General features: G+C 43.8%; 2 protein-coding genes and 1 long non-coding RNA gene across 3 annotated transcripts; all 3 read left to right on the top strand.

Moving 5' to 3' along the window:
- The first annotated feature begins 17173 nt into the window (after positions 1-17173).
- Positions 17174-27704, top strand: LOC125756396 (zinc finger protein 782-like). Its single transcript, XM_049411101.1, has 3 exons — positions 17174-17294; positions 20081-20500; positions 26199-27704. The coding sequence occupies exons 1-3, from the start codon at positions 17174-17176 to the stop codon at positions 26756-26758; spliced, it is 1101 nt and encodes a 366-aa protein (XP_049267058.1). The 3' UTR covers positions 26759-27704.
- Positions 27705-31725: 4021 nt separating this feature from the next.
- On the top strand, positions 31726-32131 carry LOC125756361 (uncharacterized). The gene is made up of 3 exons (XR_007414441.1): positions 31726-31822; positions 31901-31948; positions 32043-32131. It is a non-coding gene; the product is annotated as an uncharacterized LOC125756361 (long non-coding RNA).
- An 11946-nt stretch (positions 32132-44077) lies between these two features.
- Positions 44078-57274, top strand: LOC119374946 (zinc finger protein 596-like). Its single transcript, XM_049411100.1, has 2 exons — positions 44078-44315; positions 56664-57274. Exons 1-2 carry the CDS (start codon positions 44078-44080, stop codon positions 57140-57142), a joined length of 717 nt encoding a protein of 238 aa, XP_049267057.1. The 3' UTR covers positions 57143-57274.
- Positions 57275-72089: the final 14815 nt, after the last annotated feature.

Genomic DNA, 72089 nt, shown 5'->3' with positions numbered 1-72089 from the left:
ACCGACATAGTGAAGTTGATGGCTCTCTAAAGTTTATGTATTGCAAGCATTATTAATACAAGCGCACAGCAGGAAAAATTTACTGAAAAGTTGTTTTTGAGTCCAATAGTTATATTTAAAACAATATAATATTGTGATTTTCTTCACTTGGTCGTATTTAGTAATCTTTGAATTACGCATCACTTTGCTCTTTCAACTTTTAGCTGAAAAATAAGAAGTACCCTTTCTCTTGTTCTATATTGTTGTTCAGAGTCCCGTACATACTAGTATAATGTGCTTTTTATGGTATCCTGATATGTAGAAAGGGATGTTTGAAAAATATTAAGACATTGCAACAGTAGAGGGCAAGAAATTACCTTCAAATGCATTTCCGTGTGCTTCAGTAACTTCGACCTCTAGCAATTACATCTATGTAGATCAAGCAAATGTGAAAGCTTTACCTTCTGTGTCTTCTTTCTAAAATTGCCATCAACCTTTCTTGAGTGAAGAATTATTGTCAATCAACCGTAGTCTCACTTCCTTTATTTGACGTTTCATAACTACAGCTACAGTGGCTGCATTGCTGTAATGGTGAAATGCAAGACCACCTGTGTACTCGTGTTTTTGTGGACATCAGCAAAACATAGATTGTTCAAGATTAACCCAGATTTCCCCACTATGGCATGACTCGTAATTGTAGTGTGGTGTTGCCATGTAAAAACCTAGAATTTAAAGGAGTACTTACACCAATTTCGAAGGTGAGTTTACTCTGCCATACAAATCTCCTGTATACAGAGACGACTCTGAGCAAGTATGAAGCTTAATAAACACTGATAAGATGTTTTATTTTGACATTAAAGTCTATCTTCGCATGGCGCACCTACTGATATCAATACTATCATGACATCGGGCTACAGTGTCAATTCTGGTGACTTCACGCACCAGTATGGCTAGTTCTGATGATGTCAGGTACCAAAACATTCAAAATGGCCGCTCGTGCATAATCAAAAACATTAAAAATGGTGGATTGTGCATTACCAATGGAGCCACGGAGCAGAGCAGCCCTGGAAACGTTGCGACATCTTGCGCAAGCACTTGACGAGAAGCTCATACCGTGTTGTGACATCGGGGTACGGTAGGAACCAAAACTGGCTTTTAAAAACATACTGTAATTACTTTTTCAGGGTACACTCACACTTACTAGTACATTTTCTAGGCTTTTGAGGGCTTGGCCTTTCATTTGACACAAAAAAAAAACTAAACTTTCACATCAGTACTCCGTCAAATTTGTTTTCTATTCAAATGAAAAGCAATACTTAAGTAAGCTCTTGTTTTCTTTTGTGCAGCTTCAGGATCTTTCATCCATCCAGCAACTGCGGATGCTGAGAAGCCGCATCGGGGACTCCGTCACCACTGCGACTTCTGTGACTACGAGACCAATCAGTTATCTCACCTGACACGACACGTGAGGATTCACACAGGCGAGCGGCCGTTTAAATGCCATTTGTGCACGCTGGGCTTCAATCAAAAGGTCACGTTGGACACCCACCTGCGCTTGCACACGGGCGAAAGGCCATACAAGTGCCACATATGCCCCGACAGCTTCAAAAAAAGTTATGCACTGGCCGTTCACCTGCGCACCCACACGGGCGAGAAGCCAGTATAAATGCCACCTGTGCACCCATAGCTTCTCACTAAAATCCACGCTGAACGATCACCTGCTCATCCATTCGGGCGAGCGACCATATCAATGCCCTTCGTGCCCCCTGGCGTTCAGGCAGAAACAGCATGTCGTAAGACACATGCGTCATCAGCATGAACAAAAGTGACCGTTTAAGTGAAGATTGAGCTGTTTCAGTTACACTCAAACCTCATTATATAACAAAGTTACATCTTACACGAACATAACTTCGTTATATACGAAAATTTTTTATAGAGGTATATCCCTAACACTGTATGTATTGCAAGACTCTTCCTCACTTTGCTATATCTATGTTCGTCATATCGAGGTTTCAGTGTATTTGGTGAAGGCAGATTTGACTGATTATTGATCAGCAGTGTGGCATTGCCGAGTTATGTTCGAATAACATTAAACGGGACACTAAAGAGAGAAACGATTTTTCTCATATTAGGGAATTACAATTTCACAGTACCCAAAAGCACAACTCTTGCCGCGAGAAGACGCTTGGTGAATGAGAAAATTTGTAAGAAAACACGGGTGGCGACACCACGTGGAAGTTCACGCACCAGCTCGCCGTGACGTCATAGATTTTGGAGGTGTCTGCTAGAGCCTACGTACATGTTTATCAGTAAAAATTGTTTACATTGTATCTGAGGAACCCAATGTTTCGATATAGCAAGATTAAGAAAATTTCATTAAGCCAATGTGACCAAAATAAGTGAAAAGATTTTGAAATTCGTGAGGTCTCACTGACCTTCACATGCTGAAGGTTTGGTGCAAAATTCAAAAATGGCACTTTCATCTTAATTTCCTCTTGTAACAATTATCCTATGATGGCAAAGTTAAAGACAGTAGAGTTCTGAAAGAATAATTTATTTGTCTAAATTGATTTAATGTATCACTTTAGTGTCCCTCTAAAGCTGTGGGTTTAGTACCGACAACATAGCTTCGTTATTGTCACAAGGGCATTGTTATGAATTCAGTAATATGTAATGACATTATTCTGTTGTTGTTGTTTTTTTTTCATTCTTCTTTGCCGTGTTCTTCATTGACCTGTTGAATATTTCATATCTTATAAGCTCAATGAAAACTTGTACATTTGTATTTATGAGCGACCATACCTCTGTTGTCAACTCCAAATCCTCTGTTCAATTCATTCACATGAACACACGATAGCAGCGAGCCATTATACCACCAATTGGGGCACCGGCTGTCTGGCTGTACATTATGTAACAATTAGAGTCTAAATCTGTAATCTATGCATACGTGTGTTTCATGCTTTGCGGCATTCGAGAGAGTTAGAACAGTTGTATTTGAAATATCAACTATAATTTGACAATGCTTGATACTGAGCAAGATGGTGCATAGCTTTTCCTGTGTCTCTTGGCTTATGTAAGATTCCGTTCTGCTCTTCATTTTTCTTAAAGATAACTATAGGGACACTGCAAACGAAATCTTAGACTTTGGTGTGATGGCTCCTATCATGTACAATTGCAGTACGATCTGATCATAGCACTGCACTCAGTACACTGTGGTATCTTGATGAAAGACATGCAAGAGGGCATGTTTCCATTTGCATCTGAGCAGGGGAGGGGCTAGGTGGAGTGAGAGAGGGGGAACTTGTTGAAATGAATGAAGGCTATGAGTGCGGCTGTGCCGAAGTGGGAGGAGGCAAGTGTAGGCCCACGGCACAGGAGGCGAAAGTTGCGGAGGAAGCGCGCATTTTCTTACAACAGTTTATCCACGCAATAATGTTCGTAAAAAAGCAATTCGCACACCCTACTAAGTAAGTAATCTGTGTCGGTTTCAAAGGCTAACTAAGCAAGCCGAGATTGCTATGCGCGTAGTGTGTGCTCTCTCTGTCAACTCGCCCGGACCTCTGTCATAATTCTAAAGTGAATTAATAAATTAGTTTAGACTGATAAATTATACTCTGAAAACTCTAGTTTCATTCATTTCACCACCACACGTTTATTAATAGAGGAGAAACTCGTTGTCAAAATTTTTACTTTTAAATTTCCTGCTGAACTCTCCGATAGTTACGACACGGATTTCAAAGTGTTTTTTTTTTCTTCATATTTTGTCCACAATGGCTCAACAAAATTTCCTGAAACTTGGTATGTTAAGTCTCTGGCTCCCTCAGAATATAATGTACTTCATTTTGACCAGTTGGGAACTACGTAGGCCCTAGTAGATGCCGTCAAAATCTATGATGTCACGGCAACCGGTGCAGGAACTTCAAAGTGGTGTCAACACCCACATTTTCTTTTTGCGTGTTTTCTCACTTAACAAGCATCCTCTCACAGCAAGCATGGTGTTTTTGCTATCGTGAAAGAGGAAATCATTAATGCAAGAAAAATCATTACTCTCTTTCCTGTCCCTTTAAGCCATCTTGGAGGAATGCCTTGCGTTTTCTCACTTCTATTAACGTTGTTCATCATGCCAGCATTGCGAAAGCCAGTGTTCGCAGTCATCGAGCAATGTTTGTGTTTCCTTGTGCATGCATAGTGCCTATGAAACTATGAACCTTATTTTGTGCATAACTCTTTGATGCATTACTCTTATTATCAGTGCTTCCTCTTTTGGGCTGAACTGTGATGTTTCCTTAGTTCCAATTTGTTGAACTTTAATGGCTTCAGAAAGTGATACATCATCACGGAACGAGATGTTCCATTATAATGGGACATAGCATAGGCCACCAGTACTGAATGCCGCTGGGGCGTTCCTTTGAGTAAGATTTCAGCAAATCGTAGTGTCGATGATTATATGATATTACTTGGTGATGGCGCTTCATTTAACGTCACTGATTCATTAACTACACCTCCTAAGCACCTGTGCCTGCACTCTATTCATGTTAAATACATATTCTTAGATAACTCACTAGCACGCTTTGTTGATTGCTGTCTATTTTAACACTCTTTGAAATCATATGTTTACTTGTAAACTGAAAAAGTGCGATTCTTTGCAGTTTTTCTTAATTGTAAATGTAGTTATTTATAGGGATATTGTACAGTCTCGGTGAGTAACATCGTGGATGCCTTGTGATTTGTATGAAAGCTAAACAATCTTTGCAAGTTTTAAAGAACATTAACAGGATGCGTTGATGTTCTTTTGTTAATGTTCAAGTTGAGGTATATATTTCATCATGTTTTTAAACCTGTTTTGTTATTTTGGCATTAGCAAATGCTCTTTTGTGTTAAGCAACTCATTGGAACGCTGTCATATCTTTTCAGGTGCAGATATTGTTATTAAGACTCACACTTCAAAGCTGCGTTTCCTCTGGCTTCTGTAGTGTTTCTTGTAAATGATAACGGGGTTTTTCATTTTGGGCTCGGACATTTGTTGCTTCCATGTTCTGTACATGTAAGCTTTTTTGGGGCTCTATCTTTATTGCCTATTACTATTATGTCTTAGCTCTTTCATTGTAGTGTTGCATGCAAACACTTTGTTGCATGAATTAAGCATTTGATGACATGATTACTTTTGTAAGTTTGTTTTGTCATACTGAATAAATTGCTGGGATTTGTCAATATTATGCTTCCTTGGTATTTCACTGCTTCCACTAAATATATATGAAACGAGCATTTCAGTATGATTTATGTTGTGGTGGAAGTTGAGTGATAGCTCTAATTCGCTCATTTGTTATTAGTGGCCATTGAATGTGCTTGCCCTGACGAATTTTCCATCGGTAATAATCGTTGTAGTTATGCCTTAATCCATCTAGCTTGCTGAAACACCCATAATTAACTGTGCTTTACCTTAGTCAGTGTGCTTGTGCCAGGGCATAAGAGGCACTGTTTTGAAGCAGATAAATGCATGAATGTTTGAAGTTTTGTAAACCCTGAGGCCCAATTAGATGACATTTTAATGTATATTGCATAATTTGTCTTACCATACATTATTTCAAGGTAAACACATTACTGTGGTTTTCTGTCACTAGTATTATCTGTAACGCATTGAGGGCACTATTTGTGTAACGCTTTTAATATCTAACCTCTTTGAAAGTTTTTATTTCTTGCATTCAAGATGGCGGTTTAGTTAATAGTATCCCTAATAATGCAGTGCAGGGTGACTGGACAGGAATGTATAATAAATCATTCAAGCGCCGTCGTATTACTATGTTGAGAGGTCCGCAGAAACTTGAGTTGTACGTATATAAAGCCTCTGACATACAAATGAAGTCAGTATTAGCACACCTTAATGCTTACTAATACTGTTTGTGTATTCTTACTACGTCCTTGTGGTACAATTTGCGCATATCGATTTTCCTTGCCAGTCTGCTGGAATATGGGTGTGTTGTGACACCACAAACCTAAGCACATGGCTATCAAACTCCCCCCATGCCTTTTTTTTTTTTGCATTGCTGGAAATTGTCCAAGCTAGCATAAAAAAAATCCTAGCAACTCTGTTGATGCTTTGGATTTGGAGCTTTCAGACAGCTCTGCAACGACAGCTTCTCAATGATGGCAGAACACTCAGATTTTCCACAATGTGTCGCGACAAAATATAGGATATTTTCTGCTAGTGGTCATACCAAATCTTTAAGCCAAGGCTGGAAGGCAAAGAATGTTCATTTTAAACAGCTCCTAAACAAGAAAAATATGCTTCAAAGATGTAGCATAGGCAGTTTGACTGTGTTGCTTCCATGACTTCATTGCTCAAGGGACTAGGTAGCACTACAAAATTTATGAGCATATTTTGACATTGGGTTTAGAAAAACAGATACTTGGGTGAGTTCGTAAGGTTCCGCGATGATACTTTGAAGTGCAAGAACACACAGGATAACTAGACGAGAGGAGTGCTCACTTCAAACTAAATTTTATTTTCTGACACCCGCCATGTTTTATCATACAAGAAAAGGCAAAATCCACACCATAATGCATGCTTGTGCAACAACTAACAAATGAAAACAAATATTGTCTCGTGGAGAAAAACCACAACAAAATATTTGCCGCATGAGGGCCACACGTCTATTTAACCCCAAGTCATGCCCATACTTTTGTTTTCCGCCAGCTTCAGTTCAGCTCACATTAGCGTAACATTGACCGATGCACTTGCATAGCCGACATCATTTTAGTGACCTGATTTGTAGTGTCATGATTTTGTTATCACGAGTGATTGTGCATACCAGTTGTGCTTGAAGCTTTTATGTTGGCGGTTTCTTCCATAAATGCTGTACATACGCAGTGCTACAGCAGCATGCAACTGTTCAGCCTTGCTAAGTATGTTTTAGCTTTTAGGGACAGGTGTGCAGCACAACGCTAAATTGGGACTTCAGAACAAAGTTCTGTCGGAGGTTGATTATTAGGAATTCAAAAATGCATCTCGTATAGCAGCCCTATATGTAGGACTGATAATATTTTGTTCCCCTCCTCCTCTCCCTAGGTTCATGTCACCAAATACCAAAGGACTCTGAGGTCACTCAGATTTCAAACATTCTATCATCTACCCCTGCTTCCTACCTTTCATTGAATTTCGTGTTACTTTTTATTTATGTCTGTATATTTTATTTATCATGCACCTCCGCAACTAATCTTTTGAGTGCTTTGCTTTATGCATCATGTGATTTCATCTTTTTTCGGTGATGCTCATGTATCTGTTCTCTCTAGGTTCTAGTGTACTAAGTTCTTGGAGCGTTTTTGTGATTACCTTAATGTTTTAGTGCTTCAAAAGAACGGAATCAATAGCAATAAAAAAAAAGGTATCTGTGGGAAGCATTATTTATTATTAATACAACAGCATATGAGAAACTAAATCGCGTATGTGTGGTCCTTGATTCCATTAGGCATTTTTTTATTTCTCCTTTTTTTTCTTATTTCTTCTGTCTGTTGCCTTTTGTGCTCTTTAACATAGGCATTTCATTGCTTTTTCAACCTTAGCACTGAATAAGTACTACTTCTGTTGTTCTACTTTGATATTTTTCAGAGAAACATACATTCTGGTATCCTGTGTTTCTTAAGACGTGTTATATGTATAAAATGATCTCAAGAGATATTAGGGCATTGCAGCAAGACAGTAGAGTGCGAGAGATTATGTTGAATACATGTTTTTAGGAACAATAAGAGTGCGTTTCACTAACTTCACCTTTAGCAATCACATATATGTTTTGAGTAGGCTTGTGCGAATATTCGAGCACTTCGAATATTCGAACGAATATTACAGTATTTGAATTCGCTTTGATTCGAATTTAAATTATTGGAAATTTCAAAGTATTCGAAATGAACGATTAGGTGTATGTTAGTCCGCACGTAACTCTCCTGTAAAGGTGGCTTCACTGCAGTGGAGGGGTACTGTACCGTAAATACATCTTTCCAGGGAAAATCCACACTGCCGCGAAGCCCCACTGCAAGGTTAAATGAACATATTACCCTCACATCGATTGATCATTTTTTAAGTTTAAAAGTTATACCGGCCTGTATGCTCTAGTTATAGTAAATTTTAAAACGTAACATATTTTACAGGTTATCACTAGCATTCTACCGAAAGTCAAATCCTGCTACTATTCAAAGTTCCTTCCACTTCCTTTGAACCAAAAAGAATGACATTTGCACATGACTTGTTTCAATTAAAAAAATATTGTGCAGGTTAGTTGGGTCATGACAAATATGCTCGTTTTCCTTCATAATATGTTATATATACTATATTCAAATTCGATTCGAAATTATTCGGACAAATCTCTATTTGCTTTGAACCTAAAATGTACTATTTGCACAAACCTAGTTTTGAGTTGATGTAAAAGACTGACTGGCAATACTTTGTTTCTGAGATTACTCTCGAGGCTTTTTCATTGAATGATTGTAAATCAACATTATTTTTATTTCATTTCTTTGACTTCATAACTACAGCTCCAGTGGCTTCATTGCAGTTGGGGTAAAATACAAAGACACTTATGTGCTTGGATTTAGGAACACATTGAAGGGGTACTGAACAAAATTTTTGCAACCGAGATTTTCAGCCAAACTGAAAGATTGACTGCTGAAATCGGTAGACACAACTTTCATTTGACACAAAAACTAGCGGCAAATGACAAATTTAATGTGTTTTCCACAAACAGCCGCGTCTAGCGGCTGCACCGTGAGCTAGAAGAGGTGACGTTTTGTTACGTTTCATGTACTCGAAACGGGCATGCCCACCTTGCGAGTCATCGCCTGCATCTCTCAACCGGCTCAGCCCCCACTATAGTTCCTAGAAGCACTAAAAACGGAGCCGGCAGCGAACGATGCTCTCGGGTGGGATAAAGCCCCTAAAGAGGGGGGCACGTCTTAGCACCTTCGTGTCAGAGGGAGAGTGGGATGTAAAGGAGAGGCGGAGAAAGGGAAGTAGCAGGACAGGAACACATGCACCCTGCACCCGCTGCGGCGACAAGTAACATCACGGCTCGCACTGGCATGCAGCCGCCGCACACTGACAATCCTCCAAAAATACAGACAACTGTTAAAAAATGTGTGAAATAAACTGTTTATTGGATCATGTGTTCAGAGCTGAATTTCAGCATTTTCGTCATTTTCTTCCAATTTTTGTTCAGTATCCCTTTATCCTAGGGGCTTCTCCATTATCCACATTTTTCCTCTACACTATGACTCGCAGTTATAAAGTGGTGTTACCACGTAAGAACATAAAAATAAAATTTATTTTCTTTTCAAGGGAAAAGCGATGATTGAGCAACTTGTCTTCTTTCCTTTGTGCAGCGTCGTGGTCTTTCAGCCTCCTTGCAACTGCAGATGCTGAGAAGTCACGTCAGGGACGCCGGCACCACTGTGACTTCTGTGACTACGAGACTGACATATCGTACCACATGAAACAACACACGAAGGTTCATACAGGAGAGCGGCCATATAAGTGCCATTTGTGCCCTCAGAGCTTCCGCCAAATGTCTACACTGAAGAATCACCTGCGCATTCACACGGGCGAGAGGCCGCATAAATGTCACCTGTGCCCTCGGAGCTTCTCCAGAAAGTTCATACTGAACGACCACCTGCACAGCCACAGCGGCGAGCGACCGTATAAATGTCACATGTGCCCTCAGAGCTTCTCACGATATTCCACACTGAAGAATCATGAGCGCACCCACACAGGCGAGCGGCCATATCAATGCCCTTCGTGCCCCCTGACGTTTGGGCGCAGCGAAACACTAAGAAAACACCTCCATCAGCATGAATGCCAGTGACCATTTCAGTGCAAGTTTAGCTGTACGAGCTTTCTTTGTACGAGCTCTGCTGTACAAGCTCCCCCCTGTTTCATTCATTCATAGTGAGGGTCTCGTTCCGGCAGGCTTGATGCCTTAGGTAGTATGCAAGGGCTTATTGGTCAACTTGCAGCTTGTAGTAAGATCGTGTGCTACGTGACGCCAACTGGCAAAAAATTAGTGTTCCACACTTGCCGCCATGGTTGCGAGTGGTGCTGACTAACACTCCGAGGATTATGCAAACTTAAATGCCCAATAAAAAGGGTGGGAAAGCGATTGCCGTTGTAGCTCAATTGGTAGAGCATCGGATGCATAATACCAAGGTTGTAGGTTCGGTCCCTACCAGCGGCACATTAATTTTTCGTTCACTCTAATTCCTTTCCATTTATATCATAATTGCTATACTACAGCTAAAACCGACAAATAATGTCCCTTATACCTCCCTTCACTTCATTATCTGTGTGTTTCATTAGATTGTGTCTTTTCTTGTAAAGGCACATTTAACTTGTTATTCCAAAGCTCTGTCGCAATGTTGGGTAACGTGGAATATCATCAAAGCTTTGGTTCCAGTAGTGATAGCACGGCTTCATTACTCCACAAAACAATATGTTGGGCGAATTGGTTTCTAGCTTCCATAATTACAGCACGAGACGACACCACAGAGAGGAAGGCACCGTGTGTCCGTGTGTCTGGTGGGGTGTCTCGCGCTGAAGATATGGAAGCTTCACTACTGTTCCTAGCGCATCAGTATGTATGTAGTAAAAGGTAGTGAGAATATTTCATTAGCTGTTAATGCCTCATTACAGCGTTCTGCCTGACCATACGAATATTCGACATGTTGAAGCTGAATGGAAAAGTTTGTAATTGTACTCATGAGCAAGCACTCCACTGCGTTTTCAACTTCAAATCTTTCATGCGAAACACTCACTTTAACACTCATGAAGACGTAGCGCCATTATGCGACCAAATAGATCAATCAGCTTTGTAGGCCCACATCATCTAATTGTGATTAGACTCTCAGTTAGGAATCTGTTTATGTGTGCCTCATGCTTTGTAGCATTCCAGAGAATTGGGAAGAACAAGTGTAATTTCAATAGCAAGGACGCTGCAAATGAAATGTCATTGTTTGTCTAGCGGATCATTAATGATTTGACCATGGAGATGCGAGTACGTATCTCATCATATTATTGGAATCTTTTTAATCAGCCTTGACCATTTCATTTAACGTTGTAATTGGAATAGATGCTGCCAATCCTGGTCTATGATTTTGTCACTAATATATGGCCTTTAATTTGGCAACAAATACACTAACACTGTCATATCACTTCAGGTTCACTTAATATTTGTCTTTTGTCTCACTCTTGAAGTGCCACTTGACTGCCTGGTAAAAATTTACCCACTTATTTGTGGAAGGTAAAATTTGGGAGGGTCTGTGCCTTTACTTCTACATCTATGTGTACTGTGCTTGAACATAATGAACTGTCAGGAACTGTCACCAAGTGGCCCAGCTTTCAATTCTACATGTGTACTGCTCTTTGGTGAATGATAAGACGCTTTTTTAATTTCAGGTTCATATTTTGCTGCCTCTGTGTTCTGCTCTTGTAAGCCTTTTAAGAGCTCTTTATTTTATATTGACTATGATTAATTTTTTATCACGTTCATTGTTTTCTCTTTGCATGCAAGCACATTGCATCTAGCCATTTGCGACATAACCACTGCTGTATGTTTTCACACTAAATAAATTGCTATGTCTTGTGAATATTATACATCCTTGGTATTTAAATTTGCCATCATATGATAATTAATAGAAAAGGAAATGAGCGTAGAAGTTTCATTTTCGAATTTCGCGCCAATATTTCAGCACGTGGATGTTGGTGTGACACGAATTTTAATCTTTCTTCGTGTGATGTAGGCCCTAACAGAGGCCATCAAAATCCATAACGCCATAGTGAGCTGGTGCGCGGGAGCTTCATAGTGGTGTCACCACCTAAATTTTTGTTTTGTGTGTTTTCTCTCTCACCAAGCGTCTTCCCGCAGTAAGAGCGGTGCTTTCAGTTTTGTGAATTTGTGATTTAGTAATTTCATGTCCTTTTGAGCAGCACGCATTAGTGTGCTGTCTTCTAGGATGCGCCTGTACATGTAAAATGATGTCATGAGATACTGAAATATTGCAGCAAGACTGTAGGGTGCACGAGACTGTGTTGAATGCATATTCTCAGTAACAGTACCAGTATGTGTCACAAACTTTCTCCTTATGAAATCGTGTGCGTCTGTATCAGACAGATCTAAAGGGTTGACTAGGTTTGCTTTCTTTCTGAAGCTGCCCTCAAGCCTTTTTCATTCCAGAATTCGTGTCGCACAACAATAGACTCATTTAGTTGCTTTGTAATTTCATAGCTATGGCTACAGTGGCCACACTAACAGGGGTGAATAGCAAAACCACCTGTGTATTTGTGTTTATGTAAAACATTAGAAAAAACCTTAAGGGGCTCGAAATTAACCGAGATTTCATTACTACGCCATGACTCATATTGTTGTGTGAGACTGCCAAGTAAAGATACTAGAATTTAAATTCGCTTTCTGTTCCAATGAAAAGCAATACCTCGGTAAGTTCTCTTGTTTTCTTTCTGCAGCTTCGGGGTCTTCCATCCCTCTGGCAACTATAGATGCTGAGAAATCGCATCGGGGACTCCGTCACCACTGCGACTTCTGTGACTACAAGACTGATAGGCCTTGTCACATAATACGACACATGAGGGTTCATACGGGCGAGCGGCCGTATAAATGCCACCTGTGCCCCGCAGGCTTCTCACTAAAGGCCACATTGAAGGGTCACCTGTGCACCCACACGGGCAAGCGACCCTTTAAATGCCGCCTGTGCCCCCAACGCTTCTCGCTAAAGACCACATTGAACGGTCACATGCTTACTCACACGGGCGAGCGACCACATAATTGCCACCTGTGCCCCCAAAGCTTCTCACGGAAGTCGACACTGAACACGCATGTGCGCATACACACTGGCGAGAGGCCATATCAATGCCCTTCATGCCCCCGGATGTTTAGGCAGGGGGTACACCTCAGTAAACACCTGCTTCTGCATAAACGCCAGTGAACATTTCAATGCAATTTCTACTGCACAAGCTTTTTAACCAGCGGAACTGTGAAGCTTTTTGACTGTGTCTCACCTCTACACACCGTGTCGGCTTGCAAATATATCGGACAAGCAAGAGGCTGTGCATTTGCCGACTTCTGTTTGTGTTATTCGTCACGCCAGCATTGTGAAAGCCACTCTTCGCGTTTATTGAGTGATGTTCGTGTTTTCTTGTGCAAGCATCAACCATGCTCGTTAATTTCATCAGTATGGAAATCAGTGCCCCTCAATAGTTGTTGGAAGGTTCATGTTCCCAAGAGTAACACAATTCCCCATTCGTTGTCCTTTTTGGTAAGAAACACTAGAGACGGTATCAGACTCTCTTTGGATGAAACTGCTAGAGATTGGAACCAGCTTCCTGGTTCTATAACAAGCATCTGTGACTCCATACATTTTGAAATTGTGTTGTTAACTAATTAGCTGGAATTTAACCACTGTGTAATTTTACTGCTTTGTTGTCTTTCTGCGAGTTGTCTCATTATTTACTGTATATGTATATGATTGTACTTATGTGCTTATTTGCTTATGTATTGCTGTCGTGTTGTGTAACCCATGCTTGGTTCTCAATTAATTTTTCGCCTATTGTTAGACTGATATAATCACATACAATAAATAGCCTCTGTCCTCTGTAATGTACTGTGTACCCTGAGGGTAAAATAAAATAAGAAATAAAAATGATTATGGCAATATATAGGACTAGTAAGCCTACAAAGCTACTTTGTATTTGACTCCAATGAATTGCTATTGCTATCAGCGCATCGTCTTTCCATCAGAACTGTGAATCTCTATGCTCTTCTTTGTTGAACTTCAAGATGGCTCCACAGGATATTCCAGCTTAACCTAAAAAAAATTTCCGCTATATTAAGAAATAACTGAGGCCATCCATGCTGGATGCCGCAGGAATTTCCTTTTTTACTAAGACATCGACAAGTCATAATGTCTATTATCATTCAATATTACTTTGTGATAGCTCTACATTTAAGATCACTCATTCATTAACTACACCTTCTAAGGACTTGTGTCTGTACTCAGTCATGGTAAATACTTAATGTTCGATATCTCTTTAGCACCAGGGGCATAGCCAACCAGGTTGGGGGGTTCAAACCCCCCGAAAATTTTCAATTTTGCTTGTGTGTATATGCACGCACATATACAAACACGCACGAACATACATAAAGTATCGTTGAACCCCCCCCCCCCCCCCCCCGAAAAAAATTTCTGGCTACGCCCCTGTTTAGCACATTAACATTCTGTTGACTGCTGGCTATGTTAGTATCCTTGGAAGTCACATCTTACATCTACTCTAAAAAAAGCATGATTGTATGTGGTCTTTTTTCAAAGTCTCAGTGTAGTTATTTGTAGGGAAGTCATGAGGTCTGTATCGCAACCAACATGGTTGCCTTGTGTCGAAGCCAAGCACTATTTCCATGTTTTTAACAACATTATCAATTTGAATACACAAATGCAAGTACATGTGTCATCGTGTTATTCATAACCTTTTAATTGGCTTCAGCCATTTCTTTTTATTTTGTAATTGGAATAGATGTTACCAATCCGCCTTTATGACATTGTCATTAACATACCACCTTTTGTTAACGAACACTGAACATTGTTGTAGCACTTCGGCTTCACTTAATGTTTGTCTTATGTCTCGCCCTTCAAGTGCAATTCAGCTATCTGGTAAAAGTTTACTATTAGTGTAATGTTAAATTTCATTATGATCTATGCCTTTCTTCCTTCTGCATCTTTGTTCCTGGTACCCTCTCTATCGTTTCTTGGGGATTGATTAGATGTCGTCTTTCCATTTTAGGCTCATACTTCAGTTGCGTCCACATTCTGTACATCTAAGCATTTTTGGAATTTTTTTAATAGCCTATTATTATCATGTTTTAGCTTTTCATTCTCATCTTGCATACAAGCAATCGATGTATGAATTAAGTATTCAACGAAATGCTCATTTACTTAATTATGTTTTATCAGACTAAGTAAATTATGATGTGTTGTGAATATTGTCACGTGATCACGACGGTGAAGAAGGAAGAAGTCGGGCTGTTAAAGACGCAACTTTTTATTGGGCAAACTCGTACCCAGGAAATGAAGTGACAGTACAAGCAGTACACACTGTACACTGATAGTGGCAATTACAGTCGTTGGCCGTTGGTTAGCTGATCAGCTGTAAGGCACATCAGCATTTATACATGTGACATCGAAGATGCCTGTGTTGTCCCTGATGGCCACATTAGTTCCAGAATGAACTCGTGTTCACGTTGTGAGCGTAATATAATCTGAAGAGTATAAAATAATCAGGAAGGTTCCCAGACATTCCAGCTTGGCCTGCACAAGGCAGTGGTTACATGTTTAATGAGTTGGTTAGATAAAAGTGTAAAAAAAATCGCATGTGGCAATATTTTGCATTCTTCATATTTCAATGCATGCACTCAAAGTATATAAGTATATAAAGTCATAACATTTTTTAGTGGCACGAGCAACGAATGAAAGTCTTGTTCCTCTTCCAAGCACTTTCGATCGAGCACTTCGGCTTTTCCGAATATTCAGAAAATGTGTTTAAACAAAACAAAGAAACTGGTATGAAATCAATGGTTCTGTTTCAAGTTAATGGTTCTATTGCATACATATGATATTGGAGCTTAAGTTTACTTAAGATAAAGGTAAATTAACTGGTGGTATTACTAATGAAATTTAATTCAGTGAGTTCATTGCCAGAGCAGGCACTTTCCTTGTGAGCATCTCGGGGTGCCTCGATGGCAGCGTTTTTTCATGCCTACGAAGGAACGCTGGCATCGGGGTGCCCTAGAGCAGCTGGGACCGTTGCGGCACCTGGTGGAGCAGATCTCTACCACGTGCTTCTTTCTACATGGCCTCTGAGATTCGCTTCAGCTGCGCAATGAAACACAAAGTTAACCCAAGGAATACACCAGGGCACACGAATGCTGAGGTGTGAGCGCCGCGCCACTACCAGACAACTATGTCATGGATTACGTTCGCCTCCACTTTTTAAGAGTAGAGCTGTTAAAGCCATGGCGAAACTGCGGCATCGTCCACACAGAGCTGGGCAGGTGTGCACCACAGAAAGCGGGTACGTGCCAAGCAGCTCCTACCGTAGCATATATAGCCATGCATAGCAAGTAGTGGAAAAGGGAAGTGAGGGTAAGAAGGAAGGAAAGGAGAAGGAGGAGAGAGGGTAATGCATTGCATAGCCTCTTGTAGTATAGTTTAGCAAGAGGATGGAAAAGGGAAGTGCATGTGAGGGGGACTCATGATAGGCTGCAAAGGAGGGAAAGGAGGAAGTGAGAGGGTAAACAATAGCATAACCATGTACAGTATAATATAGCAAGTGGTGGGAAAGAGAAGTATTTGCCAAGCAGTGCCTAGCACAGCATAGCCATGCATATAGTATACCAAAGGAGTGGGAAAGGGAATGGAGGGTAAGGAGTAAAGGAAAGGATAAGGTGTAGCCTTGTATTGTATAGCAAGGGGGTGGGAAAGAGAAGAGGAGGAGGGAAATGGAAGTGAGGAGAAGGGGAGAGAGTAAAGCATAGCATAGACTTGTATGGTATAGCAAGTGGTTGGAAATGGAAGTGAGGGTGCAGAGGAAGGGAAAGGCCAAGAGCTCCACTGTTTCCTCAGTCTTTGTACCACTAGTGCGTAGCTGCCTCACTTTTTCTTTATGTTGCAATAAAAATTGAGTGATGGCTTTAATATTCTTGATCATTTATTATTGCCATAGAATGCGGTTTTGCTTACGTATTTTCGTCGGGGATAATAAGTATTACTGAAATGCGGTGGTCCATCTAGCTTTTTTTTATGCACCATGATTTAGTCATTATGCTTGCATTAGGGTATAACAGGTGCTGTTTTGAAGCAATAAGAGGCGCGAACAATTCTGCCGTAACCCCAGAGACCCAGTGAAACAACATTTTAATCTCTTCAGCACAATTTTTCTTGTGATAGACCGATATGAGGTAAAAGTATCACATTGATACAATTCGCCTCTTTCATTTTCCTGTGCTGCCCTCTGCCGTTTTGGTAGGGGCCGGGACAAGCAGTATTGCGAGAAGCAAAGTCTCCCAGATGAAGAGACATTTCGCGACTTTTTCGCTAGGGATGCACGCATGCGCAGAGGCATCTTGAAAAAGGCAGATCAGGCAGAAGTTCCATGAAAGATGGAAGCGATGAAAAATTCTTCAACACTCCTTCAAGACAAGATGTCGCTGGAGCCAACGTTCCAACCAGTGGTCATGTCTTGAAGGAAGCAACTGAAGGCTGCCTAGAAGGAGGCAAGACCACTTGTTGAAACATTGGCTCCAACAGCACCCCATGTTCAAGGATTTTTCATCGCATTGGTACAATGCAACTTTTATTGCCTATTACGTATTCAGCAGACTACCTGCATAGACTTTACGTGCCTTAAACTTTAGCCTTTTTGTTAATTATTTTGTTATTCTGGGCTGTTTGAAAGCATGACAGGCTTTAGTTGATTAGGTCATGGCAATGCACAACTTGACTGAATGGGAACAGAGAAAAAATAAAAGCAAAAGATTTACTGCATTCAGCTATCCTCAGGAACATTAGCTATTTTATCTGTAAATCCTCTGCCATAAAAAGTGAGTTAAGTATATACATTTGTACACCCTGTAGGGGGCACAGCAATGTGTAGGCATTTGGCATGTTGCGGCACCACAAACGGAAGCATGTGGTGATCTGATGACCCCATGCATGCATGCTCTAGCTTTGAATGGCTGGGCATTGTCCAAGCAAAAAGAAATCCAAGTAGTTGAGCCTGCGATTTGGGCCTCTAATGCACCCTAACAGACATAATTGACCATTTGAGCTTCGCATTAATGAAACTTTTTGACAAGCCGCAGTGAGTGGTGGTAAATGTTGTACCACAGCGTATTGCACCACAGATTTGCTGCACTGTGTTCCACAATTTGTATCGTGCGGTGGGTCGCTAGGAAAAATTGGGAGAGAATTTTATCTAGCATGCATACCATGTTTTCCAGACAGACATGAAATTCTTGTATGAGAGGGATCCCAAAGAAATTGATCGTGTTTGTTCCATGACCTTAGCGGTGATGGGATAGGGATACTAGCAAATATGTGAGTGCATCTTCAGATCTGGAATCATTTGGTCAAGGATTGTCAGCTAGAGAACTGTTGTGTGTGCGGAGAGGCTGACGATCTGTCAGCAGAACATCATTAATCACTGTCTGTAGGTCACAGCAGTTGCACTGTGGAGGTGATGCAGTACACATGCACAGATACAAATAGTTCAGCTGTTTATATGGACACATTTAGGATTTCCTCACGTGGCATCTAGACTAAGTTTGTACCCGCAAATCTGCAAGCGGAAAGATATTCTAGATGCAAAATACTTTTGGGTTTCCCCCCAGCAAGTGCGTTGTCGCTTCGTACGTGCCCGTAACCACTACCACCGCCAGCCTGATCCCGCGCTAACCGCACAACTACCATGCTTCTCCCGCACGGTCGAGTCACTGCGCTAGCAGCGCACCAGTGGTTTAAATTGGCTACTTTTTGGCTACTTTTTGGATTTTTTCATCGCAAGCTTCCATCTTCCCCTTCCTGCTGTTTTTTGGATTTCCATATGCTGTCATTTAAGGCATGTTTATTGTATTTTCTCGCTTATAATATAAACCCACACCAAAAAATGCGAAAATGTCCTTGAAAAGTGGGAGTGTGGGTTATGTGTAGGTCTTATATGTATTCTATTCTTTTTCTCTTTTCATATATACGGCGTGCCTTACAATCATATTGTTGTAATTTCACGCAAAACCTTATCTTTTTTTTGTTTTCACGTTATCTTGAGCTTTTGTGCGGCCTTGCTATAGATTTATGAAGCCAGTGAGCATCATTGGGTTGAAAAAAAAAAAAAAAGAAACAACTCACTTTAGTCCCATAAATTAACCACTCCTCTGTTGCATCATTGTCATGCAGCTAATGAATCGAAGAAAGCTCTGTGCTGAACTGTTTCTTTTTGACACTGTTACTGGAATAAAATCAAGCCCGTACGTGTGAAAGACCTTCATAGTGCTAAAGCGCTGTCGGCCACGTAGCTTTTCTGACTAAATTTCGTATCAACTGTCCTACATATCATGGAGAGCTGAATAAGAAAAAAAAAAATACGGGTGCGTATTCATGCACACAGTGCACAGAGTGATATTCGGTAGCCAGATAAGCAAGAAGTAAATATGTAATTAGTTCACTCGCGCAACAGCACTGCGTAGTAGGCGGGACACCAGCTAGACACGTTCAAATAAAACAGCAAAAAATGTCAAAAAGTGCAAAACCGCAGACTAAATGTACACAACGGCGCTTCCGTTCATCAGCGAGTTGCGCTTATCTCACAGGTAATAGTAACGTTCGGTGGGCTTCGTGCATCGATTCAGCACTTTTGAGCAGCTCGAACTGATTGTCGGCGAATAAAACGCGTTGACTGCAGCCCTCTGGTAATATGTACGTTCTCCATTGCCGAATCGATGCACGAAGCCCACCGAACGTTACTATTACCTGTGAGATAAGCGCAACTCGCTGATGAACGGAAGCGCCGTTGTGTACATTTGTATACATGCCGCCGGCCGCCTATCCACACTAGCGCGGCGACAGTGCTGCCGCCTGTAGCCCGATCTCGAGGTGAATATCACCCCTCTACTGCAGTGAAACCACCTTTACAGGAAGGTTACAAGCGGACTAATATACACCTTTTGTTCATTTCGAATACTTCAAAATTTCCAATAATTCAAAATCGAAGCGAATTCGAATACCATATTTTTCATTCGAATATTCAAAGTGCTCAAATATTCGCACAAGCTTAATATTAGGATAAAGCAGCAAAAGATTATGCAGAATACATGCACTTAGTAAAATATGAATGTGGTGTGTGTGTGTGTGTGTGTGTGTGTGTGTGTGTGTGTGTGTGTGTGTGTGTGTGTGTGTGTGTGTGTGTGTGTGTGTGTGTGTGTGTGTGTGTGTGTGTGTGTTGTCTTAACCGAGATCATTCTACTGCAACACCTTGTAAAACCCTAAAATTAAGATTTATTTTCAGTTGAAAAGCAATGCTTGATTGGCCTGCCTTGTTTTGTTTGTGCAGCTTCAGGGTCTTTCATCCCTCCTGAAACTACAGATGCCAACAAGTCTCATCGGGGATGCCGTCACCACTGTGATTTCTGTGACTACGAGACTGATAAGCGGTCTAACCTGACAGGACACAGGAGGGTTCATACGGGCGAGTGTCCATTTAACTGCCACCTGTGCCCCCAGAGTTTCTCACAGAAGTCTTCACTGAGCATGCATGTGCACACCCACACTGGTGAACGACCATATAAATGCCACCTGTGCCCCCAAAGCTTCTCGCATATGAGCACCCGGAAGAATCATGTGCTCACTCACACAGGTTACCGGCCATATCAGTGCACTTCAAGCCTCCAGGCGTTTTCGCGTCGTGGAAACCTCAAAGCACACCTGCGTCTGCATGAACGCCAGTGACAATTTCAGTGTAATTTCGGCCATGCAGGCTTTTTTTTTTCTTTTTTGTAAAGGCGCATTTCATTTGTTCCAGAGCGTTATAGAATGGTGGCCCAGTTACGTAGGACATTAATGCCCCAGTTTTAGTTTTAGCACCGCTTCGTTTTTGTCACTAGAGCATCTGTACGCATGCAGGAAAATGTAGTGAAAATGTCTCATAATTTTTTTGTGCTTTACAGTGTTCTTCACTTGTCATTCGAATAATTTGTATGTAATAAGGTCAATGAAGGCCCTTGTATTTATAGTCGTGAGCGATAAAGACACAGTACCATTATACCACCGAGCTGTGTACGCGTACATTTTGTAATAATTTTGGGAGCCTGATTTGGGAATTTATGTGTATGTGTTTTATGCCTAGTGGCATTCTGAAGAATGGGTACAAGCATTACTGCAATTGTAGGTATTGGGACACTCCTACTGCAATGTTGTCATTGGTGTAGCGAGTTCATCTAAAGTGCGAATGCGATGCAATCCTCCCATGATCCGCACTCGGTGTGGGATCTTGAAGAAAGGCTTTCAAGATTTCACTCAGCCATCACACTTCTGAGTAGGGGATAGAAGGGTGTGCTTTATATGAATGGAGGAAAGCTATGATCACGGCTGTGCAGGGGAGGGTGCAGGAAAACAAATGCGCAGCATATGACGATGGGGTTGAGAATAATTAAGCATCATTTTAAAACTGTTTCTTCCCACCATAACAACGTTCATACAAGGCAGTGCGTGCAGCGAACTTTGCAAACAATGTGCCCATTCCAAGGGCTGCACAAGCGAAGATTGCTAGTCGTTTCATGCACACTTCACGCACACAGTCTGATCTCTGTATGCAGCTTGTGATATCTCAGAAAAGCGAGATTCTCTGCTTTGCATTTGCTCATTTCTCTTCATCTTGTTCATCATGCAAGCATTGTGGAAGCCAGTCTTTGCAGTTATTGAGTGATGTCCATGTTTTTTTTTTTTTGTGGGAGCATCAGCCAAGCTCATTAATTTAATTAGTACGGAAATGATTTCTGCAATATATATTTCTAGTAAACCTCTAAACCTTATTTTGTATGTAACATTAATAGATTGCCGCTCCTATTAATGCTTTGTGTTTTCGTTAAAACAGTGATTCTTTTTATTAGAGCTGTGCGAATAGCAAAATTTTGGGTGCGAAGTGAATTCGAATATTGAAGTGTGAGTGCGAATCGAATCGAATATTTTTCGAATATTTCTCGAATATTTCTAGAATATATTTTGAATACTTCGAAGCGAAATTGCACAAAAAAAAGTTGGAGGGGATTCCTAAGCATACTCTTATGAGATAGCAACATGAAAGTGTTTCCTTTCGCTAGGTTGATGAAGCACTGGCGGGGTGGTGTTTCATAGTTGTCTTATCCAGAATGAGGTAATGTAGAGGCCGAATTGTATTTATGTACATGATTTGGTGCAACCAAAGTGTTGTCGACAACACTTTATACGTGATAGGCAAAAATGCCATTTCCTCAGCCTCTACTCCTCTTTCAACTTCTGTGGAAGCCCAACTGGTGTGGCGGACAAGGGTCTGCTCCCTTCAAGTCCGGAGTTCCAAATCTGCCTCGTAGACGTCGATATATAAGAACATCTGAAATTTTGGATGCTAAAAAGCTTCGGCGTCCGATTTTTCGGACTTCCTGCCCGAATTTCAGGTCCAAGAGAGCATTAATTGAGCCCCCAACTCTGCCACATCTTTCATCCCCATGTTGGAACCAGCGTTTTCTTAAGTTAATAGATTTGCAATCGTAGCGGAGCTTGAAAGGCAGCTTTGCCGCTATACGGGGGTGTGATGAGGCGAAGCATATTAAAAATCTAGGGACCACTTCCAATCGGACGTTGACTGTGTCTTGACAAAGTTCGACCGTAAGGGAGCTTGAAAGGCAGCTTTGCCGCAATACGATAGTGTAATGAGGTGAAGCATATTGAAAATCTGAAGGGGTCACTTTCAAATGGACGTTGACTGTATTTGTTTTTGGGAAGTTCGAATAGTTCGAATAGTAAAATTCCAATGCGAATCGAATCGAATAGCAAACACTATTCGAAAAATATTCGAAATTTCGAATATTCGCACACCCCTACTTCTTATGCTCTCACTTGTTGAACTTCAGGATAGCTTCACAGAATGTTACAGTGCAACCTGGCACTTTGTCTTATTATATTCAACTTAACTACCCCGAGAAGCACGGACTGCTGGGCGAGTTGGTAACTCATCTTAATGCTGTGGTGCGCGAAAGAACGAAAACACGAAGAAAGGCAAACGAAACACGGCACAAACTATCAACTGAAAATTTATTGATACACCAAACATATATATATATATATCCGGTTAGATGAACCCGTGTTAAAAACACGTGTACACACAGAGATTGTCTCAGTGACGCTCTTCCAGAAAATTCATCTCACTAAAGGGACAGCCGTGCTCTAACCTTTCCTTGCACTGCAGAGAATGCGTCTACGCACCGCAGTTCGCTGAGACGACAGTGGAATCTAGGTTCAAAGATAGGGTAGCGCGTGAAATAGAGGAAGCATATCTGAGTAACAAAGCTGGTGATGCATGTGTCGCGAAGCCCTCCATCACATTACTAGCTGTGGAGATAAGTTTTCTGGAAGCGCGTTATTGAGACAATCGCTCTTTGTACACGTGTTTTCAACACGGGTTCATATAACCGCATATATACATGTTTGGTGTTTGAATAAATTTTCAGTTGATAGTTTGCACCTTGTTTCATTTGCCTTCCTTCGTGTATATTTTAGCTTTTAGGCATAGTTGAGCAGCACAACGCTAAATTGTGACTTCAGAACAAAGTTCTGTCGGAGGTTGATTATTAGGAATTCAAAAATGCATCTCGTATAGCAGCCCTATATGTAGGACTGATAATATTTTGTTCCCCTCCTCCTCTCCCTAGGTTCATGTCACCAAATACCAAAGAACTCTGAGGTCACTCAGATATTGAACATTCTATCATCTACCCCTGCTTCCTACCTGTCATTGAATTTCGTGTTACTTTTTATTTATGTCTGTATATTTTATTTATCACGCACCTCTGCAACTGATCTTTTGAGTGCTTTGCTTTATACATCATGTGATTTCATCTTTTTTCGGTGATGCTCATGTATCTGTTCTCTCTAGGTTCTAGTGTACTAACTTCTTGGAGCGTTTTTGTGATTACCTTAATGTTTCAGTGCTTCAAAAGAACGGAATCAATAGCACTAAAAAAAAAGGTTATCTGTGGGAAGCATTATTTATTATTAATACAACAGCATATGAGAAACTAAATCGCGTATGTGTGGTCCTTGATTCCATTAGGCATTTTTTTATTTCTCCTTTTTTTTCTTATTTCTTCTGTCTGTTGCCTTTTGTGCTCTTTAACATAGGCATTTCATTGCTTTTTCAACCTTAGCACTGAATAAGTACTAATTCTGTTGTTCTGCTTTGATATTTTTCAGAGAAACATACATTCTGATATCCTGTGTTTCTTAAGATGTGTTATATGTATAAAATGATCTCAAGAGATATTAGGGCATTGCAGCAAGACAGTAGAGTGCGAGAGATTATGTTGAATACATGTTTTTAGGAACAATAAGTGTGTGTTTCACTAACTTCACCTTTAGCAATCACATATGTTTTGAGCAGATGTAAAAGACTGAATAGTCTGAGATTACTCTCGAGGCTTTTTCATTGAATTAGTGTAAATCAATGTTACCTTCATTTCATTTCTTCGACATTATAACTACAGTTCCAATGGCTTCATTGCAGTTGGAGTAAATTACAAAGACACCTATGTGTTTGGATTTAGAAAGACATTAAAGGGATACTGAACAAAATTTTTGCCGCCGAGATTTTCAGCCAAACTGTAAGATTGGGTGCTGAAATCGGTAGGCACAACTTTAATTTGACACAGAAACTAGCAGAAAATGACAAATTTAAGGCATTTTTCACAAACACCCACATCTAACGTGTACTCATGAGCAAGCACTCCACTGTGTTTTTAACTTTAAATCCCTCATGCGAAACACTCATTTTAACACTCATGAAGACGTAGCGCCATTATGCCACCGGACAGATCAATCAGCTGTGTAGGTCCACATTATGTAATTGTGATTAGACTCTCAATTAGGAATCTGTTTATGTGTACCTCATGCTTTGTAGCATTCCAGAGAATTGGGAAGAACAAGTGTAATTTCAATAGCAAGGACGCTGTAAATGAAATGTCATTGTCTGGCGGATCATTAACGATTTGACCATGCAGGTGCGAGTACATATGTCATCATATTATTGGAATCTTTTTAATCAGCCTTGATAATTTCATTTAATTTTGTAATTGGAATAGATGCTGCCAATCCTGGTCTACGATTTTGTCATTAACGTATGGCCTTTAATTTGGCAACAAATACACTAACACTGTCATATCACTTCAGGATCACTTAATATTTGTCTTGTGTCTCACTCTTTAAGTGCCATTTGACAGCCTGGTAAAAATTTACCAATTTATTTGTGGAATGTTACATTTTGGTAGGGTCTGTGCCTTTACTTCTGCATCTATGCGTACTGTTCTTGAACATAATGAACTGTCAAGAACTGTCACCAACTGGCGCAGCCTTCAATTCTACATGTGTACTGTTCTTTGGTGAATGATAAGATGATGTTTTTTTAATTTTAGGTTCGTACTTTTGCTGCCTCTATGTTCGGCACTTGTAAGACTTTTAAGAGCTCTTTATTTTATATTGACTATTATTAATTTTTTATCTTGTTAATTGTTTTCTTTTTGCATGCCAGTGCTTTTGCATCTAACCATTTGTGACATAATCACTGCTTTATGTTTTCACACTGAATAATTTACTGTGTCTTGTGAATATTATACATCCTTGGTATTTAAATTTGCCATCATAGGATAATTAATAGAAAAGGAAATGAACGTAAAAGTTTTATTTTTGAATTTCGCACCAATACTTCAGCACGTGGATGTCAGTGTGACGTCGAATTTTAATCTTTTTGCGTGTGAAGTAGGCCCTAACACAAGCCATCAAAATTCATAACGCCATAGTGTGCTGGTGCGTGAGAGCTTTATGGTGGTGTTGCCACCTCAATTTTTGTTTTGCGCGTTTTCTCTCTTACCAAGCGTCTTCTGCCTTTGGTATTGTGAATTTGTGATTGAGTAATTTCATGTCCTTTTGAGCAGTACACAGTAGTGTGCTGTCTACTGGGATGCGCTTATACATGTAAAATGATGTCATGAGATACTGAAATATTGCAGCAAGACTGTAGGGTGTAAGAGACTGTATTGAATGCATATTCTCAGTAACAGTACGAGTGTGTTTCATGAACTTTCTCCTTATGAACTCGTGTGCGTCTATATCAGACAGATCTGAAGGGTTGACTAGGTTTGCTTTCTTTCTGAAGCTGCCCTCAAGCCTTTTTCATTCCAGAATTTGTGTCGCACAACAATAGACTCATTTAGTTGCTTTGTAATTTCATAGCTATGGCTACAGTGGCCACACTGTAACAGGGGTGAAATGCAAAACCACCTGTATATTTGTGTTTATGTAAAACATCAGAAAAAACCTTAAGGGGCTCGAAATTAACCGAGATTTCATTACTACGCCGTGACTCATAACTGTTGAGTGAGACTGCCAAGTAAAGATCCTAGAATTTAAATTTGCTTTCTATTCCAATGAAAAGCAATACCTTTCTTGTTTTCTTTGTGCAGCTTTGGGGTCTTCCATCCCTCCGGCAACTATAGATGCTGAGAAATCGCATCGGGGACTCCGTCACCACTGCAACTTGTGTGACTACAAGACTGATAGGCCTTGTAACATAATACGGCACATGAGGGTTCATACGGGCGAGCGGCCGTTTAAATGCCACCTGTGCCCCGCAGGCTTCTCACTAAAGGCCACATTGGACGGTCACCTGTGCACCCACACGGGCAAGCGACCATTTAAATGCCACCTGTGCCCCCAACACTTCTCACTAAGGACCACATTAGACAGTCACATGCTTACCCACACAGGCGAGCGACCGCATAAGTGCCACCTGTGCCCCCAAAGCTTCTCACAGAAGTCGACACTGAACAAGCATGTGCGCATACACACTGGCGAGAGGCCATATCAATGCCCTTCATGCCCCCAGAGGTTTAGGCAGGGGGTACACCTCAGAAAACACCTGCTTCTGCATAAACGCCAGTGAACATTTCAATACAATTTCTACTGCACAAGATTTTTACAAGCATTTCATTCGGTCGTGTGGTGCAGCCAGAAAACTGCACTTAGCTATGATGTCACTGAGCGATGCCAAGATAAGCTTAGCCAAGCCTACCCCTGGCTATTATGTCACCTCGCGAAGCCAAGTTAAGCTTAGTCAGGACTGTTAGGCCTGGCTGAGCTGAATTATGCCTTGTTCATTTGAGTCAAGACTAATTAAGCTACCTTGTGCCTGGTTGAGCTAAGCCTAATTGAGCCATATCTAATTATGCCTAATTGTGCTAAGCCTAACATGGAGAAAGAAAGCATAGCATAGCCATGTGTAGTGTAGTATAGCAAGGGGGTGGGAAAGGGAAGTAATGGTGAGGAGAAATAAATGAGGAGGGGAGAGGGTAAAACATATAGCCATGTATACTACAGTACAGCAAGGGGTGGGAAAGGGAAATAAAGGTGAGGAGGAAAGGACAAGGCCGCCAGCTCCGCTCTTCCCACAGTCTTCACACCACTAGCGTATAGATGCCACAATTTTTCTTTTTTGATAAAGGCACATTTTATACAAGTTATCCTAGAGCACCATAACATTGCTGGTGTATGTAGCACACCATTGAAGCTTATTGTCACTAGAGTGTCTGTATGCATGTAGTAGAATGAGTGAGAATGTTTCATTATTTCTTTATGCTTTGTTACAATGTTCTTCACTAACCATTTGAATATTCTCTATGTTATAATAAGGTCAGCGAAAAACCCTTGTATTTTTATTGATGAGTGACTATGCACTGTTATTCCACCAAGCTGTGTATGTGTACATTTTGTACTAATTTTGGGAATCTGAATTGAGAAAGGCTCTACTGGGGAGGGAGAAGGAAAACGCAAGATGTTGCAATGGGGTTAATTAACAGGATGTTCCAGCTTAACCTAAAAAAAATTTCCGTTATATTGTCACGTGGTCGTGACGTCGACGAAGACAGCAGTCGGCGTTTGCAGAATGAAACTGTTTATTTGGGCCGAACTTGTGGCCGGGAAAATGAGAACTAGAACTACAGTAATACACGCTGTACAATGATAGCGGCGAACAGGGCGTCGTCCGTCGATCAACTGACAAGCGGTCACGCGCGTCGGCTTTTATACAGGCGCTATCGAACTTTCCAGCAATATCGCTGGTGGCGGCGTTATCTCTAGACAAAGCTGGAACATTCGCGTGCGGGGCGCAATCTTAACAAACCGATCTACTAAATCGCGACGCTTCTAGAACACTACTTCGCGGACAGCGTCGAGCGTTGATAACCGTCCCTGCCGGTCAAACCCGAATACATCAAAACAAGACAAGAAGTGGGCGTGGCATTGCCCCCCTCTGAAAAGCATCGTCCCGATGCTTGTGAAAGAACATAGAAGAGAAAAAAAAAAAAACAAGTGCATACACAAATAAATTACAATAACAAAGGAAAAAAAAATAGAGTCCCCAGGCTCGCTAACGCGCAAAAAAACGGCTTAAGGCGCACGACATGGACGACTTCAGGTCGCGCACGGCGCTGCTGAGAGTTCGTAATGCCGTCAGGGACAACCTCATAGTCGAGTGCGCCGAGGCGTCGAAGTACCCTGTACGGTCCGAAGTATCGTCGAAGAAGCTTCTCACTAAGTCCTCGTCGGCGTATTGGCGTCCATACCCATACACGGTCACCGGGTTGGTATTCCATGTGGCGTCGGCGAAGGTTGTAGCGGCGGCTGTCAGTCGTCTGCTGGTTCTTGATCCGTAAGCGGGCGAGCTGTCGTGCTTCTTCGGCGCGCTGTAGGTAGGTGGTCACGTCGATGTTTTCCTCGTCGGTCACGTTTGGTAGCATGGCGTCGAGCGTCGTTGCCGGGCTCCGTCCGTAGACCAACTTGTATGGCGTCATCTGCGTCGTTTCCTGTACGGCCGTGTTGTACGCGAAGGTCACGTACGGAAGGATGGCGTCCCACGTCTTGTGTTCGACGTCGACGTACATGGCCAGCATGTCGGCGATGGTCTTATTTAGACGCTCGGTGAGGCCGTTGGTCTGTGGGTGGTACGCGGTGGTGCGGCGGTGGCTTGTGTGGCTGTATTCCAAGATCGCCTGAGTCAGGTCAGCCGTGAACGCCGTACCTCTGTCGGTGATGAGAACCTCTGGGGCGCCGTGTCGAAGGACGATGTTCTCAACGAAGAACTTGGCTACCTCAGCGGCACTGCCTTTGGGCAGGGCTTTTGTTTCGGCGTAGCGGGTGAGGTAGTCGGTAGCCACGACGATCCATTTATTTCCGCAAGTCGACGTTGGGAACGGCCCCAGGAGGTCCATCCCGATCTGCTGGAATGGTCGCCGAGGAGGCTCGATCGGCTGAAGGAAGCCTGCTGGTCTTGTGGGCGGTGTCTTCCGTCGCTGACAGTCTCGGCACGTCCTTACGTAGCGAGTGACGTCGGCGGCAAGGCGCGGCCAGTAGTACTTTTCTTGTACTCGTGCGAGCGTTCGGGAAAGTCCGAGGTGTCCAGCCGTTGGGTCGTCGTGCAGGGCATGCAAAATTTCTGGTCGCAGTCCCGAAGGTACAACGATAAGGTAGCTGGCTCGGGCCGGAGTGAAGTTCTTCTTTACGAGGACGTTGTTTTTCATGGAAAATGATGCCAATCCTCGCCTGAATACTTTTGGGACAACGATGGTCCTGCCCTCCAGGTATTCCACTAGACCCTTCAGTTCCGGGTCGGCTCGCTGTCGTTCGGCGAAGTCTTCGGTACTTATGGCTCCCAAGAAGCTGTCATCATCCTGGTTGTCGGGCGTTGGTGGGTCGACGGGGGCACGAGACAAGCAGTCGGCGTCGGAGTGTTTCCTTCCGGACTTGTACACGACAGTAACGTCAAATTCTTGAAGTCTTAGGCTCCACCGTGCGAGGCGACCTGAAGGGTCCTTCAAGTTAGCTAGCCAACACAAGGCGTGATGGTCGCTCACAACTTTGAAGGGCCTGCCGTAGAGGTAGGGGCGAAACTTTGACGTAGCCCAGATGATGGCGAGGCACTCCTTTTCTGTTGTGGAATAGTTCACCTCTGCTTTAGACAGCGACCGGCTAGCATAACTGATAACCCTTTCCAGTCCGCCCGTCCGCTGCACAAGGACGGCGCCGAGTCCTATGCTGCTTGCATCGGTGTGAATCTCCGTATCGGCGTATTCGTCGAAATGCGCAAGTATCGGAGGTGTCTGCAGGCGTCGTTTCAGTTCATAAAATGCGTCCACTTGCGCTGTTTGCCACCTGAATTCGACGTCGGTCTTCGTGAGCTGCGTTAGTGGCTCGGCGATACGTGAAAAGTCTTTGACAAAGCGTCTGTAATAGGCGCACAAGCCGAGAAATCGGCGCACGGCCTTCTTGTCGGTGGGTGGCGGGAAAGCGGCGATGGCAGCTGTTTTCTGCGGGTCTGGGAGCACTCCAGTCTTGCTGATCACGTGACCCAAAAACAAGAGCTCCTCGTACGCGAAGCGGCACTTTTCTGGCTTCAGGGTGAGCCCGGAGTTCTTGATTGCTTGAAGTACGGATTGAAGTCGCTGGAGGTGTTCGTCGAAGTTCGAGGAATACACAACGACGTCGTCCAAGTAAACAAGGCAAGTCTGCCACTTCAAGCCAGCTAATACAGTATCCATGACTCGTTGGAAAGTCGCAGGTGCCGAGCAAAGACCGAAAGGCATGACCTTGAACTCGAACAGGCCGTCCGGTGTTATAAAGGCGGTCTTTTCTCGGTCTCTCTCGTCAACTTCAATTTGCCAGTAGCCGGTCTTGAGGTCCATCGACGAAAAGTAATTCGCGTTGTGGAGTCGATCCAGGGTGTCGTCTATCCGTGGGAGAGGGTACACGTCCTTCTTTGTGATTTTGTTCAGGCGACGATAATCGACGCAGAAACGTAGGGTCCCATCCTTCTTCTTCACTAACACCACGGGAGACGCCCACGGGCTGTTGGAAGGCTGGATGACGTCGTCGTGTAGCATTTCATCGACTTGTTTCTTAACGGCCTCCCGTTCCCGCGTCGAAACCCGGTAGGGACTCTGACGGAGTGGTCGAGCATTTTCTTCTGTTATGATGCGGTGCTTAGCAAGGGGCGTTCGTCGGACCCGCGATGACGACGAGAAACAGTCCCTGTATTCCTGCAGAAGGCGTCGAAGCTGTTGCTGTTGGCGAGCGGGAAGACTAGGGTTTACGTCGAAGGGTCCCAGACAACACACTACATCCCAGGGACTTCCCAAAAAAGTCCAAACGTCCCACATCCCAACAAGGTGGTTTTTAGGATGTCCTTTAGACATGTGCATAGGGATCATTCCTAAAACATCCCTTGTAGGATCTGATTGGGACTTCAAGTTAGCGGTGAAATAAGCTACCGTGTTGAAAATTGGCGATCCTAAACAATCGGAAACAGCAACTCCGCCGGAGAGCATGGTTGGCGCGCGTGCACAGTTGCATATCTACATGCACATGAAAAACAATATATCCGCGTTTTTTGTGAAAGTGTTCGTTTGTTTTTTTTTTGTTTCTTTCTAAATATCGCGCCGTTATGAGGACGAGGGATCGATTGCTGTCTGCGTGGGCAAGTGTTGCACTTGGTAAAGGCGGTACAGCGGTACGGCGCACGTACTCGCGCCACGCACGCCGTGCTTTGCGTGAAAGATCAGAGAACGGCGGCCGCACCGCACGAGCGGTGGTGTGGTAGTGTCGTATTTATAAAAACACCGACATATTAACTTTAGAAGAATTGAATGAAATATTGTTATTTTATTGTTTTCTTTCTTAGGTTTAATACGCAATTGCTCTTTAATTGCGCTTACTGCGAGCCAACACCTGCTCAAATAGTGGACGATTTGCTGCGAGCACTGCGCAGACATTGCCATCGCCATCATGGCGCCCGGCGTGTTTGGAGGTTTGGAGTTCGGATAGATCAGACTCTTCGTTGGCCTTGTTTTTAGGTGTTTGATCCGTGACGTTTCGTCGAAAAATCACAAGCGCGCATGCCGTAGGTGTTTGCCTGGTTGCAAGATCTTGCCGATTTCAACGTTTTTCCACCTCTTCGGTAAGTACTTGACATGCCTGGATTACTGCAATCAGCACGTTCTTAGCACTTTCTTCTTTGGCTCCCCAGCGCGCGCAGGTTGGCGTACGCTGAACTGGACCCTCGCAGCAAGAATGGCACGTGGGAGTAAGTTTTATTTGTGACGCGATTTGGTTTATCTTCCGCAGAAACTGTTAAGCTCACAATGCTGATATGTTGTTGTTGTCGGCCACGTGTGTAGATTGACACCGCGATCGTGGAACACATGGCTGATCTGCCTCGAATAACTGCAAGCCGGCACGTGCGTAGTGCCGTGGAGAACGATCAGAAATCCTGGACGACAAAGAAAAAAACTTCAAAGGTTCGTTGTATATGTTTTCCACGGCAACTGACATAAACGTAAAGAAAATTGGAATGGTCAAATGCATGTGTCAAGTTTAACCATTTGTAGTGGGCTGTGGACATGAATTAAGCATTGCTGCACACAAGACTGGCTTGCCCTCAGTTTATGCCCAGTACCAAATTTTTTGCTCTCATTATGACACCATTTGTAAGAAAAGCCAGAACTTATGTTCAAAACAGCGCATATTCTTGCTATTCTTTTATTCAGTTGCACGTGTGAGTCCTGCTGCTGGCCATCAGTTAGCCGGTTATCAGAAGAAAAGGGCACAGCCCAGTTTTGTACTGGTATATACCGTATCGTTTGTGATTATGATCATGATTTTTGTCTTACTGAAACAAGAAACTGAAAAATGTATGTTGGTGTTTCTGCTACATCTCTATGAAGCAGCAGAACCTGTTGCTCAGTCACTTGGTGCATATTAGCAACTGGCACCTTGTCTGGCTTCCCGATACCTCCGCCTTTTTTCAGTGCATGTTGTTTTCATCCTTTACCAGCAGTCAAGTAGTTTCACACAACCAAAATGACCAACTAGCCCACTCTGTTTGTCAAGTAGGTTTTACTTCCAAACAAATGTAGCACATTTGTGATATGCACTGTTGCTCAATGATATTCTTTTTGCATGTGCTAGCTGTGTACACATATTACATATCTTTTTTCTTTTTTTTTTTAGCTGCTTCTAGTAGTGGTGCCCCTGGTGTGCACCTTTACCCCAAATGTCTGCACCTTTGCCTACCGGTAATGACATAGAATGTGCTCAGCTTCCTGGACATAGGCATGCAGGTTACGAGACGGAAAACGTGCAGCTTAGACTTCATGCTTGTAAATGCGAAAGTCGTAACCGACATAATTAGAGTAAGCTAAAAGGAGAAATTTCTGCTTATGAGCAAGTAATTATGAAGCAGGTTTTACTCCTCTTAAACTAGCAGACATGCAACAACACAGTAGTGCTTTGTTTTGTGCGCCACTTTCATGCATATTTGTGCTTGCAGTGGATATGCATATACATGAAGGATTTGTTTTTGTTTTCCTCAGCTGCCTCTGCGAACCCCGCTCCTGGACAACAGCTGGGAGGCTCTGTGTTTAAACGCGTGCAGCTTGGACGTCATGCTTGTAAATACCAATTCCTTTGTCATTCCTGGCATGAATTTCGTTGGTAAAGCAATAAGTAAAATTGTGCATTGTTGTTTACAAGCACTTCAGTATGAACCAGGATTAAAGGAGAAGGGACCGACAACTGGCCAGAACTTGTGATTAGATCCTGTCAGAAATGAAAAGACCGCGCTATATACTGACATATTCCAGCATCCTTTTCGCGCTGTGAGTAGGATTTATATCTCTAAATTGTGTTTAAAAGTAACAAAAAAAAGGCATGTTGTGCAACCTATCGAAAGAGCCTTGAAGCTAGATTGCGGAGTTGATCACTTTGCTGTATAAAGTCACGTAGTCTGATACCGTCATGTGTGCCATTATTGGTCCTAAAAATATTAGTATGTATATTACTATCCATCCCCGCTCTATTCTGTGCTGCTTATGAGGTAAAAGAAGTTTCATGGTGACAAGTAACGGCGCTGCCTTCGCGGTAGCCAGTGGACCATGTCGAGCCGCAGTGCATGCGCGCGAGTACACACACACGCAGTAAACCGCCGCGCTCGAACACGAACCGCTGTCACGCTCACTGTTTGCATCATGTCTTGTCACGTGTGTATACGACTTCATATCCGTCGCAGATAGAAAAATTCGAATTACAAATGTTTCACGGTATTTTCCACAGCACCATTCCTTGATTATACACTCTGACTGGTAAGCTTTCTGTCGCGTTAAAGAAAATAGGTACCATAAAAGTTGGTTGTCGGTCCCTTTAACCTCTTAACACACACACAGGACAAAATAGGCATGCTATATCCCCGTTGTGCACCATCTTTGTGCGTTTGTGTGTGCAGTATGGAAATGTACATTAAGGCTTTGTTTTTGTTCTCAGCTGCCTCTGCGAGCCCTGCTGTTGGACGCCAGCTGGAATGCTCTGCGTTTGAAAGCGTGCACCCCAGATGTCATGCTCATAAATACAGAGTTCTCATGATTCTAGTGTTGACAAAGCAATAAGTAAAAGCAGGCACTTGTGCATCTGGAATGAGGTTTAACCCTGTCTCAGGAGACATACGACAATATAGTCATGCTATGTTCCTGTTGTTCACCATTTTCATGCATGTTGTGTGCAGTACGTATACATACATGCAGGCTTTGTTTTTGTTGTCCTCAGCTGCCTCTGCAAGCCCTTTTGCTGGACGCCGTGGAAGGCCCTCCACTCGAAAGTGTGCACCTTAGACTACATGCTCATCAATACCAAGTTCTCTGTCCTTCTCGGCATGATTGTAGTGCCATATAATAGTGAGGCAATAAATCATTTTTGCTGGTCACTTGATGTTCCATGCATGTTGCTTGGTTTCTGAACACATGACTTGGTTTTTGTGAAAAAAAAAGTGGGTTGGTTGGACGAGGAATATGCTTTCCTGGAGAGGCAACTGGCTCTCTCAGGTAGGGGGTGGTCGAGCGCGATGAAGCAAGTTAACATGTTATGGGAGCAGATGTCCCACCCTTTTGAAATAATCCTGCAGTAAAAAGTGGCCACATGTCCCAATAACATCCCACACGCATGCAGTTTTGGGACATCCCAAAAAGGCCTTTTTTTGTATCACTTGGGATGTTTTTCCACCTTGTGTGGGACGTCTTTTGGATGTCCCGAACTCCCAAAAGGGATGTCATTTGGATGTCCCTAGGATGCCTTTGCGTTGTCTGGGGTGGCTCAGGGATCGTCGTCGTAGCTTCGTCAGAATCCGAAAATGCAAACGCATCGCTGACGGCCGAGATTTCTTCGATGTATGCAATCGTCGTGCCCCTGCTCAGGTGTCTGTATTCCTGGCTGAAGTTCGTTAGCATCACGCTTCCTTTTCCTTCATGCAACCGAGCAATGCCCCTTGCGACGCAAATGTCACGATCTAGCAGCAAACGCTGATCGCTCTCGATGACACCTTCGATGTCTTCAGCTTTTTCGGTGCCGACGGAAATAATGACGCTGGAACGCGGCGGAATGGTCACCTGCTCTTCTATCACATTCAATGCATGGTTCCCTGGCGTCACGCGGGGCGGGAGCGCTTTATCTGAGGTTAGTGTTATCGACTCGGACCTCAGGTCGATGACGGCGCCTTGTTCACTTAGGAAGTCCATTCCAAGTATTGCATGCCTGGAGCAGTTTTGTAGGATTACAAAGCTCGCAGGATAAGTCCGGTTATTGATGGTGACTCTCGCCGTGCAGACACCAATCGGCGTTATCAGATGGCCTCCAGCGGTGCGGATTTCGGGGCCTTCCCAAGCGGTCTTAACCTTCTTCAGCTTCGCGGCGAACGGTCCACTGATGACAGAATAGTCGGCTCCGGTGTCGACGAGAGCTGTGACGTTGTGGCAGTCGATAAGGACGTCGAGGTCGCTAGTTCGTCGTCTTGCATTGCAGTTAGGTCGTGGCGTCGGGTCACGGCTACGTCGGTTTGTTCCGCTGCTTCCCCGTTGCGTTGTCAGGTCCACTTCGGTCCGCGAGGCTTCGTCGTCAGGGCTCTGTCTGGTTCTTCAAGGTTTCGTCGTGGCGTCGTCGTCGGCGGCGGAGGATCTTCGATGTTTCGTCGTACAGCAACCGCACCTCCATCGGTTGCTGCCCTTAGTTTTCCGGATACGGGCTAGGCGACCGGCCCCGGAAAGGGCCAGTGTACTGGCGGCGTTGGGGAGAGGCGTAGCGGCCTGGCGACGGCGATCGGGAAGGTCCTCGGGGGGTCCAATGCGCTCCTGCCAGATAGTCGGCGATGTCACGTGGTCGTTCACCCTGCTGTGGACGCGGCGCGTCGATGGCGAACCCACGCAGTCCCATCCGTCGATACTGGCAGCGGCGGTAGGTGTGGCCAGCTTCTCCGCAGTGGTAGCAGAGTGGACGATGGTCGGGGGCGCGCCAAACGTCGGTCTTCCTCGGCGTGTATCGCTGGCCGGTTGGCGGGCGGTATGGCGTCGGTGGTGGCGGCGGTGGTGCCTGGCGGCGGAACTGCTGGGGCGGCGCGGCGTCATGACGCGGGCGAGGAGGGGGGGCGTTGCGTTGGGCTGCAGCAGCATAACTCATTGCTTGAAGCTGCGGCGGTGCCGGCTGAGGAACACCCAGTGACTCTTTGATTTCCTCGCGGACAATGTCTGCGATGGAATCCACTTGAGGCTGCGGCGAAGGTAACAGCTTGCGCAACTCCTCCCGCACGATCGCTCGGATGGTTTCGCGCAAGTCGTCGGTGGCTAGTGAGTGCACTTCGGTATATGTTGCAGACAGCGGAGAGCGGTTGTACTGTTTCGTCCGCATGTCCAATGTCTTTTCAATAGTCGTAGCCTCGGTGAGGAATTCGGCGACCGTCGTGGGCGGGTTGCGGACAAGTCCCGCGAAAAGTTCTTGTTTGACACCCCGCATGAGCAGGCGAACTTTTTTGTCTTCCGCCATCGCAGCGTCGGCCTGACGGAAAAGTCGAGTCATCTCTTCCGTGAAGATGGTGACGTTTTCGTTTGGCAGCTGCACCCGGGTCTCCAGCAAAGCAGCGGCCTTTTCCTTGCGGACGATGCTCGCGAAGGTATTGAGGAACGTCGTCCGAAAGAGGTCCCAGGATTGAAGGCTCGATTCATGGTTCTCGAACCACGTCTTCGCGGCGTCTTCTAAGTAGAAGTAGACGTGGCGCAGCTTCTCTTCAGTGTCCCAGTGGTTGAAGGCGGCGACTCGCTCGTACGTCTCCAGCCAGCTCTCCGGGTCTTCAAAAGACGATCCACGGAAAGTTGGTGGCTCCCTTGGCTGTTGCATTACTACCGTTGTAGGTGGCAGTTGGTCTGTCATCGTCTCGGCGGTAGATGTGACGGTCTTCGGCTGCCTGGCGTTTTCGGGAAGGAGCCCGTACTCTGGTTGTAGTCCCTTCTGCCGGCGGCTGGTTCGAGGATCCGGGTTGACCTTATAGTCGTCTTCTTCGCGGTTTGGGCTTGGGTCAGCGCTCCGCGGTGGCGTCCGGATCATGAAGCAGCACCTCCACCAGATGTCACGTGGTCGTGACGTCGACGAAGACAGCAGTCGGCGTTTGCAGAATGAAACTGTTTATTTGGGCCGAACTTGTGGCCGGGAAAATGAGAACTAGAACTACAGCAATACACGCTGTACAATGATAGCGGCGAACAGGGCGTCGTCCGTCGATCAACTGACAAGCGGTCACGCGCGTCGGCTTTTATACAGGCGCTATCGAACTTTCCAGCAATATCGCTGGTGGCGGCGTTATCTCTAGACAAAGCTGGAACATTCGCGTGCGGGGCGCAATCTTAACAAACCGATCTACTACAATCGCGACGCTTCTAGAACACTACTTCGCGGACAGCGTCGAGCGTTGATAACCGTCCCTGCCGGTCAAACCCGAATACATCAAAACAAGACAAGAAGTGGGCGTGGCAATATTAAGAAATAACTGAGGCCATCCATGCTGGATGCCGCAGGAATTTCCTTTTTTACTAAGAGATCGACAAGTCCTAATGTCTATTATCATTCAATATTACTTTGTGATAGCTCTAAATTTAAGATCAGTCATTCATTATAACTACACCTTCTAAGGACTCGTGTCTGTCCTCAGTCATGGTAAATACTTAATGTTAGCTATCTCTTTAGCACTTTAACATTCTGTTGACTGCTGTCTATGTTAGTATCCTTGGAATTCATATCTTACATCTACTCCAAAAAAACGATTGCATGTGGGTTTTCCAAAGTCTTAATGTAGTTATTTGCAAAGAAGTCATGAGGTCTGTATCACAACCAACATGTTCTTGTGTCGACTTGATGTCGAGCGTTGATAACCGTCCCTGCCGGTCAAACCCGAATACATCAAAACAAGACAAGAAGTGGGCGTGGCAATATTAAGAAATAACTGAGGCCATCCATGCTGGATGCCGCAGGAATTTCCTTTTTTACTAAGAGATCGACAAGTCCTAATGTCTATTATCATTCAATATTACTTTGTGATAGCTCTAAATTTAAGATCAGTCATTCATTATAACTACACCTTCTAAGGACTCGTGTCTGTCCTCAGTCATGGTAAATACTTAATGTTAGCTATCTCTTTAGCACTTTAACATTCTGTTGACTGCTGTCTATGTTAGTATCCTTGGAATTCATATCTTACATCTACTCCAAAAAAACGATTGCATGTGGTTTTTCCAAAGTCTTAATGTAGTTATTTGCAAAGAAGTCATGAGGTCTGTATCACAACCAACATGTTCTTGTGTCGAAGTTGAGCACTATTTCCATGTTTTTAACAACTTTAACAATTTGAATACACAAATGCGAGTACATGTGTCATCATGTTATTCGAAACCTTTTAACTGACTTTGGCCACATTTCTTAATTTTGTAATTGGAATAGATGCTACCAATCCTGTTCTATGATATTGTCATTAACATACCACCTTTCGTTAATGAACATGGAACACTGTTGTAGCACTTCAGCTTCACTTAATGTTTGTCATGTCTCGCCCTTTAAGTCCAAAAAACGGCAGGAAGGGGAAGATCGAAGCTGGCGATGAAAAAAATCCGTAAACAGGGTGTGCGTGTTCGAGGCAGACATTTCGACAAGTGCACTCGTCTTCTTCAAGCCTTGAGGAAGACAAGTCCACTTGTAGAAATGTCGGCTCGAGCACCCACCCCCTGTTTACGGATTTTTTTCATCGCCCTGTAAGTGCAATTTATCTGTCTGGTAAAAATTTATTATTTGCGGAATGTTAATTTCATTACGGTCTGTGCCCTTCTTCCTTCTGCATCTTTGTTCCTGGTGCCCTCTCCAGCGTTTCTTGGGGATTGATTAGATATTTTCTTTCCATTTTATACTCATGCGTTAGTTGCATCCACATTCTGTACATCTAAGCATTTTTGGAATTTTTTTTAATAGCCTATCATTATCATGTTTTAGCTTTTCATTCTCATCTTGCATACAAGCACCCGATGTATGAATTAAGTATTCAACAAAATGCTCACTTACTTAATTATGTTTTGTCAGGCTAAATAAATTACGATGTGTTGTGAATATTGTCACGTGATCACGACGGTGAACAAGGAAGAAGTCGGGCTGTTGGAGACGCAACTTTTTATTGGGCGAACTCGTACCCAGGAAATGAAGTGACAGTACAAGCAGTACACACTGTACACTGATAGTGGCAATTACAGTCGTTGGCCGTTGGTTAGCTGATCAGCTGTAAGGCACATCAGCATTTATACATGTGACGTCGAAGATGCCCGTGTTATCGCTGGTGGCCACGTTAGTTCCAGAATGAACTCGTGTTCACGTTGTGAGCGTAATCTAATATGAAGAGTATAAAATAATCAAGAAGGTTCCCAGACATTCCAGCTTGGCCTGCACAAGGCAGTGGTTACATGTGTAATGAGTTGGTTAGATAAAAATAGAAAAAGAAGTGCACATGGCAATATTATGCATTCTACATATTTCAATGCATGCACTCAAAGTATATGAAGTCATAACATTTTTTAGTGAGACGAGCAACAGATGAAGGTCTTGTTCCTCTTCCAAGCACTTCCGATCGAGCACTTCGGCTTTTCTGAATATTCAGAAAATGTGTTTAAACAAACACAAAAAACTGGTCTGAAATCGAAGTGGTTATGTTTCAAGTTAACAGTTCTATTGGATACATATGATATTGGAGCTTAAGTTTACTTAAGATAAATGTCAATTAACTGGTGGTATTACTAATGAAATTTGATTCGGTGAGTTCATTGCCAGAGCAGGCACTTTCCTTGTGAGCATCTCGGGGTGCCTCGATGGCAACGTTTTTTCATGCCTAGGGAGGAACGCTGGCATCAAGGCACCCTAGAGCAGCTGGGACCGTTGCGGCACCTGGTGGAGCAGATCTCTACCACGTGCTTCTTTCTACATGGCCTCCAGCTAGATTCGCTTCGGCTGCGCAACGAAACACAAAGTTAACCCAATTAAGGAATACACCAGGGCACACGAATGCTGAGGTGTGAGCGCTGCGCCATTACCAGACAACTATGTCAAGGATTACGTTCGCCTCCAGTTTTTAACAGTAGAGCTGTTAAAGCCATGGCGAAACTGCGGCTTCGTCCACACAGAGCTGGGCAGCTGTGCACCACAGAAAGCGGGTACGTGCCAAGCAGCTCCTACTGTAGCATATATAGCCATGCATAGCAAGTAGTGGAAAAGGGAAGTGAGGGTAAGAAGGAAGGAAAGGAGAAGGAGGAGAGAGGGTAATGCATTGCATAGCCTCTTGTAGTATAGTTTAGCAAGAGGATGGGAAAGGGAAGTGCATGTGAGAGGGACTCATGATAGGCTGCAAAGGAGGGAAAGGAGGAAGTGAGAGGGTAAACAATAGCATAACCATGTACAGTATAATATAGCAAGTGGTGGGAAAGAGTATTTGCGAAGCAGTGCCTAGCACAGCATAGCCATGCATATAGTATACCAAAGGGGTGGGAAAGGGAAGTGAGGGTAAGGAGTAAAGGAAAGGATAAGGCGCAGCCTTGTATTGTATAGCAAGGGGGTGGCAAATGGAAGTGAGGAGAAGGGGAGAGAGTAAAGCATAGCATAGACTTGTATGGTATAGCAAGTGGTTGGAAAGGGAAGTGAGGGTGCAGAGGAAGGGAAAGGCCAAGAGCTCCACTGTTTCCTCAGTCTTTGCACCACTAGTGCGTAGCTGCCTCAGTTTTAAATGCGAATGCATTTCTTAGTCGGGCTATGTAAGGCATCCGACGTTGTCCGCGCGCCTCTCCGCTCTCACTCCCTCTCCCATAGCAACAGCTGCGGGCGCGCGCGCTTTGGCGCGCTTATCCTCGCCCCTAGCAGCCGGAGCAGGTGGTGCGGGCGGAGTAGTGGAGAGGAGGAGCGCGCTCTGGCGTGTGAGGGCGCTCGCATCGTGGGAGCTCGGCGGAGCTCCCGCGTGTGTGGAGAGAGGGTAGGTACAGTGCTTCGCCGCTCCTTCTCTCGCCGTTCGCTCTCTCTCCTCTCTGCGCCACCGCCTCAATGCAGTGCGTTTGAACCGCGTTTGTGCTGCCTTGGCACAGCCTGAAAACAGCGCGTTCTAAACGCGTTTGTGCTGCATTGAAGGCGGTGGCAACATCCCTGAGGTGATTACGAACGCACGTAGGAAGCGTTCGTTGAAAGAGGCGCGCAAAAGGGAGACACTTGAGAGCGTCGATGTGTCCAGCTTTACGCCATTAAAATTACTACGCCGTGTACTCTCGGCGCAAGAAATGCATTCGCATTTCCTCACGATTCCCTTCGGGGAGGTGGGGGCATTTTTTACGTAGCCCTGACGGAGAACCGTGGTAACCTTGACTATGGACAAGCTATGAATCTCAGTAGAAGCTCTTACCGCGGTGCGTGCCGAGTGAGCAGATGCGTTATGCAAGTAAAGGGGTATTCAGACGGGGGAGGAATGCTCGGGGGAGACGGGGGGGTTGCGGATCACGTGACCACGACGTCACGGATTAGCGAGTGGGCGTGACCCCCCCGCGCCTCCTCGGAGGAGACGGGGACGTTTTCCCCGAAAGGACAAACAATCCCCCGGCGGTGGGGGATGTGGCGGAATTTCTGGCTCTTGTTTGGCCACATTGTTGCACTTGCTCCTGCAGAGAGCGGCAGTGGGTGTCCAGTCTGCAGTTGGGGTCATCTGTAGCTGGGGTCATCGTCGTCGGCAGCTGGTGAAACGGGCGGTACAAGCCACAGGAGTAGTCTGGTAACACTGGTCTCCCCCTCCGTTCGCCCCGTCCGTGTGAGTGGGGGGCATTTGTGGCGACTTCTCCTCGCGAGTTGACGTCACTAGGCTCCGCCTTTACCCCCCGAGCATTTCTCCTCCGTCTGAATACCCCTTAAAGCGCAAAATGTTGGTCATGACCCCCTTCAGGTTTCTTTTGCCCGTGGCCTCCGCGATTGCCGTAGCAATCTCGGAGGCTGCGGTTTTGCATTTGGTTGTACCCAACGTTTTTAAATTGTTGGTTGTACCGGTTGTACCCCGCAAAAGTGGACGGAAGACAACCATCAAGAGACCATTTGAGGATGCTGCAAGTGACGTCATCCGCTTGGGGCGCTAGCGGCGACCGTTAGCGAGGGAAATACAGTTTACGCTACCGAGATACGCTACAGAGAAGGACAGCGTTGAAATCAGCAAGGGGCTGAGACAGGGATGTCCTTTGTCCCCGCTGGAAAAAGCGCTAGAAGGTAGCAACATTGGATTTAATTTGTCGCACGAACAGTTCGGCACGATTACAGAACACTGTAGGCACGTACGATGGTTGAGCTAGAGTGTACTAGATACACTCTAGTTGAGCAGAAGCTTCCAGGTCTATTTTATGCTGATGATATTGTCTTATTTGCGGACAGTCAAGATGATATACATATGCGACTGGCAGATATATGCGGAAGGGAATGTGAGGCCAAAAAATACCGAGGGTAAGCGAGTACAAGTACCTCGGAGTATGGGTAAATGAGGGGGACAGATACATGGAGGTACAAGAGAAAGCATCGGTAGCAAAGGGGAAGAGGAATTCTGCAATTATGAAGCACAGAGCTTTATGGGGATACAATAGGTAAGGTACGAGGTGCTTCGAGGGCTGTGGAAGGGTGTCATGGTCCCGGGGCTTACATTTGGGAACTCAGTGGTGTGCATGAAGTCAGAGGTACAATCAGGAATGGATGTAAATCAAAGGACGGTGGGCCGCCTCGCGTTGGGCGCTCACGGGAAGACGACAAATGAGGCTGTAAAGGGTGATATGGGATGGACAGGCTTTGAAGTGAGGGAAGCTCAGAGCAAAATGAGATTCGAAGAGAGGCTGAGGAAAATGAGGAAGAGTAGATGGGCAGAGAAGGTTTTCAGGTATTTGTATAGAAAAAGCGTTGACACGCAGTGGAGAAAAAGAACTAGGAGGCTCACCAGTAAATATACGGCTAGCAGTGTGGGCAATATGGCAACAAGGAGCATTAAGCGGAAGGTCAGAGAGGCGGAGAGGACTTATTGGATGGTAGCGATGGAAAAGAAGCCGGTTCTGAGTAACTACCGAAAAGGAAAAAACGAAATGAGGAGGAGGTTTTGTGATAATTCAAGGGGAAGCGCTTTGCTGTTTGAAGCAAGGTCGGGCTGCCTTAGAACGCGTGTTATAAAGCGAGATTCAGTAACGAAGAAGAACAATCTACATGCTATACGGGGGAACTAAGGAAACGATGGAACATGTACTGATTGAATGTGGCGATATTCTGAAGCCTTGGGTTTTAGGGACAACAATAGAAAGCTGAACACGTCCGCGATAGAAATAAGTAAGAGACGGTTAGAGTATTGGTGGCAGAAAAGTAGAGATAAAGTACAAAAATAAATAATGGGGAAAAATAAGGTCATTCTGCCTTAAGAAGCAGAGAGATGGACCGTGAATTTATATTTTTTTGGTATAATAACATAGATTTAATCAATGTAGATGAGGTATTAAGCAAACTTGAAACAAGGAAGGGTTTTTTTTTCTTTTTTTTTTTTCGAGCCATCCATCCCGAGGGACCGCGCACGAGAGGGACCTTACTTTTTTTACTCTAGTACACTGTATCCTTCAAGGAGGTTTAAATAAATTTTATTTTAACCTCCTTGGTAAATATTGGTAACCTTACCATGGATTTAGTCAGAAACTCTATGGATCTAGTACACTCTACCAACTCTACCATGGAGTGCACTTTACGACTTTACCGCCGCGCGGTCCGTGGTTGGTGGCGCGCTCCTTTCAAAGCTGCGAGTAGCTGCGAGAGGTTGTGCGCGCGACCCGTGTGGATGCAGCGACGGTACCTGGGTGAAATGCGGCTGAGTGCCTACGCGCGTGACCTCCGGGGTCCGGCAAAACTTCGCTACGAACATAAGGTTCACCTTTGCGGCGGCATCGACCCGTTCGACTTCAGCAGCGATGAAGCTGTGTGTGACGTGAAGTATTATCCTCGCATCGAGCTCACGGACACTAAGGACTACCTTGTTCACGGCACAAGCTTTGCAACAAGGGGTCGTCGTCGGAAACGTGAGTGGTGCTCGTGCTTCACATTCCCCTTGCTCAGTGCTCGGACGAATTATTTTTGTCGCCGCGGTAATGTTGGTTCATAAGTTCTCTTTGTGCGGAAGGGCTTCACCGTTTGCAAGCACCTTTGGGGTGATACAAGTGGCATAGTTCGTGCTTGAGCCCAAGCCCCTTACGATCGAAAATGATCTTTGCTGCAGGGTCCAACGACGCGCGTCGAGTAGTTGCGCGTCCAGAGATCACCTACGGTCTCGATTGATTGAATCCTAGCCGATCGACCAAAAGCGGCCGTGTGCTCGCATTCCATCCGGACCTCAACAGGTTACGGTGTCCTAGGAACACGAGAGAACTAGCGATCGTGATTCGAAACGAGTGCGGTTAAGAAAAAATATTTTTTTTTTCATCTGAAAAACTGTTAAAACTAAGGGTATCACTGTCGCGTTCGACTCTTAAAAGCGAAGTTTAAGGGTCCCCAATTTTTCTAGTTTTGTCCCAATGCTACTTTGTTGTTTGCTGTTGTTATTTGAATAACACAGTGGCCACCTGCTAACGTTGACTGATGTTGCGCCGCTTTTTCAGGTTCGACACTCGCAGGCAGTCTCCGATAAGCCATTGGAAGCCTGGCTGCTTAAAAAAGAAGATGGAGAAATCTTGAATGCACATTGCATTTGCAAGGCAGGCTTCGGGGAGGCATGTTCGCACGTTGCAGCCCTATTTTATGTAGAGGTTTTTCAATTGATGCGTCGGGGAGCCACTCCGCTCTTCATCGCTGTGTGACGTCTTTCGTGTGCTTGCATTGGTTTACAATAAATTAGGTATGGAAAAAAAGCCGACATCAGACACGTTCTCGTCACCAGGCTTCTTTTTCGTAGTTGTAGCAACCAAATACGGCACAGTTCACAATTGTTGGACCTCAAGAATCTTGCACGGATGCGCACTCGTGATCACGTTCATGTGACTGCTTGCCGGGTGAGGGGGACCACAAAGATGGACGCGCTGCCTTTTCGACGCTGGCGCCATCTCGTGGGCCACGCCCCTGTGCAACCCTCCTATACACAAGAAGCGAGAGATGAAGGGAGAGAGCAACTGAAAAGGCGAAAATCGCCGGGGTCATTCGTCCCTGATAAAGCGAGCTTTGTACTACTGATCATAAGATACATAGCTAAGTAAATTGATCGTGTACGTACTTCATCGCTTTGGCATTACGTATGTACCCAAATTTAATGCATTTAGGCGCTAGAGAACGGACGTCTGAGGGCATGCCTCAAATTCGATGTCGATGCAAACTTCTTTTGCATTGTGCCCGCAGTTCCCTTTGATGAGCTTCCTACTTTTTTGAAGCATAGATTGGCGCAAAAAGCTTTCCAGGTCCTTGATTTTCAGGCAACTACGCCTGGACACCAACGAAAGAAGGGGGGGTTCTGTTGTGGCCTATGCACATTCGCTTACAAACGGCTCTCTTCGTACTACCCAGTTAGCGCCAGGGCTGCGATGAGGGCGCTGGTGGCGGTGTTTTTCGCAGCGCCACCTGGGCAGAGTCTGACGTCTATCAAACTGACTGCGATAGTGGAGTGCGGAGCGCGCCCGCTCAAGCCTCGAAGAGGAGGGCACTTCCTCGGCAGTTAGTCGCAGTGTCCTTCTTGCTGTCTCGATACATGTGGAGGGTCTTCTTGGAGAGCATGGCTGATTGCCACATTTCTCTCTCTGCATGACATACAAGGACCCGAACGTCTCTAGCGGTCTCTTGCGAGGGTCCCATTTCGACATAGTCCAGGAGGCCTCACTTTCACCTCAGAAACGCCTCTCGACCTCCATTGAGTTCGGATGCCCTTTAGGTACACATATCGAAACAGCCTGCGTGCCCACCTGTTGTCGTTCATAGTCCGCAGCCGACATTCCAAGGAGACCTTGCTTCTGGCCTCTCGAACTTCAAACAAGGACCATCCGACATCCCCCCACCATCTGTAGCAACAATGCCTCTGGTGGTCGGCACTGGCTGTGCCTCGGTGGTCTTTCTCTTCAGCGATGCAACTTGTCTGGACACTTGCGAGGATATCTCTGGAGGGCGGCATTCGCTGTGCCGTAGTGGTCGTTGCACTTTCAGCAGAAAATTTCTTCGCCGCAGTTTGGCGCACTGGTCTTCATCCACGTTTGCATGCTGGCTAGGCAAACACTTGCACAACGAAAAATGTGTGCAGGTTCGGACAGGCTCTGGAGCGTGGTGGCGATTCGACATTGCAGCGTTTGCGATGCTGTTACCGCAATCTGCAGTTCTGTGGTAACTAGGACAAAATGTGGTCGCACTGGTGGTTCCGTACCGCATCCATTTGAGTGAGCGCCACCATAGGTGCACCCTGCGCCGAAGTCGGTAAAGTTTTCCAAAGGTATCTCACTGCTTCGGTCACACTGGTTGCCGTCCACCGAGGCGGCAAGAGTGGCTTCGTGGTGATCCGCTTGGCATTCACCAGGGGTCTGAAGAGAGTGCTTGCTATCATAGGCATGCACAGGGTTCCCCTTCGGGGTGGGGGGGGGAGTTCATCGCAGCGCCCCCCCTTCCTAAGAGCACCCACAGGCAACCGCCGAGGCCACGCAAGTGTGCCTCAAGCCAAGCGTGGAGGGTGGCTGGTGCATGGCATCGATGCAATGCCGTGTGTTGAGCTCCAGTGTGCACAAGAGCTGTAAGACGGCCGATTCAGACAACGTGGACTAGCTGTACCGCTAAGAGTTACGGCGGTTAATAGTGTGTGGCTTGATGTTGTGAACGTGGTGATGGAAAGTCGATCCGGACCTCCGACACTTCGTGGGGGATCCTCACTCTTTAATGGCGGTGAAAACGAGCTGGGTCCGGTGTTCGGGAGAGGGCGGGCTGCCCAGCACGCCTGTCGATGAGCTGCGGTGTGCAGTTGCAGCCTCGAGGAGGCGCCGCTCCTTGGTTCCGTCCTCCGTATGCGTCTCGTTCAACATGTGGCTGCCATGGAAAATGCGGCCGAAAACAGCGATGGGCTCGGCATTCCATTCTAGTCAGGAATGTTGCTTGATGCCTTCGTATTTATGCCATGCCTCGGTACCACCACGAAGGCGGTCGATGGCCACCAGCCATTTTCGATTGGCGGGCCGAGCCTCTACCTTAATAATGATCTATCGGCACATATGTGCCGACACTTCATTATTAATGCAGATGCTCGGACCAATATTCTGCAGGGGCACCTGCAGTTTGCAGGGGTTGGGTGTGTTGCGTCACCACGGACCCGAGCAAATGGGGTTCGGACACACCCATACCTTTCTTTTTCATCGCTGTACATTGTCAAAACACACCGAAAGAAATCCGTTCACTTGCCTTGGATTTAGACCTCTGTAGCACCTTTGCAGAGACCACTACCGTGTGTTTGATGGCAGAACTGTCAGATTTGCCTTATTGTGTTGCAACAAAATACAGGATATTTTTCTCTGGCATGTATATTAAATCGTCAAGCTAAGGCTTTAAGGCACAGAATATTTGCTTTAAACAGCCCCTAACCAAACGAAAAAGCATTTTATGCGCTTAGCATAGGCAATTTGATTCTGCTTAATTGTTCCATGGCTTCATTGCCCATGGGACTAAGTGGCACTCTGAGACGCATAAGCACCTTTTGACAGCTTGAACTATCAAGGGTTGCCAATAAGAGAAATTTTGTGCCCATGGATGAGCTTGCGGCTGTTGACGGAACATCATTTATCTCTAACTCTACCTCATAAGCCTTGCTCATTCGTTGGCTCCATGCCTACGATGAAGTCACTGGCGCCGTGCTATGTTGCCGATGTGGGCGTAGTCATGACAACAGACTACACCTACTCGTTTGTGCGGCAGAAGACAGAGAGGCCAAGCGAGAAACTGAAACCAGCTGATGTGGTTGTTTTATCCTCTGTAACTTCATTATTGCACCACGTATTTACGAACATCTTGTGGCGGCATGTTCACATCATACAAGTGCACAGTAATCACAAATTTTCATGTAGATTGATATCATAAATGTAGCGTGGTTGTTTACTGGCAGTTTAAGGGCCTCGTAATGCACGTGCTTTGTCTTCCACTGGGTTCTGTCCTTGTCAGATCACCGTAATATTGAATCTTACACTGCCATCAGACCCAGCACCATCTTTAATCACCTGATTTGTAGCAACATGACGTTATCTTTTAGCAATTGCAGTTGCCAGTTGTTATATTTTGCATCATGATGTTACGTTTCATTCCATGAGTATGTGACGTGAAGAGTACTGCAGCACCATCTTTCTTTGTAGCCTTGCCAAGTATGTTTTAGACTTTAGCCACAGATGTGTAGCTCAGTATTTAAGTCTGATTTCAGAAAATCGCTCTCGTAAAAGATGCATGGTTAGTGCGCATGTCACAAGAAAAATATTTTTCTTAGTGTACCGATACTTGTGTAAGCACTCTGATCACCAATAACCACCATAAAATAACAAACCGGTTTTAATATAAGCATGCCTAGCTTACAAATGGAAGTCACTTCTTAAATGCATTTTGTGTAGCAGCATGGCCTGCTTTGCTTCTGAAATTGTTCACAGTTGCTAATATCTTATTCCGCTCTTTCTCTCCTTAAGTACATGTCACCAAATATCAAAGGACTCTGAGGCCACATTGACTTATGTCACGTTATGAACATCTGCTTTCTATCTTTCTTTGGATATTTCACGTTGCTTTTTATGTATGGTCATATTTTATTATCATATCGCATCATTGCAACTGATGCTCTGAGTGCGTTTCTTTCACAAACTATGATTTCATCTTTATCTGTCATGCTCATATATTTGTAATCTCTCGGTTCTAGCACGTTCAGTTTCTGCAACCTCTTTCTAACTACTCTGCTTTTTAGGTTCTGAGAGAGTGCAGTTGATTGCTCTTAAAAGTTGAAATATTGCAGGCATTATTTATGATTAATACAAGTGTATGATTAAAAAAGTTACTGAAAAGTGGTCTTTGATTCTGATGGTTAGTATTAAAGTTCTACCTTCTTATGCTTTTCTTGATATTTATTGCCCTTTAAAATATGCATCCCCTTGCTCTTGGAGTCTTAGCACTCAGGAAATAAGTGCTTATTTTGTTCTGCATTGTGTGTTTCTGACTATCATACACTCTTGTTTACTGTACTATTTAGGGCATTCTCATGTGTATAGAGGGATGTTGAAAAATATTAAGATATTGTGGCATTTGTACTGGGCAAGAAATTACCTTTGCTATCCAAGTAGCAATGTGTTTCATTAACTTGGTCCTTTAACAATAGCATATATATGCGTGTGTTGAGCCAATGTGAAATGTTGACCACTGTGCGTTGTTCCTGAATACGCCATAAAGCCATTTACATGACATTGAAAGAATCTGTGTCAGTCAGTGTTGGTCTCTCTTAATTGTTTTTACATTTTGTTACTATGGATGCAGTGGCTGTATTTCAATGAGGGTGAAGTACAAAAACACTCGTGTACTTGTGTTTATGTACGCATTGGAAAAATCCTAGGTGGTTCCAAACAAATCCAAATTTTTGTACTTCGGCCCGGTTCATGACAGTAGTGTGGTGTTGCCACGTAAGACCCTTAAACTTGAATTCATTTTCTGTTCAAATGAAAGGCAGTACTTGAGTAACCGGTCTTGTAACCTTTCTGTGTGCAGCCTCTGATCTATCACCCAGCCAGCGACCACGGATGCTGAGAAGCCGCATCGGGGATGCCGCCACTGTTGCGACTTGTGCAGCTATGAGACTGATTATTCGACACACATTAAGGGACACGTCACGGTTCATACAGACGAACGTCCGTATAAGTGCCACCTGTGCCTCGAAAGCTTCTCACATAAGACCACATTGAACGGTCACCTGCACACCCACACAGGAGAGCGACCGTATAAGTGCCTTTCATGCGCCCAGACGTTTAGGCAGAGGGGACACCTCAGAAAACACGTGTGTGCATGCACGCCATTGATCATATTAACGTAATTTCTACTGTACAAGCTTTTTTTGGTAAAGGCACATTTTTCAGGTTATTACAGAGCACAGTGGTGTTACTGGGTTACATAGGACAGCATCAGACCTCATTGTCACTAGAGCATTTATATGCATGTAGCAGAATGTAGCGAGAATGTTTCATTATTTTTTATTGCTTCGTTAACGTGTTCTTCACTAACCGTTCGAATATTTTGTATGTAATAAGGTCAATGAAAACCCTTGAGGGGTATTTGTACACATGAGCGACGAAGACAGCACCGTTTCACCACCAAGCTGTGTAGGCATTACATTTTGTAATAATATTGGGAGTCTGATTTGGGAATTTACATACATGTGCTTTATGGTTCGTGGCATTCCGGAGCATTGGGTACAAGCATTATTGCAATTGCAGTTATTGGGACACTCCTAGTGCAATCTTGTCATTGGTGTAGCGAGTTCATCTAAAGTACGAATGCGATACAATCCTCCCATGATCCACACTCGGGGTGGGATCTTGAAGAAAGGCTTTTAAGAGTTCACTCAGCCATCACACTTCCGAGTGGGGAATGGAAGGCAGGGTGTCTACCGACCGGGAAAACCGGGAAAACCGGGAATTCTCAGGGATTTTGGGTAGTCTGGAAATTCTCAGGGAAATTGTGCTCCCATCAGGGAAAATCCACAGTAACTTTATTGAAAGGCAACGAAAGTCGCGGTAGCACTGGCTCGATATTTTGTGAACGCATTTTTCAAATCAAACGGCCGCTGCGGCTGCGGGGAAGTGGCGCACCTCGATGCTGTCATCGCCTTCGGAGTGGTGGAGTGGGAGAGAATCAGGCTAATGCGCGGCATGCGGGAACCATGAACCACGACACATCGTATCGCGCAATGTTGTCAGGGTGTTCTGTGACTACGCGGTGTAGTTCTGTATTCTTTCTCGCGCGTGCTGTGCGTTAGGTGGTGTTTTTGTTATCGCCGCATGTCAAGTAACAAGCATGATTAGTTGTAGAAGCGGTAGCAGTAGATGTAACGAGCTTGAGTTATCTTGCAAGCGATCGGTTCAGGAAGCGGATGTCTTCGACAAGGCTGGTATCTGGCAAGCCATCCCGATCAGCGAGAAAAAAGACGACGCTTGTTGGCTGTTATCGGAGAGCTCACTCGCTCGGATCCCAAGCTTCAAATATGCTATTTAGGACTCCGTGAAGAATAGAATAAATTTCCAGGCAAGAGCTAGCGTAACTCACTGCAAGTGAAAGCTTTTTTTTTCTTTTTTTCCCGATGAGGGCACATGCTGAAACAAGTTTTAGGCAGTCAACCGATATTTTGGGGGGCTGCAGCTCGCAATTACCAGCCACACCACGTGGATGTTTGCTACAAAGCCGAATTACAAAACTTTTCAGAGCCAAGGCATAGCGGCGACCGAAATTCGCGACACCAGCACGGGTCCCACTGGCTCGATTCGGCGCGCGATGTCGGAAAACAGTAACGTTTCCACCATAATCGGATGTGCCGTAATTCAGGCTGTTACCGTGCTTTCATGAGATCTTAGCCCGCAGCTATATTGCTTTTTTTTTTTTTTGCGAAAGCAATTGTACAGACACTCCGACGCGAATTTTATGCCTTCGCCATGATCTTCCTTATCAAGTCCAAATCGCGATTACATCACCCGCGCGTCGTATGCTCCATGCGCGAGTGAAAGCGCGCGAGCGCTGCCGACGAACGGGGACCGTCTCGTTCGCGCGATGGGCACATGGAGATAGGAGCCAGCGGGTTGGGGGGGGTGGGGGGCTGCGTAAGTCCGACAGGAAGCGCGTACTTTGTACCAGCGGGCGTGGTCGCGTGTGCCGCGGTATCTCTAGTGGGGATCAGCAGACGTCTCATACCTTTGCAGGTGTTGTGCTCTAATTGCAAAACTTCCGTTGAAGCCATAGCAGTGGCGGATTCAGGGGGGGGGGTGCGTAGCGGCGATCGCCCCCCCCCCCCCCCTTAAGCCAGTCCCCGCCCCCTCCCTTCAGTGCCTGTCGTCCACCTCCTTTGTCAGGCTGCCTGTTGAGTTTGCCCCCTTTTTCAGGTTGCTTTGCCTGCCACTGCCCAAAAGGGGTAAAGAGAATCTTGTCCCTGCTCTCTACCTCTCTCATCGCTCTACCTTTTCCTGCTTCCCTATGCACATTTACAACGAAGGCTTCTTACGCACCGCCATTTCCCCCTCTGGGCTGTTGTAAATATGCGTGACCCACCAAAATGCACTGCTGAGCGGGGGCTTCAGCCTTTGTACCCCCCCCCCGCCCCCATTAGGTACCTGAAGCCGCTCCTGAGCCATAGATAGGGCACTTCTCTCAGTGCAGTGGCTGCGTTTTCTGAAGGAGCGAGCTGCCAGCCTATATTCATATAAAATTCCTCTTTGTTGCTATCGGATTTATTGTTTTGCTCTCGCGGTGAAACTGTGACTCTTTTTTCTAACGTGGGATGGTTTTCGATGTTTTGCGTTCGTGGAGAGCAAATGGTTCGGCTGGGCAACATGGTAGCAAAGGCGTTGCATTGCTCTGGGCAACGCGCGAGGATTTGATAACAACCCGCATTTTTTTCGTATATACATGTGCCACTCGGCAAGGCATTTAACTGTGATTGCTGCACTTCACGGTCAACAAAATTGATTTTTTTTTCACGCAAAAAATAAAAAAGTTTTTTCATGTTGCCATATTAGTTGAGCATTCTTGTGGCATTTTCAGTTTAAGATTAATCCTTCAGTAACTATGCCTTGCATGAAAGGTCGAATTTCAGTTTAACGAAGTTTCGATATAACGAAGTGAGTTGCCGCTTTTACCAACTTCGCTATATTGAGGTTTAACTGTTCTATGTACTATTCAAATGGAATTAAGTCGTTTTTATTTTCTAACGTGCGTATTAGAGAGTGACATCACCGAGCGATATGGTCTCTACCCATCTTGACATAAAACGAAGTTCTGCTTCACTCAGGGAATTTTAGCAAAAACGCTCAGGGAAAACCTGGAAAACTCAGAGAATTTAGAAAAGTCAACTCGGTAGACACCCTGGGAAGGGCGTGTTTTGTATGAAGGGAGGAAAGCTATGATCACGGCTGCGCAGGGCAGGGTGCAGGCAAACAAATGCGCAGCATATGACAATGGGGTTGAGAATAATCAAGCATCATTTTAAAACTGTTTCTTCCCACCACAACAACCTTCATGCAAGGCAGTGCGTGCAGCCAACTTTGCAAACAATATGTGCCCATTCCAAGGGCTGCACTAGTGAAGATTGCTGGTCGTTTCATGTGCCCTTCACGAAGACCGTCTGATCTCTGTGTGCAGCTTGCGATATCTCAGAAAAGCGAGATTCTCTGCTATGCATTTGCTCATTTCTCTTCATCCTCTTCATCATGTGACTATTGTGGAAGCCAGTCTTCGCAGCTATTGAGTGATGTCCATGTTTGTTTTTCTGTGCAAGAACCAGCCAAGCTGATTAATTGAATTAGTACGGAAATGATTTCTGCAATGTATAGGTCCAGTAAACCTCTAACCCATACTTTGTGTGCGACCTTAATAGATTGCTGCTTCTATTAATGCTTTGCGTTTCCGTTAAAACAGTGTTTTTTTTTTTTTATGCTCTCATTTGTTGAACTTCAGGATAGCTTCACAGAAGGTTCCAGTGCAACCTAACAACCTGTGCGGTTGTATTTAAATGTAGGTGAGGCCACCTGTATTGAATACTGCAGGAATTCTTTGTTTTACTACAATCGCTGCAAGATGTAGTATCTGTAACCATGTTGTGTGCATTTGATAGAACTAATTCGTTAACTATACCATTTGAGACATTATGTCGGTATACTCAGTTATAGTAAATGCCTATTGTTAATCTCTCACTAAAACATTTTCTTCACTTTGTTAACATATTTGAAATAATGTTTACATGCAAAAGGTTCATACATGTGAAGTTTCATGTTACATGTAAATGGTTCAGCGTACATGTTCACTAAAAAAGCGTGATTGCATGTGGTATTTCCTTTTTTTTCATGTTTCAATTTAGTTTTTTTTGTGGGAAAGCTGTTTGCTGATCGGATTTCCAACATGGATGCCTTGGTAATTGTACTGCAGCCAAGCATTACTATTAAGTTTTTAAGAACAATAAAAAGTGTGCCTACACAAATGTGAGCTCTGATTTTCTTATGCTAATAGAATATTTTTCTTCTGCCTTGTCCATTTCATTTGCATTTGTGATTGGAATAGATGCCACCAATACTCTTCTATGATTTTGTAATGAACAGATTGCCTTTTGTTAATGAGCACATTGGACTACTGTCATATAACTTCAGGTTCCCTTAATGTTTGTCTTATGTCTCGCTCTCAAAGTTAAATTTAACTATCTAGTTAATATTTGCCCATTTATTCGTGAAATAGTGCTTTTTTTTCCGACTGTCTTTGTTACTTCTATATTTGTGACTGGTTCCTTCTGTTTTGTTGCTTGCCAAATGATATGTAATCTTTCCTCATTTCACACTCGCACTTTTGTCACCTCTATGTTATGTACATGCAAGCTTTCTTCAAGCTCATCTTTTTTTTATTTCCTATTATTATGGTATAGCTTTTTCGTTGTCTTCTTGCACACAAACAGTTAGCACCAATGAAGCATTTAACAATTTGCATGCTGGCCAGGCAAACACTTGCGCAATGAAGAATGCGTGTGAGCTCCGGCAGGCTCTGGAGTGTGGTTGCGCTTCGACATTGCGTCTGCCATGCTGTTACTGCAATCCGCAGTTCTGTGGTAACTAGGATAAAATGTGGTCGCGCTGGTGGTTCCACACCGCATCCGTTTCCGTGAACGCCACCATAAGTGCGCCCTACGCCGAAGTCGGTAAAGTCTTCCAAAGGTATCTTGCTGCTTCAGTCACACTGGTCACTGTGGCCAGTTATATTTGATGTCATGATTTTGCGTTTCATTCCATGAGTATGCGACATGAAAAGTACTACCGCACCATCTTGCTGTGTAGCCTTGCTAAGTATGTTTTAGACTTTAGGCACTCATGTGTAGCTCAGCATTGAAGTCTGATTTCAGAAAATAGCTCATGTAAAAGGTGCATGGCTAGAATGCGTGAGATAAAGAAACTTTTATTATTTCTTTTTTTTACTGATACATGTGTAGTAAGTACTCTGAACACAAATAACCGCCATAAAATCACAATCCGGTTTTAATATAAGCATGCGTAGCTTACAAACGTAATTCACTTCTTAAATGCATTTTGTATAGCAGCAGGGCCTGCTTTACTTCTGACATTGATCACTGTTGCTAATATCTTATTCCCCTCTTTATCTCCTTAGGTACATGCCACCGAATATCAGAGGACTCTGAGGCCACTTGGATTTATTATGTCACATCATGAACTCCTGCTTTCTATATCTTTTTTGAAGATTTCATATAGTTCTTTATTTATGGCCGTATTTTATTATCACATATCACATCATTGCAACTGATGCTCTGAGTGCTTTTCTTTCCCACAATATGATTTCATCTTATCTGTGATCTCTCGGTTTTAGCACATTCACGTCAACCTCTTTTTAATGACTGTGCTTTTTAGGTTCTCCAAGAGAGTGGAGTTGATTGCTCTTAAAAGTTGAAATAGTGCAGGCATTATTTATGATTAATACAAGTGTATGATTAGAAAAGTTACTGAAAAGTGCTCTTTGGTTCTGATGGTTAGTATTAAAGTTCTACCTTTTTATGCTTTTCTTAATATTTAGTGCCCTTTAACATATTCATCCCCTTGCTCTAGGAACCTTAGCACTGAGGAAATAAGTGCTTATTTTGTTCTACATTGTGTGTTTCTGACTATTATACACTCTTGTTTACTGTACTATTTAGGGCATTCTCATATGCATAAAGGCATAATAAAAAATTTTATGATATTGAGGCAAGAGTACTGGGCAAGAAATTATAGTTGTAATCCAAGTAGCAATGTTTTCATTAACTTGGTCCTTTAACAATAGCATATATATGTGTGCGTAGAGCTAATGTGAGATGTTGAACAGCGTGCTTTGTTCCTAAATATGCTATGAAGGCATTTACATGACAGTGAAAGAGTCTGTGTCAGTCAGTGTTAGTCTCTTTTAATTTTTTTTTTACATTTTATTACTACGAATGCAGTGGCTGTATTTCGATAAGGGTCATATACAAAAACACTTGTGTACTTGTGTTTATGTACGCATTGGAAAAATCCTAGGTGGTTCCAAACAAATCCAAATTTTTGTACTTCGGCCCGGTTCATGACAGTAGTGTGGAGTTGCCACGTAAAACCCTTGAACTTGAATTCATTTTCTGTTCAAATGAAAGGCAGTACTTGAGTAACCGGTCTTGTAACCTTTTCTGTGTGCAGATTCAGGGTCATTCGCCCAGCCAGAGAGCGGGGATACTGAGAAGCCGCATCAGGGACGCCGCCACCGTTGTGACTTTTGCAGCTACGAGACTGATTATTTCGCCCACATTAAGCAACACGTGAGGATGCATACGGGCGAGCGGCCATTTAAATGCCACCTGTGTCTTCAAGGCTTCACACAAATGACCGCATTGAAGGATCACCTGCGCACCCACACAGGAGAGCGACCGTATAAGTGTCACCTGTGCCCCCAAGGCTTCTCGCAAAAGACCACATTGAACAATCACCTGCGCACCCACACAGGCGAGCGACCACACAAGTGCCACCTCTGCCCCCAGAGCTTCTCACTGAAGGGCTCATTGAAAGAGCATGTGCGCATCCACACTGGCGAACGACCATATCAGTGCCCTTCGTGCGCCCAGACGTTTAGGCAGGGGTCACACCTCAGAAAACATTTGCGTGTGCATGAGCGCCAGTGATGCTATGGAATTTCTCCTGTACGAGCTTTTTTTGTTAGAGGGGTCATGTTATTTACTAAGATCACTGAAAGACTTAGTATCTATAACCATGTGATATTACTTTGTGTTTTCAGTGCATTTAGGAGAACTAATTCATTAACCATACCTTTTGAGGAGTTTATATCAGTATACTCTGTCATAGTAAATGCCTAATATTAATTTCTCATTAAAACATTTGCTTCACTTTGTTAACATTCTTGAATAAAATGTTACATACAAAGGGTTCATACATTTGAAGTTACTTGATACATGTAACTGGTTCAGCATACATGTTCACTTAAAAAAAAAAAACCGTGATTGCATGTTTTTTTTTTCTTTTTTTCACAATTTAGTTTTTCGTAGGAAAGTTGTGTGTGCTGATCAGAACAAACGTGAATGCCTCCGTAATTGTGCTAGAACTAAGCATGACTTACAAATTTTTAAGAACATTAAGTGTGCATATACAAATGTGAGCTCTGATTTTCCTATGCTAATGGAATATTCTTCTTTTGCCCTGGCCATTTCGTTTGAACTTGTAATTGGACAAAATGGCTGACTGGGCTAGTTGGTGATTCATTCTGCTTGCTTGAAATGCGAGCGCTTAACGTAGACAAGGACGTAAAGAAATAACACATGGACAGGCGCTTACTACCAACTGAAGGTTTAATGGGGAAAAAGAGACATATATACAGTGACAGATAAAAGTTTCGTAAGCATATCCGATAAGAGTACACCACAAACAAACCATAAAAAAAGTGATAATAACATTTCGAAAACCCACTTTACCATACAGCAATTCTTAACACCTACGGCATCTGCCACTGTCAAGAGACTCAAGCTCCCTATCAGACAGAGCTATTGACGGTTTGCTCACGCAAGTCGAGCCGCCACGCGCTATGTTTGCAGCCTCAACGATAATCCTTGTGCGCTCATCTTTGTGCCTATCAACCACAGCTGTGCTATCAAATTGAACTTCGCATCCACACATGCTGACATGTTGGGCCCGACTGAAGTTCCTCCATTCTTTGTTAAATTGTAAATTTTTTATGGATCCCAGTCCTTACATAACCCTTTCTGAGACTAGGAAAACCAGTCATTCCAATTCCCTCACACTCTCCCCTTATGTTGCCAGATCTAAACTCTTTAAATATTCTTTTTTTCCCCGTACCATAGAAGAATGGAACCTGGTACCTTTTGATCATCTGGACTCGGCTGAATCAATACAGAATTACTTCCTCACTATTTCCTAATTATTTTTTATTTAGAGTTGTATTTATCTTTACCTGACTTGTTTATGATACTCAGTTGTGCATTGTAAGTGTATTTATGTTGTACCCTGCCCCTCCTGCATGGGCCACATGGCCTGCAGTATTTTGTAAATAAAAAAAACCATCGTTGCCATTGCGAACGTTGCACGCATGCTCACGCAGTCTGTCGTTAAGACATCTTCCGGTTTGTCCAATATAACAGGCGCCGCATGAAAGCGGGATTTTGTAGACTACATTGTTAATGCAATTGACAAACCGAGTTCTGTGCTTTGTTTTGCACAGTTGCCTCTTGTGTCTAGCAGCACACGTCAACCTAGCCAGCTGAGAAAGCTTGTGAGGTGCAGAGGAAACTACACGCACTCCCATGCGTTGCCCAACCTTTTTCAAGCGGTGGGTGATCTGATGCATGTATGGAACAACAGCTATTTTTTCTTTTTCATGGTTGCTGTTAGCTCGTCTTTCTGCACTATTTCTTGCGCCATCTTTAGCCCTCCGTTTTCTACGGATGCCTTCCGCCACGGAAACCAAAACTGGCTCAGGATAACCAGCTACCTTAAGCCTAGCGACCTGATTGTGGAAGCTGGCTTCAATCGAATGAACACAAGAACGGTCCATTGCATTACTAAAACAGGTATTTACAATGCCTCTTTTGACAAGTTTGCTATGAGCAGATGTGCATCTCGGTGCATCTAGGAAGGACTTGACGTGCTTCAACGCGGTAAGCCTGTCAGTGGCCATCTGCCTCTAAGCCGAACCATAGACTTTCTAGTGGACAATGCTCTATGTGCGGTGCCTTCAGATAAAGAGGGAGGATTTGCAGTGCTTCAGAAAAGCCAGTTTCTCGAAAAAGCGCAGTGCGAACTTAGTTCTGTGTTTGATAATGTTACCGATATCGATTTGCGAAAGGTGAAAGCAAGAGCAAAAGACCTTTGTCAAGAACTTAATTTGCTAGGTTTGGTAAAGAAAATAGATAAGTCTGATAGACAGTCACTACACATATTTTTTTCAGCTAAGACGCATAAGCCGGAGGTACCTTTTAGGGTTATTGTATCCGAGTGTGCTTCTTGGCAAAAGGCTGTAGGAATGTTTTTGCAAAAAAAGCTGAAAGTTCTCACTCTTAATGACCCATTTTTAATCAAGAAGTCAGAAGAAGTAATAGAGTTTTTCAGACAGCAGTGTCAAAGTGGTCTCATGGCATTTTCCATTGATTAAAAGATCTTTACTATTCTTTACCTCATGATGCACTGTTCACTTGTATTGAAGAATGTATTGACAAGTTCGGTGAAGTTTCATTTCAGAAGAGCACGGGAATGAGTGCGCGTGGTTTCATAGACTTATTGCGCATGTACCTCAGGTCCACATATGCGGAGTGGAATGACAATGTGTATCTGCAGAAAAAGGGCGTGTCAATTGGGTCGTGTCTGGCTCCGCTTTTGAACGATTTGTTATTGGCAAAGTTGGACAGGGCGGTTGATGAAGAATTAAAGAGCACTGCAGTGACGAAAATGTTTAGGTTTGTTGATGATTTTTTTAGTCATAGTAAAGTGTGATCCGCAAGGTTTTGTGTCTCAAGCCAGAGGAGTGCTGTCCCTCTTTATGAAACACCTGGATCCGCTCGAGTTGACTCATGAAATGCCAGAGAACTCATCCATCAGGTTTCTTGGCCTCCGGCTTACGTTTAGAGCCGAACATACATGCTGGGCGTATGAGCCGCGCGCAGGTAAACCGCTGTTGCCGTACACATCTGCTCATAGCAAACTTGTCAAAAGAGGCATTGTAAATACCTGTTTCAGTAATGCAATGGACCGTTCTTGTGTTCATTCGATTGAAGCCAGCTTCTACAATCGGGTTGCTAGGCTTAAGGTAGCTGGTTATCCTGAGCCAGTTTTGGTTTCTGTGGCGGAAGGCATCCATAGAAAACGGAGGGCTAAAGATGGCGCAAGAAATAGCGCAGAAAGGCGAGCTAACAGCAACCATGAAAAAGAAAAAATAGCTGTTGTTCCATACATGCATCAGATCACCCACCGCTTGAAAAAGGTTGGGCAACGCATGGGAGTGCGTGTAGTTTCCTCTGCACCTCAGAAGCTTTCTCAGCTGGCTAGGTTGACGTGTGCTGCTAGACACAAGAGGCAACTGTGCAAAACAAAGCACAGAACTCGGTTTGTCAATCGCATTAACATTGTAGTCTACAAAATCCCGCTTTCATGCGGCGCCTGTTATATTGGACAAACCGGAAGATGTCTTAACGACAGACTGCGTGAGCATGCGTGCAACGTTCGCAATGGCAACGATGGTTTTCTGGCCCAACATGTCAGCATGTGTGGATGCGAAGTTCAATTTGATAGCACAGCTGTGGTTGATAGGCACAAAGATGAGCGCACAAGGATTATCGTTGAGGCTGCAAACATAGCGCGTGGCGGCTCGACTTGCGTGAGCAAACCGTCAATAGCTCTGTCTGATAGGGAGCTTGAGTCTCTTGACAGTGGCAGATGCCGTAGGTGTTAAGAATTGCTGTATGGTAAAGTGGGTTTTTTCGAAATGTTATTATCACTTTTTTTATGGTTTGTTTGTGGTGTACTCTTATCGGATATGCTTACGAAACTTTTATCTGTCACTGTATATATGTCTCTTTTTCCCCATTAAACCTTCAGTCGATAGTAAGCGCCTGTCCGTGTGTTATTTCTTTACGTCCTTGTCTACGTTAAGCGCTCGCATTTCAAGCAAGCAGATTGTATTTGGAATAGATGCCACCAATCCATTTGTGTGATTTTGTAATTAACAGATTGCCTTTTTTTAATGAACACATTCTACTACTGTCATATAACTTTACGTTCACTTAAAGGGGTCATGAACCACTTTTCCAAGTAAAGATCTAATGACCTCAGTATCGGAGTTTACTGCCTCCCGAATCGCTTGCCGCAAAAATTTCTCAAATCTGTCTAGAACGAGCGGAGTTACGGGGTTTGGCGCACACTCTCAGCACTTTCTTTCTTTTCTCGTCCCGACGAGCGCACTGGAAGCTACGCAGGGAGGGATGGCACGGGCGAAGGAAGTTATGTCAGTGCGTGTCATGAAATTGCGATCACTCTCCCGCTGTGATTGGTGTGCGCGAGTGTGGCTACCGTCTAAAGTTAGCAGATTGAGAAGTGCGACGCTGGCAAGTGGTGGCACTCCGTGGTAAGAAGCACATCTCATCCGAACGCCGCTCTCGATTTATGTCCGCTATCGGCCAATGAGGATGCGATGTCTCTTGGGATGCGGAGAAGCAGATACGCAACGTCAACCGGCAGACGCCCCACCCACTGACGGGAGTGAGAACCGACCCCTGTTTGAAAAGAGGGCGCCTGAGAAAACGGCAACTTCGCGCTCCGCTTGTAGCCTTTACGCAGCACGCACGACTGCAATATTTGGCTGAGAAGTTCATAACCATGTCAGCTTTCCGCAGGATGTGTTTTTTCAGCGAGCCCAAGGGGTGCTTCATGACCCCTTTAATGTTTGTCTTATGTCTCACTCTCTAAGTTCAATTTTAACTATCTGGTTAATATTTACCCATTCATTCGTGGAATGGTGCTTTTTGTTTCTGGCTGCCTTCCTTACCTCTAAATTTACAGCTGGTGCCTTCTGTATAGTTGCTTGCCAAATGATGATATGTAGTCTTTTCTCATTTCACGCTCACACTTTTGTTACCTCTATGTTCTGTACATGCAAGCTTTCTTGGAGCTAGCTTTTTTTTCCTCTTTCTTATGCTTTAGCTTTTTATTGTCCTCTTGCACACAAGCCCTTTGCACCAATTAAGCATTTAACAATTTGTCACCTGATTATTCCTCTCGGTACGTTTCGTAGCACCAAATAGTTTACCGTGCCTAGTGAATATTTTGTAATCCTGGTACTTCAGTCCTTGGACTAAAGGTATCTAAGATGTTCAGCATATTATGCCTAGTGTTGCATTTGAAGTTGAGCGATCTAATATGCTGAATTATTTGTTACTGCCATAGAATGTGGTTTCATCGGTGTATTATCATCGCTAATAATAATTGAAAAATGGCCTGTGATTCTGCTAGATGTGTTTGAAAATTCTCTTTTTACAGTTTTCTTCGTTTTATCGTTTTTTAAATATAGGCATCCCCCTCAGTTTTCAGTTTTAGTGCAGAAGAGATTATATGTTGTTCTTTTTCAGTTGACCTAACTTATCTTGTTTCGTAGCATACATTCTGGTATGCTGTCATTTAACTCGTTCTTGCATGTGTAAAAGGATGTCACGATACATTAAAGGGACAGACAACCGCTCAGAACACAAATTCAGATAACCCCAGTAATGGAAAGATTGCTTATTGTACTCGCTAGAACAAACCCTGTTTTTTCTCAGTAAAGTCGGATTTACAAATATTTTTATTTTTTCATTATAATCATGAAAAATAACATTTGGCGGCCCACGTGGCAAGCAAGCGAAGATGCATTTGATCCCCATCACGTGACCTTTTACTGGTGTACGCAGTTTTCTCTATATTAGTGTGGAAATGCAGTGCACTTTTTTTATTTTTTCCAATTTAAGATGCGCAGATACGCCTTTGTTTATACTGAGCAGAACCCGCCTTCACTTGACGTATGATCCAATGCTCATGAGTGGCAGCGTGGAAGTTCTTATCTGAAGGCCTAGGGCACCTGCAGACCAGTTAGGGAAGTGTGAGGAGCGCCTGCTGCACGAGTACCTTTAACATGTTGTAGCAAGACATTAGAGTGCAAGAGATTATGCTGAATACATTTTCCTAAGAACAATGAGTACGTGTTTCACCAACATTGTCTGCAGCAGTTGCATATATATATATATCGATATCTAGGAATGTGAAAAGTTCACCAGATATGCTTTGTTTCGAAAGTTGTCTTCAAGCTTTTTTCACTGAATAATTTGTGTCAATCAACATTACTCTCATTTCATTTCAAGTCAAATCAAGTTTATTAAATAGTTCAGATGAGTTACATGGTTAGCGTATTACTGCAGGAGGTCCCAAAGTTTCAGAGAAACTGACAGGGGGACCTCCTATGGCTACATGAATGGGGTAATTACAAAAAATACAGCAATAGTACACGGACGTGTGAGTAATAAGAAATAAGCTTGATTAACAATAAAAATACGATCAATACATAACATAATGGTAATACTCACTATTGAAAAATAACATGAAAATGTTCATAACTACAGCACAGTGGTGGCATTGCAATATGGGTAAAATACCAAACACTAGTGTACTTGGATTTATGCACGCGTTAGAAAAGCCCTGGGTGACTCAATGTTAACCCAGAGTACTCCACTCTGGCATGACTCATAATCGTAGAGTGGTGTTGCCATGTAAAGCCCTAAGATTAAAATTTATTTTCTATTCATTTAATGAAAAGCAATACTTGAGTAAGCTCTCTTGTTCTCTTTGTGCAGATTTGGGGTCTTCTACGTCTCCTGCAACTATGGATGCCGACGAGTCACATCGGGGACGCCGTCACCACTGTAACCTGTGCAGCTACGAGGCTGATTTTGTGTCCCACCTGAAACGACACGCGAGGGTCCATACAGGCGAGCGGCCATTTAAATGCCACCTGTGCCCCGAAAGCTTCTCACATAAGAGCACATTGAACTACCACCTGTGCACCCACACAGGCGAGCGACCACATAAGTGCCACCTGTGCCCCCAAAGCTTCTCACAGAAGTCCACCCTGAATTATCATGTGCGCACCCACACTGGCGAACGGCCGTATCAGTGCCCTTTGTGCCCTCAGAAATTTAGGCGGAAGGCACACCTCAATAGACACCTCTGTTTGCATAAGCGCCAGTGATCATTTCAACGAAATTTCTACTGTACAAGCGTTTTTTGGTAAAGGCACATTTTACTGGTTACCTCAGAGCACTGTAACATTGCTGGGTTGTGTAGGATAGCATTTAAGCTTATTGTCACTAGAGCATCTATGTGCGGTCTAGTAGAATGCAGTGAGAATGTGTCATTATTTCTTAGTGCTTCATTACAGAATTTGTCACTAACCATTGGAACATTCTGTATGTTATAAGGTCAGTGAAAAGCCCATTTATTTGTACTGATGGGTTATATAGGACAGCATTAGACCTTATTATGGTCTACGTAGTATCAATAGACCACCAAGCTGTGCATCCGTACATATTGTTCTAATTTTGGTAGTTTGAACTGTGAATCTACATATGTGGGCTTCACGCTTCACGGCATTCCGGAGAGCTGAAAACAAGCATTACAGCGAACCGAATTGTAAGGGCCCTGCAAGTGCAACCTCGTCATTTATGTAATGGTTCATATAGTGTGCAAGTGCAATAAGATTCGATTGCGCTTTGCACTCTTTATGGTGCAGGATCTTGAAGAAAAGCTTTCAAGAGTTCGAACTGGCCATGAGGGATTGAATGGCGTGCGTTTTATGAATGGAAGTAAGCTATGCCCATGGCTACGCAGGGATGGATGAAGGCGAACGCATGCACGGGATGTGATGATGGGGTTGAAAATAATTAGCCGTCTGTTTATCCCCACGACAGCGGTCATACAAGGCAGTGCGTACATCCCACTTTGCAAATAATCTGGCCATTTCATGGTGTGGAAAAGCAAAGATTGCTGGTTACTTCATATGCACTTCACACACACCATCTCATCTCTGCATGCAGCTTGTGATGTCTTAGGCAAACGAGAGGCTATGCTGTGTGTTTGCTGACTTCAGTCTGCCTTCTTCATCTTGCAAGCATTGCGGAAGCCAGTCGTAGTTACTGAGAAATTGTGTTTGTTTTCTTATGCAAGCATTGGCCACGCTGATCAGTTTGACTAGTAAGGGAATTATTTCTGCAGTATATAGTACCAGTAAACCTCTAAAGCTTACTTTGTATGCAACTTTAAGAATTATGGTACTGTCAAACCTGCAGTATCGAACTCACTAAAAATGGGAATTGGTTTGACATATCGTATAATTTGATATATAAAACTTTTTAAAAATTGACCATATTTTCGGTGCGAACCTCACTGCGCAAGTTGGCTTCACGGCACTGCTTAGCGATCAAGCAAGGAAGGCGGCTCCATGACAATACGCAAGAATTTTTTTCTCGTTTTGAATTTTCCGCGGTTTGTAGTTAGGGGTGTGGGTCATATGCAGGCACAAGAAACATGCTAGAAAATACAGTATCGATGTGAACAGCATTCGGGCTTTCAAATGCATGTGAGGAAGCCCCTTTCAACAAGTAAAGGCCAGCTTTTAGTGTGTGAAAGCGAACTTCTTGGGGCATTTTGCAGAATGTCACTCATGGAAGGTCGCTTTTTGTCAGATGTCACTTCTCGTTATGTACTTTGCCTTTACTCCTGCTGCAGCTGTATGATTGGTGCCTTCTGTAGTGCTGCTTGGTGAATGAGAAGATGTGGTCTTTACATTTTGGGCTCATACCTTTGTTGCCTCTGTGTTCTGTACATGCTTTATTCGGAGCTTTTTTGTTGCCTGTTATTGCTATATTTTAGGTTTCTGATTGTACCCTTGCATACAAGCACTTTGCACCAAATAAACATTTAACCGTTTGTGACATTATCACCTCTAATATTACGTTTAGTCACATTGAATAAAATACTTTATTTTGTGAATAATGTGCATTCTTGGTATTTCAGTCCTTGCTAGCATTTTATTATGCTTAATGGTGAATGTAAGTTGAGTGACGGCTCAGATTTGATGATTTGTTACTGCCATGGAATGGAGTTACATGGAATGTAATTTTCATGAAAGCAATAACCATTGTTGTAGAAATGCTTTGATCCATCTAGCCTTTTTTAAACACCCACAATTAAAGGGCCCCAAACAAGTCAGAGTGTAAATACAAGAGAGTGGTTTGTTTCTTGCCTTCACTGCCCTTCCTACAGGCAATATCAGCTCTTCGCCGCTTATTTCTTTGTAAAGCATGAGTACAATGTCAGCACAGGGTTGAGCCTATCAGGATTTTGTGCTTATCGGCAACGCGCTCTTATATCCGTTGGTGCAGCTGGAAATGTAGAAGACGAATGAAATCAGTTGGTCGCGTGCAATAGTCATGCGAGACATGGAAGCATGGGCGGGCGACTGCATGCCAAAGAGGGGTAAGAGACCCAACACGACTGATGTTCCTCGGATATGGGCCAATCGACAAGTTGTACCTTAATTACGCCATCCGAATCACCCTTCTGGCATCACGAAGTGCACCAGGAAGACGAGAAACGCCAGGAGACAATATCGTGCTCGTTTTGTATATTTTCAGAGGCTGTTTAAGGGCCCTTTTAGTGTGCTTTATTCAATGTGTTTTTTTTTGCCAGGGCATAAGAGGCACTGCTTTGAAGCAGTCAGACCCAATGAAAACAACATTTTAATCTTGGCTGCACAATTGGACGTTAAACCCCAGATATTATTATATTATTGGCTGCACAATTCACTTTACAGTGCACTACTCAAGTTAGAAGCATTACTTTGGTATAATGTCTCCTGTATGGACCCATTTCATAATCCGCAAGTGCGCTTCCCCGCACTGCATGTGCGCCCAACTAATGGTGGCACCCGTCATGCTTCAAGTGGAGACGAGGTCCTAGTTCCTATTCACACGCACACGCGCGCACACACACACACACACACAGCTTGTGACATAAATAATGAGGTCAGTATCGGCACATGCTGCAAGGGCACCTGCTGTTTGCAGGCACTCGTATTAATTGCGACACCACAGACCCAAGCATACAGGGGTCAGACACCACCATGCCTTTCTTTTGCATTCCTGGACATTGTCCTAGCTCACAGAAAGAAATCCTTTAACCTGCCTTGGATTTGTACTTTTTTTGGTACTTTTGCCAAAACCACTCCAGCCTTTCTATGATGGCAGAACTGTCAGATATGCCTTGGTGTGTTGCAACAAAGTACCGGATATTTTCCTGTAGCATGCATACTAAATCTTGAAGCTAGTATATATAGGCTCGAAGACACAGAGTATCTGTTTGGAACAGCCCCTAAATGAAAAAAATGCATCTTATGCACTTAGCATAGGCAATTTGATTGTATTTGTTTCACCACTTCATTGCCCATGGGACTAAGTGACGCTCTGAGACGCATGAGCACCTTCTGACAGCTTGAACTATCCTGTTAAGGACTGTCACTAAGAGAAATATTGTGCCTACAGATGAGCTTGTGACTGTTGACAGAACATCATTTATCACTAACTCTACTTTATAGTAGTGTCCAAGGTTTGCTCGTTCGTTGGCTGTGTGCCTATGACGTAATCATGACAACGGGCTATGCCTACCCCTCTGAGCGGCAGAGGACGGGGAGTCCAAGCGAGAAACTCAAACCAGCCAACGTGGTTGTTTTATGCTCTGTAACTTCATTATTGCTCCACTTATTCGCAAACATCTTCCGGCGGCAGGTTCACATCCTACAAGTGCACTGTTATCACAGATTTTCATGCATAATCAGCGTAATCTTAATTCGTACACTAATATCAGATCCAACATCATCTTTAATCGCAAGATTCGTAGCAACCGGATATTATCTTTTAGCAGTTCCAGTTGCCAGTTGTTATATTTGATGGCATGATGTCACATTTCATTGCATCAGTCCGCGACATGAAGAGTACTACCGCACCATCTTAATCTTAAGCCTTGCTAAGTATGTTTTAGATTTTAGGCACAGATGTGTAGCTCAGCATTGAGGTCTGATTTCAGAAAATAGCTCTTGTAAAAGGTGCATGGTTAGTGTGCATGAGCTAAAGAAATTTTATTATTTTTCTTTTCACTGATACTTGTGTAGTAAGTACTCTGAACACAAATAGCCACCATAAACTAATGAACCAGTATTAATAGCATGCCTTGCTTACAAATGAAATTCACTTCCTAAATGCAGTTTGTATAGCAGCAAGGCCTGCTTTTCTTCAGATATTGTTCGCTGTTGCTAATATCTTATTCCGTTCTTTATCTCCTCAGGTACATGCCACCGGATATCAAAGGACTCTGAGGCCACTTGGATTTATTATGTCGCATCATGAACTCCTGCTTTCTATATCTTTTTTGAAGATTTCATATAGTTCTTTATTTATGGCCGTATTTTATTATCACATATCACATCATTGAAACTGATACTCTGAGTGCTTTTCTTTCCCACAATATGATTTCATCTTATCTGTGATCTCTCGGTTTTAGCACATTCACTTCAACCTCTTTTTAATGACTCTGCTTTTTAGGTTCTCCAAGAGAGTGGAGTTGATTGCTCTTGAAAGTTGAAGTATTGCAGACATTATTTATGATTAATACGAGTGCATGACTAGAAAACATTACTTAAAAGTGATATTTGATTCTGATTAAGTTCTACCTTTTTATCGTTTTCTTAATATTTGGAACCCTTTAAAATATGCATCCCATTAATCTTGGAACCCTAGCAAACAGGAACTATATACATATCTTGTTCTACATTATGTTCTTGAGAGTAGCATACTGTTGTATCGCCACCGGATACACCGTTTGGCGTAGAGAAAGAAGGTGCGTAGCACCGGAGCAGATGCTGATCACGTCGCACCAGGCCGACAATGGGGAGGGGATTGCCTCTGTATTCAAAAAGTGCGTGTAACAATGGTTACAGACAGGGTTTAAAGTCTCTCACCCATTTGTCAAGCACCAGAGTTGACTTTTTTTTTTTTGCAATAGTGCTTTTTGCAGAAGAATTGTAGCTCTCCAATTTTTCAGTAATGATTTAATCGCAATTATTTGGTTGATGGGGCATCAGCAAAAAAAAAAAAAAAGAACAGAAAAAAAGAAAGAAACAGGTGTCATTGTACTGCTGGATACAATTCTCCGAGACACTGCACACTTCGTGGCACAACACACTTTTTCATGAGGCACCTGTACGTGAGGCTACCTGCTTGTGAATCAGTGAAGGTTTGTTTACCTTGGTCTTTTTAGATCAACAGTCAACGTTCGTTCGTTTAGTTGTGCATTAAGAGTCTGTTTCAGTGCCAAAGACGCATGTATTTTGCCTACATTTCTGGCAAGTAGGTGTGAAAATAAAATATAAAATTGGCGTGCCTGAGGTTCTCAGTGTAGTGAATGAACTAATGTTCTGCGTTGCAGCTAGACTTAATTTGGTTTCAGTTTGCATATCTTTATCCTTTGACATCCCAAGTTATTTTTGAAAAATTATTTTTAAAAAAACGTGGCTGATTCCACTGTCATAGGAATCGGTATAACAGGAAAGTGAATCATGTCTTCATATAAGTAGTTGGATGTTTATAGTGCATTGATATATGAGAGCTTGCACAATGTCTATTAGTGCTTGGCAGATATAGCCCCGCTTGATGTGGATGCACCCAGGTTGACGCGTAGTGGCACATTTCTGTCCCGACGACTTACGCCCATGATCATGATTTAACCTTTGTGGTAGCTGAAATCACCACGGCTGAACTTATTAAATATACCTGGACACTGTAAATGATAAATGCCGCACAAAGCTGGCATCAACAAGAACAAGCACATAATAAACACTGGTACTCGATATGCACTCCTTCAAAGCGCCGTGAAGCGCGAAGAGAAATGCAACACGCATTGTGTCGTCGCTCTAGCTTTTTATTTGTGTGTGTGTGTGTGTGTGTGTGTGTGTGTGTGTGTGTGTGTGTGTGCATGCGTGTGTGCGTGTGTGTTTAGGTCGCAGTCCTATCAAGGCCCCCCCTCAGATTAAGGGAGACTTTAAGCCTTGGTTAGAGAGATAATGGCTGTTGAGTGGCGCTCTGTGACTCACCACGAGAAACCGAAATGGTTTACTGTGCTTTGTAAGGCATTTTCATATGTATAGAGGAATGTTGAAAAATATTAAGATATTGAGGCAACTGTACTGGGCAAGAAATTATCATTATTATCCAGGTAGCATTGTGTTTCATTAACTTGGTCCTTTAACAATAGCATATATATGTGTGTGTGTTGAGCCAGTGTGAAATGTTGACCAGTGTGCTTTGTTCCTGAATATGCCACGAAGCCATTTACATGACAGTGAAAGAATCTGTGTCAGTCAGTGTTGGTCTCTCTCAATTTTTTTTACATTTTGTTACTACGGATGCAGTGGCTGTATTTCAATGAGGGTCAAGTACAAAACCCTCGTGTACTTGTGTTTATGTACACATTACATGATCCTAGGTGGTTTCAAAGTAATCCGAATTTTCCCACTGCTGCCTTATTCATAACAGTAGTGTGGTGTTGCCACGTAAAACCCTTGAACTTGAATTCATTTTCGGTTCAATTGAAAGGCAGTACTTGAGTAACCGGTCTTGTAACCTTTCTGTGTGCAGATTCAGGGTCAATCACCCAGCCAGAGAGCGGGGATACTGAGAAGCCGCATCAGGGACACCGCCACCGTTGTGACTTTTGCAGCTACGAGACTGATTATTTCGCCCACATTAAGCGACACGTGAGGATGCATACGGGCGAGCGGCCATTTAAATGCCGCCTGTGTCTTCAAGGCTTCACACAAAAGACCGCATTGAAGGATCACCTGCGCACCCACACAGGAGAGCGACCGTATATGTGTCACCTGTGCCCCCAAGGCTTCTCACAAAAGACCACATTGAACAATCACCTGCGCACCCACACAGGAGAGCGACCATATAAATGCCTTTCATGTGCCCAGGCGTTTAAGCAGCGGGCACACCTCAGGAAACACCTGCGTGTGCATGAGCGTCAGTCATCATATTAACATAATTTCTACTGTACGAGCTTTTTTATTTTTTGCTAAAGGCACATTTTTCAGGTTATTCCAGAGCACAGTGGTGCTGCTGGGTTACATAGGACAGCATTAAACTGCATTGTCACTAAAGCATCTGTATGTATTTAGCAGAATGTAGCGAAAATGTTTCATTATTTTTTATTGCTTCGTTAAAGTGTTCTTCACTAACCGTTCGAATATTTTGTATGTAATAAGGTCAGTGAAAACCCTTGGGGGGTATTTGTACACATGAGCGATGAAGACAGCACCGTTTCATCACCAAGCTGTGTAGGTATTACATTTTGTAATAATATTGGGAATCTGATTTGGGAATTTACATACATGTGCTTTATGCTTCGTGGCATTCCGGAGCATTGGGTACAAGCATTATTGCAATTGCTGTTATTGGGACACTCCTAGTGCAATCTTGTCATTGGTGTAGCGAGTTCATCTAAAGTGCGAATGCGATACAATACTCCCATGATCCGCACTTGGTGTGGGATCTTCGCGAAAGGCTTTTAAGAGTTCACTCAGCCATCACACTTCCGAGTGGGGAATGGAAGGGCATGTTTTGTATGAAGGGAGGAAAGTTATGATCACGGCTGCGCAGGGCAGGGTGCAGGCAAACAAATGCGCAGCATATGACAATGGGGTTGAGAATAATCAAGCATCATTTTAAAACTGTTTCTTCCCACCACAACAACCTTCATGCAAGGCAGTGCGTGCAGCCAACTTTGCAAACAATATGTGCCCATTCCAAGGGCTGCACAAGTGAAGATTGCTGGTCGTTTCATGTGCACTTCACGAAGACCGTCTGATCTCTGTGTGCAGCTTGCGATATCTCAGAAAAGCGAGATTCTCTGCTATGCATTTGCTCATTTCTCTTCATCCTCTTCATCATGTGACTATTGTGGAAGCCAGTCTTC

This window comes from Rhipicephalus sanguineus, chromosome 11 (assembly GCF_013339695.2).
Source record: "Rhipicephalus sanguineus isolate Rsan-2018 chromosome 11, BIME_Rsan_1.4, whole genome shotgun sequence".
In the NCBI taxonomy this organism is placed as follows: domain Eukaryota; kingdom Metazoa; phylum Arthropoda; class Arachnida; order Ixodida; family Ixodidae; genus Rhipicephalus; species Rhipicephalus sanguineus.
The sequence above is the reverse complement of the archived record's forward strand: the minus strand, read 5'-3'. Positions and strand labels throughout refer to the sequence as shown.

Coding starts and splice junctions, on each gene's coding strand:
- LOC125756396 (XM_049411101.1), top strand. CDS start 17,174: ATGAAAGATGGAAGCGATGAAAAATTCTTCAACACTCCTTCAAGACAA. Junction 17,295..20,080: donor TGAAGGCTGCCTAGAAGGAG/GCAAGACCACTT, acceptor ATTTATTTTCAG/TTGAAAAGCAATGCTTGATT. Junction 20,501..26,198: donor AAACCTCAAAGCACACCTGC/GTCTGCATGAAC, acceptor CTGTTGAGTGAG/ACTGCCAAGTAAAGATCCTA.
- LOC119374946 (XM_049411100.1), top strand. CDS start 44,078: ATGCAGCGACGGTACCTGGGTGAAATGCGGCTGAGTGCCTACGCGCGT. Junction 44,316..56,663: donor AAGGGGTCGTCGTCGGAAAC/GTGAGTGGTGCT, acceptor TTCTGTGTGCAG/ATTCAGGGTCATTCGCCCAG.